The sequence below is a fragment of the Atractosteus spatula genome, chromosome 14 (assembly GCF_055471065.1).
Source record: "Atractosteus spatula isolate fAtrSpa1 chromosome 14, fAtrSpa1.hap1, whole genome shotgun sequence".
NCBI lineage: Eukaryota > Metazoa > Chordata > Actinopteri > Semionotiformes > Lepisosteidae > Atractosteus > Atractosteus spatula.
The window spans coordinates 34,283,452-34,355,540 of NC_142719.1; the positions used below are offsets into that span (position 1 = coordinate 34,283,452).

Here is a 72,089-nt window from a genome sequence, read left to right on the forward strand (position 1 = left end):
GCAATATCTATTTAGGAAGCTCTTTAGCTAGGCCAGGAGAAAGTTAGCTGATACGACCCAAGTGTGGTGCAACTGGCTTATAACTCTCAATGGAAGTGTTTGTGTATTGTTTGTGTATTGTGTACTTTCGTTCTATTTTGTTGTTTTTTGCACTATACATAATTGTTTTGTTGGTTTGTAGGGAGCAGTGTCCAAAGAAACCATCACTGTTGCACCTGAGTGCTATTGCGGCTGAGCCATCATTTGAAAGAACTCACTTAGTCACCTCTCCTCAAAGAATCTGGGATTGTCCAATTTCTAGCACACCACAGATGATGGCTTTGAAGAAGACTGTCAAAGTCATGCTCTTTTCTGTATGTCTCCTGTTTTATCATGTCACCAGGTGTGAGATTTGGTGATCATTTTATAGTTGTTGCTGTTACATGCCGTCTTCCTTTATAAAACATATATAATAATGCAGTCTAAATATTATTTGTCAGGCAGCACACATACAGTATCTCCACTCATTAATGCAGATGTCCATATTAGTAAAAGCAGGATGCATTATGTTGCCATCACACTGAGACGTCTTCATTTGCATTGTCCACTTGGTTGTAAAAAATAGATCTGTTCAGAGACTTGAGACTTCATCAATGTAAATTCAAAGTGAACGTAAATTAGCAATACTATCCTAGCTCCCGTCTCCTTGTAGATTTAATAAAATACTCATATTTTCACCGTCACATAGAGGAAGGTAGAAAATCTCTAAGGGTGCTCCATACATTGTAACTAAACTGTTGCTCACTGTGCAAACACATTTAGTTTTCCAGCTAAAAACTCCAGTTACACAAGGCAGACAAGTGTGTTTATTTTTTACTTCTCTTGACCTTTGAGTTTTAGCCCCTCAAGGATAAAACCACAATCTGCATAATCAGGTCCTTTGTCCTACAAGTTTCAGTCGATTAGCTGCCACACATCTCTCTAACACAGAAGCTGGAAGGGAACTATAGCCCAAATACAGTACATAAGAAGACATCCTACCACAAAAGTTGTTTTGATAACACAAAAGTTAAAGGATAGTAACTTATCTGTTGTTTTGCATGCAGAAAAGATTAATATAAATAACAGAAAAATAACCTTTTGTCCTCCATCTGAAATTTGATTTTTGAACTGTGATATAATATTAATTTGCAGATGCGTTCTGCACTGGAAAGCTAAAATGAGCTGGTGTTCACATGTTCACATTGTCAGAAATTGAAACTGTCAGATGAATAGTTAGACCAAACACAATACAAAAAAATAAACTTTTTTTTGCCCCAAAATTGCCAAAAATGCCAAAAAATTAACTTTTGATACAAAAGAGATCTCCAACATCCCTCTCTACTCTTACCAAAAGATAATCACTATACCAGTCTTTTGGTCATGTACAGATTTGTAAGTGGGTTTTTAGAGTCAATTATGGTGTTTGATTTAGTAGTGGTATTAGCATACTGGATTCAGAAATAACAGTAATAATATAAAATTTCATCATTAATGGGTCAGATAATATTAACCATGTGCAGACCAAAAAGTTTGGAAATTATATTAAAAAATAATGTGTTGAAGTGTTTATACAGAGCTCTATGTTACCTCAGTATTCTATGAACAAGAGCTTCATCACACTATTTTATCCAGAGGGTATCTACAATATCTGCTAATTATCATTTTGAGTTATTACTTAGGGACAACAGTCATGTGCCTTGCTTGTTCTTGTTCCCCTCTGAAAAAGAGAATGTTATGATGTGATAATGTGATGTTTCTTTTTTTGCAGGAAGAAAAGGTTATAATAATCAAACAAACTCGTAAATGACAATACAATTTTTATTCGTAATGTTTTTCATGAACAAGAATATAAAAATGATTGCTTTATATAATTCAAAATATATGACAATACACACTGTAAACATATTTCTGTAACTTTGGTACAACAGCCTTGAAGAGTATGGTTAGATATACTGTAGAAAATATATTGTACACTGTATGCCAAAAGGTGCCTTTGTTTACTTTGTTTAAATGAAGAAATCATTGTGTATTTGAAGTACCTGGAATAAACAAAAATCATATATGTTGATATAGCTATGCAGCTGGCTCTGAAACAGAAGGAAAATAAAGAAAATGGCTCAGGTCAGTTTTTAAATATTGAAATATTTTAAGAGTTGCCTAACAGTGAAAAATCTAAAGCTGGGAAGTTTTACTTCCTACATTTAATGCAGGACACAGAGCTAATAAAAAGTGTATATATGCAACAACGATCACTAAAAAGGAGCAAAACATTTATCAATTTAGGAAGTTCATGTGACAGTAAGAAAATATGTCAAGATGTTTTCTTTTAAAATAGATGTAATAATAACAATAATGATGTGCATATTATAGATACTTCCTTGACTGTCCTTTATACTAAGACCCCTTATATTGCCAGTATACAGAAATTTTAAAAATAAATGCGATGCATCATATTTGTCAGTGAAGGAAAAAAAGGCATCCATTTTATTCCATGTTAAACGGGCATAATACCCTTGCCACTTGAAGTGTTAAGAACATAATTGCAATGTTAGAATTAAATTGTTTTTCAAATGCTTAGCCAATTTATATTGTGAAGGACAGTGAAAGACCATTGCGTGTGAGATTTTTAAGTAGGACTTGTCCAGACGTCATGATTAATCTTTTGAGTCAGAAACCACATTTTGCACAATTGAAGGAATTTGTTCTGCTTAGGAACAGGCATGTATTATTCACATTTTCCTTCTCAATCTATTTTGAGACACTTCTCCACTGACAAATATATTTACAGTCTTGAACCAATATAAATCATGGATAACGTTTGAAATGATACGATAAAACAATTAAACACAAACACAGGAACACTATTAAGAATTGCTAAAATTGCCCATTTAAAAAGAAATATATTTTTCAGCTATAGTACTGTTACTAAGTGCATTTAGTAACAGTATTTTCCTCTTCGAAAATACCCGTCACCTGAATTCAATTTCCTATTGCATTCATAGAAATATTTGCCTAATATATGAACTCTGTTTCCCACTATCACATTCTCTCTCGGAGGCTTATTCTCTTATACTAGCTTTTATTACATATAACTATTAATTTTAAACAAAACAACTTTCTCAAAACAAAATACTTTGATGATTATAATATGATTTTATTTCCATTCATTAAAATATATTACTAACCAAATTCATTCAGCATCTTTCCCCTTAACAGAAAATTAGAAAATGCCCAAGGACTGATGTTTTGCATATGTCCACCATGCTGTCTTCATGATTTCTACTCTACAGTAACTCTCTCTAAACTGACTTTCTGACCAGTATTTCAGTATTTGCTCTAAATTTTTCATACTGTATCTGCTCAGAATGGGCAGTTTTTGTCCATGGTCCTTGTGATGGAGCATGTTATCATTTAGAGCAATGAGCTGTGTCAGCATTCAGGCTGCAAAGGAACAAGCAGAGGGTAATTCCAAAATGAAACCGAAGGCATTAAATATAGAGTGTTTGAACTATGAAGCCTTTCATGAATGCATAAAGAACACAGGGAATGAGAGGGGAGAGATCTGGGGGGGGGTGAGGTGGGTTTTAATGACTGGAGGTAAATGTACAGCAAGACACAATCCAAGAGAAAGTGTGAAGGGATAGAAGTCTGCGAATTGAAAACCAAAATGTAATAAATTGCATTTCTTTCAAGGTGCATTTTCAGCTATGGAAACTGACACTGCATGGAATTGTTAAACAGTTGCTAGCATCTTGTAAAACATATACAATGAACTGAAATTAATTCCATACTAGTAAAGCTTATAGTCTTTGATTAGATCTAGCATTCAGACACATCTTATGCCTGAGCCTGAAAAAGCTTTTATGATGAATTTATACTGAAGTACAATCAATTAAAATCTATTTTTAAGGGCTTCACATGTTAAAGTTTCCCTGAATATTTTTCAAGAATTGAGTACAATAAAAATTTCATTTTGTCCTCTTGTAAAACAATCTTGGCATTAATACTTGTGATTAGAAATTGATTTCATAGTCATCGTCTTGTGGATGTCACAATGCTCCAATTGACATTAAGAAAAAAAAAACAAAGTTTTCTTAAAAACTGGGCTCACAACTCCTCATGAAAAAATTAAAACACAGTTTGGTTAACACATTGTATGTAGTAGTGTAAAATCCAGACTTTTCACTTTGAAAAAACAGTTTTCAAATGTTTTCAGTTGTCAAACCACTAGCTATTTTTTTACTGAATTGTAACACCACTGTACATTTTCATCTGTTTAGTTATAATTGCCAGTACCTGATAATTACCCATCAGTTACTATGTACTGAAGAATTTAATATACAGTATACACAACAATATAAGGGTAACGTTTAAGCAAAAACCTGTTACGAATTCCTTCATCTTTAAGTACCTTTATATTTCCCTTTTTAACTGAACTTTTACAAACATTTTTGTAAACATTCATTTTAACACCTGGAAAAAAAAAACTCGGTCTTATATATCAAAACCAGCAGAAATATATTTAAATTTATAATTTACAATGAGGCTATTTGCTCTTCTAGAAGTGCATTTATTACAGTACAAATCTGCTACAAAAATCACGTTCATCTTTTCTTCTTTGTGCAATATGAGTCTTGGATACAGTCTATAATTGCTAATTGCTTCATGTTGGGGTTGATGTACTTTTATATAGCTTACACATTCTAAAGATTCTAGAAATTGATGGATTGTTCATATAACATGGTAATTAAAAATGATTCCCTTTATACATAAAATAAAAAGTAAATATTTACACATATAAAACTGATACCATACTTTAAAGTTTACACTCTATTTATATTAATATTGGGCAGTGATACAGCTACGCAGGAAGAGTACATTTTCAGTTTCAGTAAATCTTAATTGTACTATAATTTAACAATTTGGGTGTTACTGACATCTTATCAGAATATTTTCAATTAAACCGGGAAATTAAACCACTGTTTAACTTTCAGCAAAACTTAAAGTTCATGCATGTGAACAGTATGTGAACCTTTTAAAAGAATAGATTGATTGTTGACCTTAATAAATGAAAGGTTGAAATAATGTAAGACTTATAAACTTTGAATTTCAAAGCAAACCTATATAGTATGTATGAAGCATTGAGTCAGACATAACTTTCTCACTACACTCCTTATATAGCATTTAATTAAAGCGGCATAACATTACCAGTACCTAAAGAAAATTGCTTTTAGAATTTGGATGATGTAAATATCTTAGAAATGAATACAAGTTAACTGTAATCACAGAGAAAATTCTAAAACAAAGACTCGTACCATAATTGTATATATTTGTCCTAGATCCTCTTGAGAATTGTATCAACATCGTAATGTTTTCTGAATTATAAAAAAGATAAGGTGTTTGTTTTACATTTTTCCTGTGTTATTTGTAACATTTGGTATAATACTACTGAAAATATAATACTATAATACTATTTGGTATATGGATTGCATTTAGTTTTCATGGATTGGGTGTTAAAAGTGATTAGAACTACACAGCCTTATATACTACTCAACACCTGAAGCTGTGAGAGATACAACTGAAGGAAAATCATGCTTTAAAATATCAAGGGTTGTTTTGCTTAATGTTGTTGTTTTATCAGATATTTTATGATTACAAAGATCTCAGTAGATATTACATACATTTCAATAAATCCACTGTTTCAGATAATTTCAGATAACTTTGTATACTAAAACTGTATTTTTATATGGAGCTCCAGCTGTGGAGCAGTGATTATTGTCAATAAATTCGTCAACAATACAATTCTCATACTATATTGCATCTAAACAGTGTCCTTGAAATGATTGCTTAGATGTTACTGATGCCTGCACATATCTGCTAAGCAATTTGTTTTAAAGCATTTTGTTGAAAGCATTTTGATTTACGCCAGCTGTATCCAGACATTGGCTGTAGGTCCATATTCACTCTTAAACCAGAGAGTGAGTATATGCAGGTTGCTGGAGGACCTTTGGGTCGGTTACAGGAAACTTTCCTCTACTTCTGGCTCTGTTTTTTCCTCCTCTGGAGATGAACTGGAGCCCATTTCTTCTGGATCTGTGATGGATGTTTCTAAGGAACCAGAAGCTGGACTGACCTCTTTAAGGTTTTCAGTGCTATCAACAAAAAAAGACATTTACTGTAAGCAATGAAACAAGCATAAGCATAAAGTAAGATTGAGGTCTTCTGGCTACTGAGATTTCACGTGAGTCAAATAATAGGAAAATAATTCCAAATATATCTAATTGAAAATCTCCTTCTGCATTAGGTTGCACTGTTTCAGCTATCACACTTGTTTGAACTAAATAATCTGTATGAAAAATATCTTGATCAAGTCGCTTCTTGTTAAAAATCTAGCTTGGTTAATTTAGCTTTATCATTCCTTTCATTGTAAATGTCTCATTGTTTTTACCCAGAAAATTTAGAGAATGTTCTCGAAATAATGTTATGAGAAGTGCCGTAATTATGGACATTCTGCTCCCAAATGTATATTCTTTATTTTTAAATTGCCTAAATGTTTTTTTCCACAATTTGCAATGAGACCTGCCCTACCAATGAATGTTCAGAATTCACACTTCTGCACCTCCTGTAACTGCTTCACAATAAATGTCTGACTTAAGTCATACAAATAAAATGAAAATGTTTATTTAAAGTCCACATTCTAACTATTTAAGGGCAGAATTTATACTTATAAAATGAATACAAGCCATGTCTTTAACTTTTCAACATTTTTTAAAAAAAATTCATTTAAATTTAATTTCATTAAAAGTAAATATCAGGAACTAAAATAACAACTGGTCTCGGTCAACCAGTTAGCTGAAAGCGTTAAATACAATAAATTAGATTAAATACAATATAATTTAATAGACATAATAATATATAAACACATTGTAATTAAATATGTTTTTAAATAAGGATTGGTTTTAACATTTCATTTGGTTTTGCAATAGTGGGCAATACATGATTTCCCTTTTAGTCATATTTTTGGAAGATTAAAAGCCTGTTTCCTGTAGTTGTCTCATCATCCCCAAACTATGTTCATTGGTGTAATAGAGACATATGTATTAGCACACGCTTTACTGTACAAAAGAAACCTATTAATGAATATGGCAAAACTGTTTCCATTATGCAAACATTCTGCCATACGCTGCTCTATGTTTGCCATGCACTGTATTTACAGTGTTTAGCATGTCATAACACAATTTTGCTAGTTGTGTTTTATATTTAAGAGATCAAATGCCACAAAAATTGCACACTGCAATTTCTTTCTTTAATTTCAGTTGCAATGAATGCTGGAAGGCAACATGTTACCTTGTGGGATTTTCTGCCTCTGTGTCATTGCTTTCTTCACATGCCTCTTCTGGTTTGGGGTCCGGGATGGGGATGATGTACTCATTGTCAGAGGCCAGGGCTTCCTCGCCTTCAGCGTCTTGCCTTGTCCCCGCAGGCAAGGTGATAGGCGACACCTGGCTGCCTGGCATTCTCGGCTTTGTGTGCGCAACAGCAGGGTGATCACTCTTGAAGAAGCTCTCATTCACCTGGTTATACCTCTGCGGGGATATAAAATAATAAATTAGACAATGACTGCATGGAAAGGCAAAAGAACGACTGTGAAAAAAGTACAGTAGTAAGCAAAAGTAGTCTAACTACCTTCTTGTAGCTGTCGCTTAGCATGTTCCCCATGGCGTGAACCAAATACGAGAACTCTGGTCTTTTTTCATATTTTTCCTCCCAGCATTTTTTCATAATTTCGTAACTGGAAGAAATAATAAACCAAAAAGACCCCATCAGACCCCTTCCCATATAGTAATAAAAATGAGCAAAGCACAAGGCAAAAATAAGAGAACAAATCAACCACTGACATACAGTAACTGAAAGACTCACACTTCTTCAGATGCATGAGTAGGTTTGGACATTCTGTAGCCTCGTTTGAGGGCGCTGTAAAAGAGTTCACTCATGGGGAGATCAGGATAGGGGGTTCCTCCTAGAGTCAGACAGCAAAAACATCCAATAAGGTACAACAGACAAGGCAAATGATCTTTGAAAATCTTTCATTGTCTGAATGGGAAAAGCATACATTGTTAGATACCTTTTTTAATTCTAAGTAATGGCTAAGTAATTAAAGCATTTAATATGAGTAAGTCATGTCAAGTGAAAATAATGTATTTTGATACTGAATGCAATCTAGAATTTTAAAACTTTTATTTTGTCGTGCTAAAAAATATTAAAGTTATTCTGGGGCAGGTATTACAACTTAAAAGCAAGAGATAAGCATGTTTTCCCACAAAATACAAATACATAAATTTGAGGATCAGTTTTTTGCAGGTGAGTGGAAATCTGGCAGACTATGACTCCACATGTTGCTGTGCATTCAAATAACAAATAGTTCTTTGTAGAGGCAGAGATAAAGACAAAATGTCTCCTCCAAAAAGGGGAAAGAAAACAGAAAGAAAGTGGAACCATGAAACTCAGACTGGCTGACATTTCAAATGCTAAGAAATTAAAAAAGGAAGAAAAATTTGGAAAGTTTTCACATTGTGACTAAGTACAAAATATATTGAATTTTTTAGTGAAACATATATAAGAAAAATCATCAAGTCTTTCTTCCCTGAACCATTTATTTTCCTTACAATATATCACACTTCCATTTAGTTTGTAAATCTCAGGTCTACAACTTTAAGGAATGTCACCCTTCCACATCGGAAAAATCAGACGTGTGTTGAACTGGTGAGTGACTAAACGGTACAAAAATAGTATATTTCCAATTTAACCTATCAATACACATGCTTATGACAATTATGATCGAGACATGGTAGTGGAAGCATTTTTTCATTTTATGATGCCTTTCAGATCAAGATCGGTCTCCAAGTTACTTTTTGCTTCTTATTAACCAGAAAGCAAATTAAAGTAACTATATTACTGCTCAATGATTTTATGGAGCAGACAAAAACATTCAAGAGTGTAGGAAAAGACAAAAAATAATGTATGATTCATACCGATAAAGGGAAGTCTGGAAGAGACAGAATGCACAACCTTACATAAAAATTAAGAGCCATGAAGTAAAAATATAGCCACACTTTACCACTTCTCTACACAGGTTTAATGAGGATCGGTAATCATTGTTTATCATGACGGAAAAAAATAAAACTCTGTGAATATTATGAGGGTTGAGTTATAATTTTTCTTCAGGACAAACTTCACACTCCATTGTAATGCAAGTAGATAGGCAATTGAAAATCAGATGCTTGAAGTCCAAATTATTATTAAGTTCACATATACTGTAAGCAAGAGTTAATTCAGACTGGGAAGTGTCTCTTGTGAGTCTAAAATAACAGCTTTAATGACAAGACACAGAATTAAAATTGTTCTATTAAGAGATCAAGATATAATTTATAGATCCAACATAAGCAAAAATAAGAATACCTTACAGCTATATGTTTCCTTCTGTGATGTAGCCACACCACAGGACAATCAAAGCATAGGACTCTTTTCCAAAAGCATGAACATTCTAAGTGGTAATTTGAAATCTTAAACTAATAAATCAATTATCATTGGGTGGTCTAATTAGATTCACATCTTTAAGACTGTATAAAATAGGACAATTTTCTTCTTCTGGAAGAAATTAAATCTTCTAGTTGCTATTTATGATCTGACTAACTTAAATACAATGACTTTTTTCTTTAAATTCAAAGTTTGTTGTACCTATTTATAACACATAAAATATTTTAAGGATTTTTACAAAAGTAAAACTATTAAAACTAAATAAAGAATAGCAGGAAGCAAGAGAATCTGTTAATATGTAGAATGTAAGCCATAAGACATTTTTGATTTATTTCAGATTTCATGACTTATATGTAGGCATAAAATAGCAGTATTGTAAATGTTTCAGCATTTAACTCACAGATACATTTGTCATACTTAGAGAAAAACAATTCACATGAGAATACATAACATCAAGGTAAACATTTCCATAACCATTAGTTGCATAAATCTATATAGCCACACAAGGAATATCTAATGGAAGCCCGTTTCCGCCAGGGAGTAAAAAAACGCAACATTGTATCTCAGAATTACATTTCTGTCTCGCAATTGCACTTAAAATCTCAGAATTCCAACTTTATTTCTCACAATTGCGACTTAAAATCTCAGAATTACGACTTTATATCTCACAATTGCGACTTAAAAATCTCAGAATTACGGTATAATTTCTCGTATTTACGACTTTATATCTCGCAATTGCAACTTCACATCTCACAATTTTGACGTCACTTCTGGTGCCAGCAATGAACGTAGCCAGGCCAGGTTGCTCATCTGGCAAAAGAAGCCCACCGTGCTGTTACAGTATGCCTTCTTGTGTCTAAAAACTTTTAAAAAAGCCCACCATCCACTATTCTATCCGGGTACTATGGAAACCTCCCTGTCGGAAATGGGATTCCATAAAAATTAGTGTGATTCATTTGATTTTTATCAGGGCGCTTAACAAGGCAAGTCTTCAGGCCTATAGATCCTGTACGATTTCTGAATATAGTGTAACGGAACGGCCGACATACAGGTTATATGATCTGGTTGCAGTGTGGTGACGGCACCGCCCTCCCCTGCGCATAACAGGGATGCTGGCCGCCGGGGCTAAAGAAGGTCTTCTTTAGCTCAGCTGGCAAGACCTGGGTTCGAGCACATGCAGTGAGGGACATACTAGGGTGGGAGCGGTGAGGGCACAAGCCCTCAAACCCAAATCCATTACAACAACAAAATGACAAGAAATGTGGGCTATTTTAAGTCGCAAATGCGAGATAAAAAGTCGTAATTCTGAGATAAAAAAGATCCAATTGCGAGATATGCAGTCGTAATTCTGAGATGTTAAGTCACAATTGCAAGATATAAACTCGTAATTACGAGAAATAAAGTCGGAATTCTGAGATTTTAAATCACAATTAATCTCGTGATTCTGAGATACAATGTCGCAATTGCGAAATACCATAGCACGTTGTTTTTTTACTCCCTGGCGGAAACGGGCTTCCATAATATCTCCAATAAAGCCTAAACATTTCAGGTATTTAGTTCTTTCCTATAGTTTATGGGGGGCAATGCTGTCCATTACAAATGTGCAGCAGTCTGGTTGTCATGATGTCTACAATGTAAAATCCAAGCAGTACCAGCTTTCAAGATTCAAAGGGAACAGTATCTCAAAACCATGCAGTCTGAAACTGGTAAAACCTAATAAAAAATAAAATAAAGGGGTTTTCAGTAACTAAGAGTACAGTAAAACTGTAATTTTAATGTAAAAAAAACGTTTTGTTACATCACAGTCTGATATTTTAAATGGAAAATATATTTGTATGTGTAGCCAATATTCATGCGAGTACTTGCCCAGAGTGAAGATTTCCCACAGTAATATTCCATAAGACCAGACATCGCTCAGTGTGGTGTAGAGATTGTGAAAAATGCTCTCTGGTGCCATCCATTTTAAAGGCAGGAAAGTCTAGGGTTTAAAAATGGAGTTACACTTATGAAAGTGTTCTGATTTACCTTTCACATTCATTTCTGTTATTGCAACTCTGGAATAAGAAGTGCCAAACAGTGGTCTGATCATGAAACTGTTAACGTTGTGGGTGGTATCACTGAGATTTGACTTTTTCACTTTAAAAATTTGCACATATCATTTGTAATTCAAATAAAATAGGACATTATTTGAAGGTGGTGAATGCTTTGCAAAGTCCTATACATGAATCACAAAATATTACCAATCATCCTAATATAGAAAGAATATTTTCATGTAAAAATGATATTTTAATTATCATACAAGTCCTGTATCATTTTGTTTTACAGAAAAGTAATAGAATAATTTAGTTCTGGTGTAACCCCGGCATCCTGGCTAAGTTTCCCATTGGCCCTTATCAATCATGGCCTCCTAATAATCTCCATCTCTGAATTGGCTTCATTACTCTGCTCTCCTCCCCACTGAGAGCTGGTGTGTTGAGCGTTCTGGCGCACTATGGCTGCCGTCGCATCATCCAGGTGGATGCTGCACATTGGTGGTGGTGGAGGGGAGTCCCCATTACCTGTAAAGCGCTTTGAGTGGAGTGTCCAGAAAAAGCGCTATATAAGTGTAAGCAATTATTATTATTATTATTATTCTGCTAAGTGTTTTTTTTGTCTTTGTTTACTTCGACTGCAGACATTGTAGTCATGCTGGACCAGGGTTTGGATGGTTTTCTTTAGTACAAATTATGGCTTTCCGAAAACCTCAGAGTCAATACAAACTGTGTTTGAATACTCTTATTAGCCAAACAGAATCTGACATGATGTGGTTCAAACTCACATGGACGGAGTGCTTATAAAAATCTCAGTACAATAATGGCCAAATGCCAGCCCATAAGCCACATCTGTACACTTCAATTACAAGTGCTTTCTTTGTTTTGTTTTTATATTGGAACATATACTTAAACGTTTTCTCAAGTACAGTACGTCACATCTGAACTTATCACCAAATGGATAATTTATTGTCTGCTGTATTTGTTTTGTAGATATTTATTAATATCAAGTAATGGGTTTATTCCATGCTGGAAAGAGAAGAAAGAAAACAATGTTTCGGCCATGGAGCCTTCTTCAGGTGTGTGAAGTATATAAATAAAGTATGGTGTATATATATAGTATATATAATAAAGTATGATTTATTAATATCATTCTTTTCTGTATAATTGTACATGTCTGTTTATGAATGTTACATTCTGATTGTTTAAAATGTTTGTTGGAACTGAACTTCTCCTGCCATTTGTTTCAAATTCAGTAGGAACTCTTAGACATGCAATAGCTACAGACAATTATTACTAAGTGCTGGTGATCTGTTCAACATGCACTCACACTGCCTTTAGAGATGTAGTTGGAGTCGTGCATAATGTCTCGTGCCAATCCAAAATCACAGATTTTCACCAGTTTCCCCTCACAAATCAAGACGTTCCTTGCTGCCAAGTCGCGATGAACACACTGTTTTTTGTTAATAGAAGATAAAAAAGAAGACCACGTCAGTCGATTCAGTTTAAAACCGGATGCAATTAAAAATAATTATTACAATCTATCTTTTTGACCTAGCCTTGGGTAGCTGTTAAAAAAATTAACTAAAATAATTTTAGTGCATTATTATATCTTGAATTAATCTTGATCTAAAAGATAGAATTATTTATGTATTCTTTGTATGCAGGTATTTATTTATTCTAATTTAATTTTAAAAAGCTTCAAGGAAAATTTGTGATGATTTAGAGAAAACCAGCAGTCTGGGAAAAGACTGACCAAGTGATGAGAAAAATAATTATAGAAAACTGTCGGGTTCAGTGGTTTCAGTGCTTTGTGTTCACACCTACGTTTTTAGATGCCAGGAAGTCCATTCCTTTAGCCACCTGATAACTGAACCCCACCAGGTCTGTATAGCTCAGAATAGGTGACTCATTGATCACTGGAGCACTGTCATTCCTCTCTTGACCTTGAGTAGCACACAGAAAGCATAATCAATCAAGGCATCTGTATTGCACAAATGTTGTGTTTAGGTCATACAACTCCTCTCTGCAATCTGTCCTCTTGCATGATGGACACCCAAGAACACATACAAAAAGGTTTTCATTTTTTTACATAGATTTTAAATATTACACGGCATTTGAGCATCAATGTACAGTGAAAGTTTAGATGTGTTTTTAAGTGTTTTAAAATGCTTTTCCTAAGCTGCTCCTCTTTCATCTGTGTTTAATATCCAAGCCATTGTAACATAATTGCAAATAACAATACAGTTACACAAATTTTCTCAATACAAGCAAATATATTTTTACTTTTTCAACAAAAACACAACATTTTTTCTTTATTACAAAGGGTGGTGAGTTTATGTCTAACAAAAATAATGCTTTAGAGCATGTTGATTACAGTACCTTTAGTTATTGACTGCATAATGGTTATTCAATTTGTTAAGAACATCTAAAATGTTTTATTATTAAAACAATTTACCAGCTGAATCCAGAATACTACGTTTAGTTTCGGAATCATTTTTGCACCAAATTGTACATTAGGGAATGGCAGAATTCCAATGAACTCTGTAAATCCCAATATCTTTACATAAGTCTAGATGTATAATGTTCTTTTATTATTTTTGTTTAAAAAAAAATAACACGAAAGGAAAAAAAACAACTATATATATACAGGGACAGCGGTTTTAAACAAAACAACAAACACTTATGTTTATAGGATGTACCTTGTGTCTGGTAATTGTCTTGCTGGTAAGGTGTTTCATACACAGATGGTTCAATATCTGCATATTTGATGTTGTCTGTCAGTTCCTGCATAGGTACATACTCTGTAGAGTCATCCTTGCTCATGTCCATATATCCTCCATCACTCTCACTGGTTAATGTTACGTAGCTGAAAAAGGAGGTAAAGGTGTTAATTATCTTTTCTGTAGTCTCTTCCTGTAGGCTATTTTGATAGCATTAACTGTTAAAACATTTAATTTTCCATTCAGTTAGGTTACCCTGTTGGACACAGCAGCATGACATTTTTATTCTCTGGAATACCTGCGTGTGCAGGGTGTGTAATAAGTGACAAAAGTGTTGCGTAAGTGACAGCAGCTCCACAAAATGCATTGCAATCCTAGAGAATCTAATTATGCTTATCAGGCTGTGTATTGTTATCTAAGATTCTTTCTGGAATGTGTCCAAAACTTTGTGTTGCTGTAAAAGGGTAACAACAAAATAAAAACAAAATTCAGCTTTTACAGGTAAAGGCAAATGGTTCATTAAATTGAAAATGACTGCATCCCTACCTTTTTCCTTGACTTTCGATTGTGCTATTTCTACACATTTCAGCATCTCTCCTAGTTTTATCTGCATAGTACTGCAGGAAGGTGTGTTTATTTCTGTGGAGGTAGTCTACCAGGTCTCCATAGCGGCAATACTCTGTAATTAGATAGATAGGACCTGGAAGGAGAATAAAATCTGTTACTGTTGTATCCAGAGGCCATACAGTTTTTGTGAATCACAGTAAAACACTTCATGTGGATCATTGTGGAATATTCAACTTCATTTTCTGCACATTAAACATGCCTTAGTTTAAAAAAATGTAATCATGTTCATTGTAAGGCTTGACAAGAAAGTGTTTTGCAGGCCAGATTTCAAAGCTTTTTGCCCTAACCTTGATTCTTCTGAAAGAAAGTGTAGGAATTGAAATATATCATTTTAGCAAAATTCTTTATACCAAGCTGAACAAATTTTTTTTTTTAAGTTTTGAAAGATGGGTTATTGTAAATGCATATCAGTTGTAGTATTTCAAACCAACAGACGTCTACAGCATTGTCTGTAATGCTGGATTACTGTCAAGTACACCAGGAGAAAAGGGCAGGACAAGAACATCTGCAATTTCTGTATTTAGAGAGATTTAGTAGATTTAATTATAGATTTAGTTTTTACTCAAAATACAATATATTCTTTGCCGTCAGATGTAATAACAGTAGTAGCACATAAGTATTGTTTTTGGTTTTGTAAGTATTTTGTTTAAAGCAGGACTCATACCTCTTTTTGTGCAGGCTCCTAGCAGATTCACAATATTAAGATGAGGGCCTAAATGACTCATTATTTTCAGCTCCGACATTAACGCCTGAGTCTCACTTCTCCTTGCTGTTGCTGTAGAGTGCAAAATGAAAATAACTGTAGCATATACAGGTTTACAAAACGCCATACATACTTAAAAACAAGTAAAAAAAATCTACTGTTGATATGATTAAGTACATATCAAAGTCAACATATTTATTTATATTTCAGAGAGCTAATGTGTGTCTTTTTAAAGAAGAAAAAGAGTTTTAGAATTTTAGATTCACTTTGTATTTCGGACATATACAGATGCAGCCATTCAAAATGCGTGAGGTATTTCGCGGCATACCCCGGTGGGCGTGTCACAGTATCACGCGGTATGACGCAGTTAACGTGGTGTCACGTGGTTAACTATCCGGCGTCGCCTTGTAAAACCGCCAGGGGGAGCTTAACCTCTCATGTACAGCATTTGAGCCTTTAATTTTGAACTGTGTATTACAGCATGTTAATCATCAGTCATTAAAATGTTGGTATATTTTATGAAAGCAAGATTGCTCAGTTGGACAAAAGTACACAGCCTACCTTTATCATAAATATTTATGCATCAAAGCCTTTACTGAAGATATTACTAATAGTATTAATAATGGATGACTTTAGACAAGCTGTATACTCAAAGTATAATTTCTTTAGCACATTTGTACAAGCACTTGGAATCTGTCCAAGCCATACTTTGTCAGGCATTTTGTTTTACTTCAACGGGCATAAAAACTTCCTTGCTTTTAACAGGGCGTTTCATAATTTCTAACTACGAAAATGATTTAAAATGCGACACTTATCATTCAACTAGAGCTTAAAATATCACAAGGATCCTCAAGAGCACAGCAAAGAGTGTATTAAAAGACACTTGTATTTATCAACGCTTTCTTTTCCGTATACCAGATTTTATGGAACCACTTCAGAGGGGTGTCAGCCAGTCAGATTCCAGGATTCGGCACTTTAAAGGAAAAATACACACCGGTATTCCATTTCTCCCTAACGATTTTAAGCATCGAAGTATTTAACTAGCATGTGAAATAGCGTGTGAAAAAGTGGTAGTTTTAAGCTTTTCTGCTAATATAATATGGAATCGATATTGATTTAAATCGTGTTCTGATTTAAATCGCAAACGCGTGTTTAATTATATGTGTTTTTTAATCATAATCAGGCTAATGCAACATAAATTGATACAGTATCTTTGTCTTCTAAGCATCTTAATAAACTTTCAGCATAGCTTTCTACCCGTCAAGATTTATATTTCTTGGGATTTTGGGATCAAACGTGGAAGGATTAGATTATAATCGTTTTTATTTGTCAAATACGTGATTGTATTTCTGAATGTTATGTGACACCTACAGTAGTTCACTGCTTTAAATACATCGAATTAAGAAAGTTATGTGTAGCACTTTAGATCTTTTTTCTGAACCAGGGAAAATCTGATCATGTTTCTCTATAACAATAATAAAAAAAACTTTATTTTACATATCGCCTTTAAAAGTGGCATCTCAAAGCAATACAGTAGATCGAAAAACAGTTAAAAGGGACCAGATTAAATACCAGACAATCGCAAACGCATTTTCAATAAAATTATTTTATTCATTCAGCAGTTTGTGAGAGGAACATCCAGCAGGGAGAGACACACACACCGGTTTTCATTGACAAAATTGTTTTTTTTCAATTCCTTTTGTCTAACAGGAATGTTTTGTTTGTGGACAAACTGTTAGACAAGAGGAAAAGACCGCCTCCTCCTACGAAGCATTAATCGCGTATCTAAGGAAAATTGCAGTATACCTTTGTTCATGCACATCATTATACAGTACAGTATCTCAATTTGTATTTCGATAAAAAAAATCGTTTGCCCAGCCACTACTGTTGTTATTGTTTTTATCCTGTAAAGCGTTTTCTTTTTCTGCGTTTTCCATTTCCTTTTTCTGATCACTCGCTTTCTGGATACACATCTCACCTGTCCTGTTCTTTGTTTTCCTGGTTTGCTGATTATGCCTGCTGCGGTCCACTCCTACCCTCACACCTAAAGAATACTATTTTAAATTTCTTGGCGCAGTTCATTAACCCTTGTATGTGCTGTCCGCGCCCAAAATGCAATTAAAAAAAAGTAAAAAACCGCGCTCAAAATGCAATTTAGAGCTTAATAAGATACACTCCACAGGCAAAATTAAAGACAAAATTAAAGACGATTAAAATCTGTAATCTTTCCACTTGTACTGTGAGTCATCGGACAGTTTCTGCTTTGTGTAAGGATGGTGAGAAAGCTGTGTTCAATGTATTTAAGGGACTCAGAAGTAAAAGAAGATGCTTCATATTGCGTGACTAATTTTAAAAACCAAGTTATAAATGCAGACGCTCCCTCGGTGCCGCGCCGGGTGTAAATATCAAAGTATACATTCCCAACAAGAATTGTACCCATCTGTCAAACAAATAAAACACCTTGAATTGAATTGAGGGAGAGATGGGGGTAGTGGGACAGAGATACTGTAGACAGACTCAAGGCAAATAAGATACTTATGGGTACGCAGGCATTCACGACAGCAACATACGAAACGTTTGCACGTACTGTATAGTTAAGTTATTACTTGGTTTTCAAAGTGCAACGAAATACAATATTGTTGTTGCTGCTGTTCTGGTTGTTTTTATCCCGTAAAGCGTTTTGAGAAGCCACCTTTAAAGGCGATATATACTGTAAAACCACTGATTCTTATGGAATGTGCTCCGCAGGAGATTCAAATTTTTATTTATTTATTTTTTAATCGCGTATCTTAGGAAATCTCAGTATAACTTTGTTCATGAACAGTGGCATGTTACATTATCATTCGTTTTTTTAACAAGGCTCGCCAGCTAATGTGAATCGAAACCTGTCTTGCTAGCTTTTAAAGTCGTGCATGTGTAAACTGTACTAGAGGGCATGCAAGTTACTCTGCCCCTTTCAGCGGCAGGGAGTCCCTCTGCTGCAACACACAGCAGACAGAACGGGAGACTATTGCCTTTCATATCTGACACCAGTGAAGTAAAAGGGGTGTCTAAAGGGGTGATTTTAGACCACATTTTAGTTACTTTATTTTGTTTACTTTTAACATTTCTGTAATTTACAGTAGATGTCACAATAGAAGCCCGAAGCCTATTATACTCAGTCTAGCCTTGGATCCTCTGAGTCCCTTGACTCAGTTATTGCATATTAATTTCTTGAGATACGCGATTCCATATTATATTCCCTTTTAATCAAATTCTAAAAGTATGCTTGTTGACTCCGGTATCGCGTTACTTAAAGACTTCGATGCTTAAAATGTTTAGGGAGAAATGGAATACTGGTGTGTATGTTTTCTTTAAAGTACCGAGACCAGCCATATACTGAACGTTTAAGTTCCAAAATTAATATCGTTTATGGACTTCACACGCGTTGCAGTATGCTCCTATTCTTTTTATGCTCAGGCACTAAAATCTCCCTTCTGCTTTGTGTAAGGATGGTATCAAGAGCAATCTTAAGTGGTGAGAAAGCTGTGTTCAATGTATTTAAGGGACTCAAAAGTAAAAGAAGATGCTTCATATTGCTTGACTAATTTTAAAAACCAAGTTATAAATGCAGACGCTCCCTCGGTGCCGCGCCGGGTGTAAATATCAAAGTATACATTCCCAACAAGAATTGTACCCATCTGTCATGCAAATAAAACACCTTGAATTGAATTGAGGGAGAGATGGGGGTAGTGGGACAGAGATACTGTAGACAGACTCAAGGCAAATAAGATACTTATGGGTACGCAGACATTCACGACAGCAACATACGAAACGTTTGCACGTACTGTATAGTTAAGTTATTACTTGGTTTTCAAAGTGCAACGAAATACAATATTGTTGTTGCTGCTGTTCTGGTTGTTTTTATCCCGTAAAGCGTTTTGAGAAGCCACCTTTAAAGGCGATATATACTGTAAAACCACTGATTCTTATGGAATGTGTTCCGCGGGAGATTCAAATTTTTATTTATTTATTTTTTAATCGCGTATCTTAGGAAATCTCAGTATAACTTTGTTCATGAACAGTGGCATGTTACATTATCATTCGTTTTTTTAACAAGGCTCGCCAGCTAATGTGAATCGAAACCTGTCTTGCTAGCTTTTAAAGTCGTGCATGTGTAAACTGTACTAGAGGGCATGCAAGTTACTCTGCCCCTTTCAGCGGCAGGGAGTCCCTCTGCTGCAACACACAGCAGACAGAACGGGAGACTATTGCCTTTCATATCTGACACCAGTGAAGTAAAAGGGGTGTCTAAAGGGGTGATTTTAGACCACATTTTAGTTACTTTATTTTGTTTACTTTTAACATTTCTGTAATTTACAGTAGATGTCACAATAGAAGCCCGAAGCCTATTATACTCAGTCTAGCCTTGGATCCTCTGAGTCCCTTGACTCAGTTATTGCATATTAATTTCTTGAGATACGCGATTCCATATTATATTCCCTTTTAATCAAATTCTAAAAGTATGCTTGTTGACTCCGGTATCGCGTTACTTAAAGACTTCGATGCTTAAAATGTTTAGGGAGAAATGGAATACTGGTGTGTATGTTTTCTTTAAAGTACCGAGACCAGCCATATACTGAACGTTTAAGTTCCAAAATTAATATCGTTTATGGACTTCACACGCGTTGCAGTATGCTCCTATTCTTTTTATGCTCAGGCACTAAAATCTCCCTTCTGCTTTGTGTAAGGATGGTATCAAGAGCAATCTTAAGTGGTGAGAAAGCTGTGTTCAATGTATTTAAGGGACTCAAAAGTAAAAGAAGATGCTTCATATTGCTTGACTAATTTTAAAAACCAAGTTATAAATGCAGACGCTCCCTCGGTGCGCTGCTCTGGTGCGCCGGCTGTTACACAGTGCCTGTCTGCCGTAAGCGTTACAATATACATACCCAACACTGCTTGTACCCATCTGTCATGCAAATAAAACACCTTGAATTGAATTGAATTGAGGGGAGAGGGGGGGAATACTAAAGCCAATACTGGCTCAATACCCTCAATGGGCTTTGACGTGCTAATGCGTTGGTTTAACAGTCCGGGTGTGGCAGGCTTCCAATGTCAACTCGACTCGATTGGAAGACAATGAACGTATTTTAGCCCTAAATGAATTAATAGCAAACATGGTTTACATAAAATACATTTTTCCAAGAAAGTTTATAATAATACGATCTATAGTTGAAATCTGAGCCTACTTTAAAAATAAAGGAAAAGCATTTTCAGAGAGTAATCATGCTGTGTTTATGTAGAAAAAGCGATTAGGTTTACGAGCAATCTAATTACCTATTCGCTTAAAACGCTATTAAAAATTTACTCTGTTGCACACACACACACAATAGAAGCAGGCACCGCTGTCAGAAGGGAAGATATGTTCAAAATATCGCAAATATCGATCATGTTGCGATATTTTGAAATATAAAAGTCAATTGATTGTCCATAATATCGCTATTCTATTTTTTCGAAGAAATGTTTGTTAAAAGAAAAGACCAGCACCAGCTGGATTCGAAAACACAACCTGTCAGCTGGTAGTCACGTCTACAAGACAGCTCACATGAACAGGCAGGCGAAACAGCCCTACACAGCCCTGTCGCAGCACACGAATACCATTATTAAATTCTTTAGATACGCGATTCCATATTATATTCCCTTTTAATCAAATTCTAAAAGTATGCTTGTTGACTCCGGTATCGCGTTAGTTAAAGACTTCGAAGCTTAAAATGTTTAGGGAGAAATGGAATACTGGTGTGTATTTTTTTCTTTAAAGTACCAAGACCAGCTATACACTGTATGTTTATGTTCCAAAATTAATATCGTTTATGACCTTCACACGCGTTACAGTATGCTCCTATTCTTTTTATGCTCAGCTACTAAGATTTCCCTTCAGTGGTAAAATTCAATACCTACAACGGGCACAGCAAAGACGTTTACTGTCTTTCTACGACAGACCAACGGACCACGAGTGCCCCTGTCGGTCAACCAATCACGTACTGCGGTGCCCCGCGTCATCTTGCGTCATACTGAGCGACGTCACCTGCGGTACGTGTCTGTAACGCGCACTTTGAATGGCTGCATCTGTAGAGCTCCATAAGAGCTCTATACAGCTCTATACTGTAGCTCAGAGTTAGACAGATGATTCTTTATAATAATATTTGGGCTAAGAAAATGTACTATTGTGTTTAGCTTAATTAAAACAAGAAACTTGTACTCATCAGTCACATACATTTCAGCATTTTTACTGCCACTTTAGTGGTGGATTGGGAATGACCAAGGCCATAGGCTGTTCCTTCTACAACCCTGCCAAATGCTCCAGAACCCAATGTACGCCCTGAAACATAGAACGTTTTCACTCAACAGGAGAAAATCTACTCAGGAGAGAAAGTTTAACGGAAAAATACTTCAACAAAGAAGAAAAGATGTATACATATCAATTTGTTATGTACGTAGACATTAAAAGCCTTTAAAACAGTTCACAAACTTTTTTCATGTACAGCTCAAACTGCTCAGCTTCAATGTTGGGGGACGAAGGAACTTTCTAGAATTCTCTAATTTATTTCTGTTTACATAGAAGTAAAGTCTTTCCACAACACACTAGCAGATCATTGTGGAAACTATTATGAATAAAACAGAAATCATAACAAGTGTTATTATAGTTCAAAAACACCTTTCTTTTACAATACGTTTGTCACAATTTAAAAAAGATTCTAAATAATTGTTCTACAGGTTCCATTGGTACTACTGAGCCTATGTTATTATTTTGGAAAATATTAGTATCACAGAAATTGAAATACTAACGGTATATTAGATTATGTTTATCTCTAATACTGTGGTATTCTCTGTGCATTTCATATAATATAGTTTTAGTGGTTAAACAAGGAAAATTAATCTGTCAAAAGGATGCTTGAATGTCCATAGAATTCTGGGGCACAAACCCCTTATGTTTTCCTTGTATTCACTCATAAAATGTATACATTTTAAAATTTTGGAAAAGTCTGTTTTTTTTTATTTAAACAAGTGATTTTTTATTTCTAAGATTTCCCTAAGATTATATTTTAACATGTATAACTGGTTAGACTGAATTCAATATACATGTCTCGTTCCCTTTCTCCCCCTTGTCAGCATTATAAAAGAATGTTTTATCAGGGTTTGTATGGACTACTTTTCTTTTCTTACCTAAGACAAGGCTGTCTCTTGGTACCTCCCAGGCTGAGTCATAAGGGAGGTGCATTGGGTCTACATAGATGTATTCATGGCCATCCGAGCTGACTGACTCAATCACCTTCCAACGAATTTCATAGCGAGGTTTCTAATGCGGAAAGAAGCAACAGCTGCTTTACAACTTTTAACGATGGTCAAAATATTACAATGTGCCAAAGGGAAAGCATGACAAAAAAGGTTGCCCTAGCTTGTTGTTCTCACCTTTTTCCACACTGCTATCAGGACAATGATGGAAATTATAAATATTACCACAAGAGCTAAGACCGCAGCTAAAACTGCCACCTGGGAATAGAGCACTGCAAGAAAAAGAGAATAAAAAAATTATTAATGAAGTGCTATATCAGCACATGCGATATCAGTGATCAGTGAAGGTAGAGATCACTACGACCTACATAATACTTTATGTGTCTATGTTATAATGCCATTCATAACCCTTTATTATCACTCTTCTAAACACCATAACAGATATAAGTTATCAAACTATAATTTCTGCTAACTATAATACTACACTTAACCCTGAACTTAATCCTAATCATAGCTCTTAACCTAAGATATAACATTAGCTTTGATAAATGTTATAAACACTCACATATATATATAGATTATTTTGAAGCAGTAATTATAATGCTTTACAAATGTTGTTATAGAATTGTATAACATGATGGTGTATTGCTAACTGCACAAGACTGCATTTAAAAAGAGTGGAAGTTAATAAACTCTGAAGAATGATTTCAGTGTGGTATTTATTATACTTTTTCTTGTTTTTAACTATCAAGCCAGACATATGGTTATCAGTAAAATAATAATAACTAGGAGTAGACCCACTTAATTCAAAACTGAAGACCAGTACCCATTAGAGTGACTATAACAGGGTAGCTGGATCTAGGTGCCAGATAAGGGGTTTAGCCACTAGAGGGGGGTGGTGAGACACTCCACACACAGAAAAATACATACACATGAGGTTATTAGAGAGCAGGCCTTAACAGTGAGAAGTCACACTACCCCACTACCCACTTAAGGGTTTAAATAATCAACAGTCCTGGTTGACCTAGGGGAGTTGGATCCCCACTGTCAGGTGTGTGTGCGAGTGTGAGGGGAGACTCTGGTGGTTGGCTCATGGGAAGATAGTTCCTCATTGTGAAGGGGGCAGTGAGAAGTGGGTTCTCACGGTGGGGGAGCGTGAAAGATCCTTAGTCTCACAGGGAGACGTGATTTAGTTGGGGAAGGTGAAAGGCTGCAAGGTTAGGAGTGAGTTGTCTGGGAGCATGGAGACGGGAAGATCTCACAGAGTTCTAGCCTCGGCTGTTGTCAGTCCACAGGTAAATAAGAAGACAGTTATACAGCGGACTGGCCTAAATGAGTTTGACCCGTTGAGGGCATTCTACTGCCAGTCGTTCTAAGGTACAATAAGATTAGCACAGGAGAACAGTTAAAGGACTGAGTGAGGGTTAAACCAGTTTTAAATACAATGAAATTGGTGCCTTAATACAGGCTAAACGGAGGTGTGCAGATTCCTCTACACTTGGCAACCAACCAAGGGGGATCTTTTACAGTGATGTGCAGCAATCATTATGTACCAGTAGTCCCAATGCACAGCAGAACAGGTGAAGAAGAACAAAAACTGCTTCACTAATCAGATTAAAATTTTTTGGAAACCCAGATTGTACAAATCAAGAGTGGCATTCTAACCAGCTGGGGATAACACCCCTACTCTTGCGTAAAGTGTGATGGGATCTCTAAAGACCAAGTGGGGAGGAGTCTCAGGTTTTATTCTTAAAAAATTCAATGACAATGCTGGAAGCCAAAAGTAAAATCACCATGAGGCAGATGAGAAAGCAACTTGACATCACGTGTTTTCCGCCCCATTGCGCTCCTGGCCTCACAGCGCAAAGAAATGATCTTCTGCAGGTCCTGAAGGGCGATCCTGCTCTTGGTCAGGTAAACACCACGGGTTTCATTATAGCTCACATTTGTCTGTATGCTGACATTATCAGAGCCTGTAGCGATAAGTGTCCACAGATCACTTCTGTTGGTGCATCTGGGGAAATTCAAAAGACACAATCATTGCACCTTCGATTTCAACCAACAGGTGCAAAACCCATGATAATATAGAAAACAAATATTCCTTTTCCAAATCTCTTGCAATGAGTTATTTCTCTTATGACGTATTTACAGTATGTAGTCATCTTTCAAACTGGAAATTGCTGCTTCTTGATCAAAACCTTGGAATGGCGCAACTTTTAAACATCAGTAGATCTTGCCATATTGATACACAAAGCTCTTTACATTGCAGTGGACAGTAAAAAAATACATTCTCATTATACAGTATGTACCAAATGGAACACTTTTTTAATGTGGAAAGATTTTTGACTATTTAAAATTGTTGATTTGTCAAATGTGTTTTGTCACATTATAAAATGACCTCTTTTTGCATTAACTACAGTAGCTCTTTATAATATAATAAACCATGAATTGTTTATAAAGGCAAAAGATCGTTTTGAATCAGATTAGACCTGGCAGTTAATTAATAATTAGATATCAAATACAGTATTATAAAGCACCCAGTTCAACCCAGTTTTCATCCATGTTAAAACCTGCTTTTCAAAAATGTCATTATTATTTAAATTATATAGTATCCTATTATTGATTATAGTTTCATAAGCAGTGATTTTCTTTTATTTTTAGTAGTGGCAGTAGTAGTATTATCATACTTTTATAGAGTTCCTACCAATAATTTTAAGATGTAGAATGTAAAAATACTACCCTCTGGTGGAGAGACCAACCAACAAATTACAAAATTAATGTTCCATATTTTCTTGAATTGACTTTATATTGTAACAAAATTTATCCAAGCAAAAAGGTGTCTCAGTGTAATAAAAGACAACAGTTGTTAAAAAACCTACTTCCTACTTTACTATGGAGGTAAAGGACATGGGTTTTACCTCTGATAATTTTTTTATATCAAGCAGAAAATATCAAGCTGCTTGCAGCCACAAGGGGCTGTGTGCTTGTCAATGGGAAATGTTTGACATGATGTTTTAATCAATGTCAATTTAATGCATAGACAGTATGTGTTGTGTACAACAAAGTACTGTATTGAAATTTGTGATAATATTTTAAGTTCTGATGGCAACACATCAAATTGATATTGATAATAAAGGTTGTTACCAGGAGAAAAGAGCATTATTAAATCATTAGGTTCAATTTTGTCATTCCATAACTTGAAATACCAAATAACTGTCTCCTTTGATTATGACACGAGACTTGACATTTTTTACAGGATCTGGATAGAGAAACAAAAACCAAGTCTGTGCAGCTCATGTGCTCACAAATTGCCCCGCATTTCCACTATATTGGATCATTACAAGAATCTCAAGAATAACTTACAGTTTGGGATAAGTTATTTTTAACATTTGGACTGCCAATGTTTACATAACATTACTGTAGATCACAGAAATCAGCTCAATCACATACAGTACATTCTAAAATTATACTAAAAGGCTCTATTTGTGCATGCATACAAAATAATTTATAATTATAATAAAATAAATCATAAAAACAATAATAAAATAATTTAAAACAGAGTTTCAAGAACAAGGAGCATGACAGCAATGGCTCTTACACCTGCTGATTCCAGGTAATTCAATTGTCTTAATTGAGTGTTTTTGCTTTGTCATGTACAGTAACTGAGATTTTAAGCATAAACCACATTGAAGATGCTCTGAAGATAAGTTCTGTTCTCTCCAGTCTGTCAGTGAAATGGACAGTCAATGAAATACTTGACATTGTATTGATCTTGAGCTGAGGAATCCATCTCTCCAATTTCTATACCTGTGTGCAGGGTGCACACTGGTACCAACACTCACAACAGGGCCAGTTTAACAGACTTACAATTTTACAGACAGGGCTAATTAACTTAGAGATATATTTTTGGACTTTGGGAGAAAACCAGGGCACCTGGAGGAAATCAATGCGAACAGGGGCAGAACATTGAAACTCCACACAAACAGCACTCCAGGAACTGATCCCAGGTACCCAGTGCTGTAAGGCAGCAATACTAACCATTGCTGCTCAGCCCTTAGTTCAGGAACCATGGACGACATATGGATTTTAATGTTTAGAATGCTGATGTTTAAGCAATTTTCCAAAATAAGACTTTTTCACCGAGATTCCTTTTGGCTTACTTGTGGATGTTGTCGCAGCTGTACCATTGGATCCTTGGGGTCGGCACACCTTCAGCCTTACAGACCACTGCATGTCCTCCTCCTACTGGGACGTAGTCAGAGAGGTCCACAATATGAGGGGTCACTGCGGTGGAAAATATAACACTTTCAGAGATTCAGAGACAAAAAAAATGAAGAAAAAAAGGAAATACAGATACTGTATATTAACAGGACTCAGTACACATATTTTTCTGTGTTAAATGGTGTTACTGTACATAAAATATCAACCAAGTCCACGGGCCTTATTTTAGGCAGTACCAACATGATTAAGTCAGTACTTCAAAGTGATTTATTACATCATTTTAATATGGATTTTCAACACAGCTGTGAAACAGGATTTTGGCTCAAAGTGTTTGCTAAGTGATTTACGTTTCCAGCCAAAATACTTCAATGTTTATGTAGAGGCTTTGGAGAGGACTAGCAACATGAAAGAAATACCTCTACTCATTGAAAACAGTGTCTGTGTGTACTAGTTATTTCTGTATATTACTTCTCAGCTCTTCTCACCATTCACATGGAGTTCAAACGTTAGCTCCCCTGCACCATCTTCATTAGACACGTGAACAGTATAATGTCCACGTTGCTCCGTTCTAATACGTACCAAAGTTAAAGTGGTCTCATATCTTTAAAAAATAGAAAGATTACATTGTGGTAAATTTAAACTCATTAGAATGAACAAAAAGCAGCATAAAGTGTCTTCCAATATTGGGGAAATATTTTAGTATTTTGTATGACAGTGCATTGTCTGATTGTTTTGGAAGCAATTGTCTTGGGTTGATTCTGGGCAGAATTACAGAAGTAATTGGCAACCCTCCTCCGGTATTTATTTAACTTCAGCTCTAATTTTTAAATCAGATATATTTGTCAAAATGCCCATTATATCCATTATTTTGGTGGCACCTTTGAGAACCTAAAGACCCGCTTGGCTGGTTCCTGTCCACGAGGAATCATTTTTAAAAAAGAACTCACACCCATTTGTGAAATGACTCTTAGAAGAAAAAAAAACTTTACAAAGAGGGGCAGTCACTACTTTATCAATGTGTATTAAGCAACATCACTGAATTCGTCATTAGTTCTCTATGTTAAAGCCTAAATAAGCCCAAAAATACATAGGAATTAGAACATATTATACTGTGTATATACTGTAATTAAGAGCTGATTAGTTATAGGTACTTTGTACCTGGTCTCTTCCACTTTTCTGAAGTCGATAGATACTTCTTCTAAGTCTCCTGTCAGGCTGATGTTATCCTTCAACCACCTCACTTGAGGTTTGGGATAGGCTTCTATTTGCACAGTGAGCTCAATGCTTTCATGTAGTTTTCCAAATAGGTTGTTACTGATGGTGGAATTCAGCTTTACAAACCCCCGGTCTGTGGAAAGAAATGCACAAATGTATTTACACATCAGTGAGACACAGCTAGTCTGTGAGAATGTGTACCTTTTCACTGTGTAAATTTACAGCATTTCTTTGTGCCAAAAAAGGGCTAAAATTATACAAGGCTTTTCATTTAATCCTGGACCTAATGTCCAGACAAGTCAGAACTTCTAGTTTGTGTTTCTGGCAGTTAAAAGCCATACAGTTGCCAAAACAGAATGTGTTTGCTTGGTTGTATTTGACTTGAGATATTTTGGCATTGGGGTCACAAATGTAACATTTAAAGAGTTTTAAAACAGCTTGCTGTTTTTCTCGTAATGCATCCTTTTCTGACAGGGACTGCAGCCAAAGGGACTGAATTAAAAGCACAAAATAAAACAGCGAGTTTATATTTGCATAAATAAACAGATGGATATACAGTACTGGTGCAAAGTGTTTATGGTGAATTTTCATACTTTCCTCTGTGATTTATGGCATTTTTTAAATGCAACCTGAATGCTGGCTGTTTTTATAGGTCATAAAAGTTAAATCTTTCTGTCTCTCAATGTCTGTTTTTCTCTGTTTTTCCAGTTGTGCTTTTTTGTACTTACGGATGTTCACTGGGAAGAGTTTGAAAGACAGAAGAAGAGGCTGGATTATATTGTTTTATGTATCAGATATTTTAGATTAAATAAAGATTTTCTGGACATCCTTCAACTACTGTATACTGTATATATTTTACCTTTAAAAAGAGTGGCGTATTGGTAGCACAGTGGCGCAGTGGTTAGAATTACTGTCTCCCAGTAATTCTACTCCCAGTAATACAACGTTGAGCGTTGATTTCAATTCTGGACTTGGAGTGCTATCTGCATAAAGTTTGTAAGATCTCCCTGTGTTCATGTGTGTCCAAAGACATACTGGTAGGTTAACTGGCTTCTGGGAAAAATCATCTATGGTGTGAGTGTGGGTTGTCTGTGTTTGTGTCCTGTCCAGGGTGTACCCTGCCAGGCACCTACTGCTTGCCTGGATAGACTTTGGAGCACCATGAATTGGAAGAAGTGGTTTGATGAATGGAAAAGTGAATTGTTAGACACACAATTAGCTACAATTTACAACTTTTAAAAATGTATTGATACTAATTTAGTCAGTGATGCATTAGCTCAGAACCTGCAAATTACATCTATAAATTATTTTTAACCTGTAATAGGTTATCAGAATAAAAATAGAGTAGTAGTGATGTGCTAGGAGCTGACCTCTAAAAATGACTTATTGCATATTTATTAACAAGGTCAGGTTGTTTTTCAGATGTAATACTTTAATGGATACTCCCGTGCTGCACTTATTTATCTTATACATTTATCAAATGTAATTTGCAACTTCTAAACTGAACTGATACGAAGTCATTTATTAATCAAGCCCTTAACTACAAGGATCAAAAATCAAAAGGTGCTTTTCATTTTTCAAGTTGCCAGTGTGAGTCTTCAGGCCACAACTACCGTAGTCTATGTAAGGAGAATAAAAACAATCTCACCTGAGCAAATCAGTTAAACAAGTCAGATTTGAAACAGTGGTTTGTCTAAGTGGTGCATAATCGTACTGCTTTTTTTTGGATTATATCAAAAACTTACCGTGAACCGTAATTATGATCTCATCATCTTTCTCTGTCCCCCCTACGTTCTCATTGACATTGCAATGGTACCTTCCTGAGTCCTCAAGAGTAGCATTCGATATGTTCAGAATGGATCGCATTTCCATCCCCAGATCAGAAATTATGTCAGTTATTGGTTCTATAAATTGATTCGCCTAAGAAGAGGAAAGCAAAAACAGCTTCAAGACACAGATTTCCATGAAATTATGCTCTACAGAATTATTTTACTCATTCCCACCACTGTTTGATTGAATAGTTCTTTCAAACCCTAATTAAGGCAGAGGTGAAGTGTAATTCCAACAGTGAGCTTTATTGGGGTATTTCACCTGGTGTAGGTGAACAACAATGATGAGGTTGTCACAACCCTGACTACTTCCCACTAAGTAAGGACAAGCCAGGAATGGATGAAAGAGCCAGGAAAGTCTACAACAAGCATTACATTTATTTTTAGGTTTAGTAGGTGGAAGTGGGTGAAATTAGGGTTTGCCTTTCTGCTTAACCTTTCGTTAAACTCCATAAAATACTCCATTATGGAGCACCAAAATAAAAAAGAGAATGAAAGCTTCTACTCAGCCCTGTGATGAAGACATTCTCCACTGGGATAAGCAACAGAATAGGAATATGAGATGAAAAATCATGTTGTAAAAATGCAGAATAAATATTTGACAAACTTTCACTAGCCCAATAGTGTGCTCCTGATGATTTTTGGGTTTTTAGTATTACTTGGTAATGATTATGTTGTCCAGTATTTTTGATGCAAGGTTATGAAAAGAACTAAAATACTTGGGAATCAGGACTGTGAGTCACAGTAGGCTTTTTTTTGTTTAGTAGTTCAGGTGGGTAGCTGCGTCAGCATGCGTAGGCTGCAAAGGAACAAGTAATAGGTTTATTCCATGCTGAAAAAAAGAAGAAAGAGAACACAACGTTTCGGCCGTGGAGCCTTCTTCAGGTGTGACACCTGAAGAAGGCTCCACGGCCGAAACGTTGTGTTCTCTTTCTTCTTTTTTTCAGCATGGAATAAACCTATTACTTGTTTTTTTTGTTTAGATGTGTTCTACAGCAATTGTCTAGTTACTGTAATGTAAATTCTCCTTTCCTGTGTCTGTTATGATAAGACTCAAATCTGAATTAAGCCTGATTAATCTCAAGTCAGATTTTAAATAAACTGAGTCATTTGATTCTTGCCATTAACAGAAATTTCTCTAGATCAAAAGCCATTATGGGATTTTCTACATTTCCTCTGTCTTATTTATGGAAGACAGATGTGGGTGGTCTGGTCACAGAGAAAGCCTGCATCTTAGTGTATTTCCAATCTCAGATCCTTTTTTTTAATTACCAATCGCAATAATTAATAAAGAAGAACATAGCAGTAATGCATAGAATAATGTAATGTGTTTATTAAAACCAAGCTATGTTATATTTATCATTTTGCAGATTGCTGTACCATATTGTAGCTACTGTAGTTAATGAAGAGAATGAACTAGCCCAAGGTGCTTTCTATGGTGTAACCTCTGATTACCCTTTATTAAATCTATATTAGATAACCGAACTTAAGCTTAGTCCTTGAGAAAAACTACAAGAAATCATATTATTCAGTCTTCAGACTTATTATCTAATGTTTCTTATTAAAAAATGATGAATATCACTACACATCTGCAAACAGGCACAGTCACAGAGATTTTAGAATGAAAATGTTCATTGTTCATTTTTTCTACTTACAGCTTTGCGTGGGTAGTCCCAGGTGAAGTAAGCTAACTCCACTCCTCGTACTGTGCAGTTCACAATTAGTGGTTCACCTTTCTTTAACTCTGTCTTTGTGGCATTGATAAAGACCTCTATCATGTCTGGTACTGTAGTGTACAAAACATTTGACAAAATATTAAAGAATCTTTTTGTACAAGCATCAGAATAATCTATTCTCACAGGTGGTCAAAGTAGCAATGCTGTTTCTGGACTGTGTCCACTGGGAGCAATTGATTGGTCATAGACTGGACATAGATTCCCCATGTAGTAGAACACGAGTTACAGAGCACTGTGTCACCTGTGACTTGCTGGGAACCTGAAGGCTAGAAGAGACATCAGTGAGAGACATGCCACTCTTCCAATTGGTACTGCTTCTCCTGTCAGGGCTTGTGGAGCTTGCAATACTGTACAGCAAATAGCAACTGAGATGGGCTTGTTGGAGGAGCACTTGTTTTGGAGGAAATGTTGTTTTCATATCTTGTTCTAGGAATCACCACCAGTGAGTCTAGTCTCAGAACAATTCCATACTCGGCGCACATGTAATCCAATATTGCAGTTTAAAGTATGTTACAGTTTATTGTAACAACAGTTTATAGTTGTTTGTGTAACTGGTAATGGCTATGTCTTTGTGTCCCTTTGTGACCTTCTCTTGTCATGTCTTTCCCTGCTTATCTAGACCACCCTAAATGTTTCACGTGTGTTGTACGCATGAGATTGAAATGTAGCAGACATCTGGTTCTCTGTAGTTGTGAATGAGTCAGCACTTTCTGCTTTAGGTTTACTCAGTATTAGAGTCCTGACCAACAGTTGTAAGCACCATAATGTAGAGACTTCCTATTTAAAAAATATTTGATATACAGTGCATATAACAAACTTTCTTGTGATTAAATGTAGCAGCACATAAGAATAATAAATAATAATTGCTTACACTTATATAGCGCTTTTCTGGAAGGAAATACATATGACATGTTCAAAGGTGTAATTGGTAATTAATATTTCTGTAGCATTCTGTGTCACATTTCTATCATTATTTTAGTAGGAATAAAAATACCAAAGATTTAAATATGTTGAAGGGGTTTATTGAGTGTTTTAGTTAAATTAAATTGGCTTTACTGTCTTCGACATGGAGGAAGAAGGACGCAAAAGACAGAAAAGGGGGTTTATATATAGTATTTATAACTTCAAGTGGGGAAATAACACCGGAAATGATTGCAAATTACTGACAGCAGATTACATTTGTTGCATCTTTATGTAAAAGGCAGCGCTGATTAAGTTATTAAAAAATATGTAATATGAAGAAAGACACAGAATCTAAACAGAAAACATGAAAGTGGACATGGCTTACCCTTAAGACTGTGCACATGAAATGCAAGGGATTCCCTCTCTTCACCGTTCAATGTACCCTTGCAGACGTAGGAGTTGTCACCCAGATTTGCCCTGAAGCCCTCCTGAGGGTTGTAAACTCCACTGATTGGAATTTGACTTGCCTTCTCATATAAGGTGACATTTATTTGGGGGTTGGTAACAAAGCAGGGAATGGTGCCTTCCTCCCCTACCTTCATCACAAGGTTAAGGTCAGATGGTAGGAACCACACGTCTGGATCTGGGAGAGAAAAACACCTACAACTAAAAACCTAGGCAGTGTTTTGTGAATCTTGTTTTCAATCCCTTTTCACATTTTGAGAAAAATTACTTATACAAAATGAAAAAAAAAAGAAAAACAAATCATTTTCTTTGGATGTAATGTTATTTACCAAACTGACTGACATATTGAGGCAAAGGGTATCACACTACAGAACATGTGTGAAGTTGCTCCACTGTATCATATGTATTCAGCGTGAAGAGTTGAGGGGCAATTATTTAATTTAAAGAGGGGCCATTACTGCAAAAGCACTGTGTGCTGTGCAGCTACTGTCCTCCCTTCACAAGTTTTTTTCACAAGGGCAGCTAATCTTGCAGCATAATGTAGAGTATGTGTCTTGGTGATTCTTGAGAAGAAAGGCTACAAGATTCCTGAAAATGCAGCAAAAAAACGGAAACACACTGAAAGCACTGTAATTAGCTAGTAATTAACATTAATATTAAAAGTATTCTAGCTTTAGATTTAAGTAGCCAGATTGTAAAAGCAATAAAGAATCTGCAAATACAAATCAATCTTAATTATGTTGCACAAATTGTAAAAACATTTGAGTTGTAAAATAAAGATGAGATCCGAGATTCCGTTTTGAAAATTTCAGTTTTGAAAGTACATTCGTGTTTCTCAAGTAGTGACGATTTCTAGAAAGCAAGGGATATATGTCATTATATTATGTTGAGACTATTTGATTTATACAACTCAAAATATATATTTTTTTGCTTTCTGCTAATTTCTTACAATTTGGTAATTGCGTAGACGGCATCTTAGACAAAGGTTTTGGCTAAATGCATGATCAAAATAAAAACAAAATAGTAAAAAAAAGTATGGCTAACCTGGTACATAAATGTAGATGCTTTCCTCCTTGAAGGCTGATGGGGATTCAGAACAAGTATATAGTCCAGTTTGTCTCCATGTTACATTTTGTAGTGTAAGATTACTAGATGAAATCCCTTTCTTTACTGTAGAATTAATTTTTTTGTCATTGTGTTTCCATGTCACCTCACTTGATCCTGAGCACGTCAGAGTGATGTCAGAGTTCTGCTTCAAGACTATCTCTGGGCCACTTGGTGAAATTTCAAGGCCTTGACCACCTTGACACAGCTGTAGGAAAGCTTTCAAAACAAATTCACAAAGATATAATGCATGTCCCACAAAGGGTTATAACAAGTGAAAAACTGAATGGAGTTACACTGATAAGGTTATGTCCTTATCCTTATGTCCACTTTCCAGGTAATGGGCGGGTACCAAAGAACAAGCATGATTCAAATTTCCAGTACTGTATGTTCTGAGAATCAAAACCCTGATTGCAATTGAATTGCTCTGGATTTCCAATACAAGTCACTTCTTTTTTTCTAATTCTAAATAGGAATTCACAATGCAGAGAATCACATCCAAAACTGAGCACATTAAAGAGAAAGTAAACATTTTGTAGTAAATTGATATAGGAATGTATAAATGTTGTAATTACATGTAATAGTCCACCAGGTGTCTCTACCCATTTTCTTAGGTTGTAGGAGTCACCCGGATGTTATAGTTTTGGCGCCAGAAAACTAGAGAGAAAAACCGGGGAGAACTGGAGAGAACGGGGAAAGTTGGAGAAAGCTAGCACGAGAGAAAGGTATCAGATCGGTAGTGTAATGTGCTGCACAAACTAACTTTTCTTTAATACATAGTTCATTGTTCCTGGCTCTGTGTCATTCTTTGCTTCATGCGAAGATACAACACATTTAAAAGTTGGATTGCTTTTTTTGTCCCATTTACATGTCTAAACAATGATGTACGTTATGAATCTTACCAAGAAAAAAGACAGTATTTTCTGTGAACCAAATTCATCACATGGACTAAGTTTTACCTGTGACAAAAGCTGCCAAATTCAAGTCTGTCATCCAACCCCACTTCATTTTGAAACTCTTCTGGAAAAAACAAAAACAAAATCAAATGTAATTAATGTCTTTAATGTCTTTAAGGTCTTTTCTTAACATAGTGATCAGGATGACTTTATAACAATTCTCTTGTTCCCATGAGTTTCCTCTGGGAGATCTGATTTCCTCCCACAGTCCAAATACATACTGCTAGGTTAATTGGCTTCTGGGAAGATTGGCCTTGGTGTGAGTGTGTGCATACTTGTGTGTGTTTGTTTTTCAATGGACTGGTGTGCTGTCCAAATTGTATCCTGACTTGCACCCTTTGATTGCTGGGAAAGGCTCCCCACAGCCATGTACTGTATAAAGAGGTTAGACGATAGATGGATGGATTTGAGGTAAGAAGAGCTACATAAATAAAAAATATATTTTAATACTATCAATTGCTTTAAAAAGCTGCCCAACAGAATTATTTTGAACTTACTTAGATGTGAGTCTCACAAATCAACCTATATGTATAATTTTCCTTCACGACATGACTTTACTCATATTAGCATATCTATCAAATGTACCAGCCTATTCATTCGGTGTAGAAATAATCATATTTAGAAAATGGAAAAGTCACCACCTGCCTTCTCTCAATCTCCCGTGATAACACAAAATGTTTAAGTTCTAGTCAAATCTTTTTTCAGGCACATTGAGAGGTTAAAGTAAGAAATGTCAAGCCATTTCTCTACGTGAAGGAATAAACAGATTAATTGTAACTGTTGTAAGACAGTAAGAAGAAATAAAATAAAGAGACAGTTCCTAACCATACAGCAGTTTTTTTACCTCTTATCAAAGACTGCTGGAATCTCGCAATCAAGGAAAGCAGAGGCATTCCAAAGCTACAGCAACAAAGACAGGCACATTGCCTATCAATGCCCTCTGCAGGGCTCCTGCTGTTTTGTCATGCAGAGGTCAGGAAGTTGCAAGGGTGGGTCAGGAGACATTCAGCATACAGAGAGGAGTGGATAGTTGACAAAGCAATTTGACACACAACACGCTTCTCATTCAATTCATGTTCCTTCCAGTCTGACCCCCTGAGATCTAACGTCTTAGTCCATGCTCCAGCTTTTATTGATTTCCTTGGTTCAATGCAAATCCTAAGACTTCTCTGTGTTCAGGTATACTAATTAGGAAGATATCTTTGGAAGGAAACATTACAGTGTAACATTGACATTTATGAATACAGCAAAGGGATACATAAAACCTAAAATGCATGTAACAGCACAGGGTGATTTTATACATTTCAAAAAGCAAAGTAAAAATAAGTATCATTAAAGCACACTGATTTAATTAACTGAATCAGTGTGGCTCCGGTAAAGCTTTTACAAAATAAATGAATCATACCTAAGTAGGATTAAGCTGATTTTGTAATAAACGCCTCACGGGCAATGCTAAAGGACATTTTCAGAAAGCAAGAATACTGTATATCAGGATGTGCAATGTATCTCCATTAGTTATATCTCTTGGGGAAAAAAGAGAAAATTCACACAGCAATGATCCAATCAGTTTAAATAATGCATTTCATTTTTATAAGATATATACTCTATTTAATGTATTTAAGACTTTGTTAAGGAGAAAAATTGAAAATTTAAAATGTAGCTGACTGAAGAATAATAATGTATTTATGTGGGCTATTCCCATTCCAATTAAAACACAGCAGAATGTCACACACCTGCTCATCACACCATCTCCCTATAATATGTGTATTGTGTAAGCATCCCAGGCAATTCTGTTAATGTCTAACAGATTTGCTAGGGAACAAGGTTTAATTGTTTAATTCCCTGTGTTATACAGGGAATACAGAAATGAGTATGACTTTAGCCCCTTCCTTTACTTTTTTCCTGTTGGGAAGTAAACTGTTGACAGCCACATTACTATATTGAAGTAGGAAATGATCAATTCCTATTTCAATATGGCAATGTACAGTATCAATTCCTATTTCATTATAAAAAGCCATTAAAGCAGGATCTAAACTCCAAGATCTTGGTTAAAGGCCAATTTTGACTTACTGTCTGATCAGCCTCAGAGACAAAATGTGCCCCCTGCCTTATCATTAAGCTGGTGTAATTGCAGGCATTTGGGAAGTACCTAGGCAGAAGCTGGTTAGATTAAATAATATTCAACATTGGCTTCTGACTGGAATATTTGCAAAGTGGCCAGGAACTTTTTGGAGAGTCCTGCTTTGTCATTTTTTCTATAAACCATTCAGTATATATTTTTATAATCTGTTGAATATGTGAAAACCACCATTCAATTTCATTTCCTTTAAATGTGTTTGTCCCACATACTGATTGTAACAGTGTTAGTAGACTTTAATTACAACTGCTGCTGTTTATGCTCTTGTTTATGTCTTAGACAATGCTGTATCAGAGAAATACAGGAGTATACCTTCTCAAACAGTTAATCATACAAATGATACATTTTCATTTCAAGTAGGCAGTCAGCTGTGAATTGCTTTGGGTTCAGATGACCTAAGGTGAAACTTAAAAAAGGCAGTATGCCATATTCTTTACAGGCAAGCAGGACTGTGAGAGCTTTTTAAAATGTCCAGAAGTTTAGAAACAAGAAGAAAGAAACATTAAAAAAACAACCGAAATTAATTAAATGATTGAAAACTATTTAAGAAACTCTCCAAAAGACAATCTAAAGTGTCCTTGTCAAATATTTGTATAGCCACAGAAAGAAACAGCTATGTTTAATCTTAATCTGAGAAATAAAAATACATTTTACTACAATAATTAGCTGTTTTAGTTATAAAGCTTTTCCAGTAAACAGTGTGCACTCTTTTTGTTCATGTTCTTTCATATAATTTGTATTTTAGACAGAGTATAGTCATTAGACAGAGTATAATCATTTCTTCAGCAGCTTTACTGTAGTGCTTGGAAATTACACATTTATCATTCCATTATTTAATGCATTAATGCATTACTTAATAACCTTAGGTTATTATTATTTTCTATGTAGACATTCTAATTACCAATATAACCATTAATTAATGTAATTCAATAGAATTGTACTTGAGTTAACCTACCTGCTTCACATACTGTATAAAGATGAATATACATTGGTCCTTTACCATGTTGTTGAAAATAAAAATCTTTACACATGTGTCCATACTATGAATCTTTGTATCTTTGTTAACAGGGAATTATTATTCTGTTCACATTGTAATGTGCCAGATTTCTAAAGGTCTGGTCTAGTGAGTGAAAAAACACTAAAACACGGTGATATGATCTCCATTGTGTGCAGTTTCCTTGTGGTTTTCCTTGTAAGCTCTTAAGGTCTGAGCACTCATTAAGTGCCTAAGAGAGGTATCAGTGTCTATAAGTGGCTAAATTTTCCCTTGTGTGCCTCTTGTTGAGACATGAGTAAGATTATACAGGAATTATACTGAGACTGTGTCAAACACAGGAGACTTTTTGTGGAAACATTAATCTTTTATCATTGTAGTTCATATACAAGCCACAGGGTTGCAGTGGAATGATACGGGTGCCTTGAGAATTGAAATACTGAAACACTGTTATGGATGACTAGAACTGTATCAGGAGTTTCTGTGGTTAAAGGGGTTAAAGGGCAACATTTTTTGTTGCTCTAAGCATGGGCAAAAAAAGAAGGATTCTGACTGGAAATTTGTCCTTGAGTAAACAGTGCGTCATACAATGTGGGAACAGATGGAAAGCTCAAAAAGTGGGAGGCTGGGGTCTGGAAACTATTAAAGACAGAGAGGAGGACTGAAATCAGTAAAGGGGTGGGAAAAGAGGAGAGCAGAAGAAACAGCTGAGGGAGGAGAATAATTCCTACTAGGCGATACAACAACTAGTGAGAATAGTGAGAATCACATTTTACAAAGCCTCTAATACATTATACAAGTATGGATGTATGTGCATATACTGTATACAAGCACAAAACATAAAAAAGAAGAAATGAGGCTAGGCTTTATGCTTTTTGCTGTTTTTTGCTGATAGATAACCCCTTCGAAGTTCCTCACGGCAAGCTGTTCTCTCATTCTATGACATGAGTGCCAAGGAAATGACTTGCACTCCTCCCCCAGCTTGGCTGTTCTCTCCAGAGGAACAAAAGAGTAAATAAACTGAGCTGACAGCATTCCCAATTGGCAGACTCATGGAATGATTCCGTCTTCACACACCACCCACTCTTTTTGGTTTATAGCTGAATTTCTCAAACTTAAGTATATGCTTATTTTCTCTCTTTTTTTTCCCATGAAGGAAGTGGTCCTCTAGATGAGTGAAAAAAATATGTTGCTGAGATCAAACACCCATGGAGAGTCCCTGAACAAGACAGTGATGTTACGTTTATACTGTATGTGTCATGCCAGTGAAGTCGAATATCTCTTTCCTGATCTAAGTCACTATAGTGCAAATCAAAATATTACATATTATGAAATTTGAAAGAATTTAAAGAAAAAAAATATGCTATAGGCTTACAAAGCTTCCAGGTGAACAGTGGAGAAAATTCTTAAACTGTAAAACTAAGACATATTTCTTCCTTCTATGTCAAATCTAATCTAAATGCGCTTTGGACCATGAAAATACCTTAGAAATGGACTAAATATACAGAATTAACATTTTTAAATATTGGAATGTGCTTTGATGATTTAAAATTAGGTTTTAGTGGGAACAAATTTACCCCATATTCATTCAACAGCACTTCAGCTTGCCAGTCCTGTTTCCTTTCTCAAAGTTAAACTCAAAGTTGAAACACGTTTGGCCATGTGTTTGATAGTCACAAGATACAGTAGTGAGATAATGAAGGTATTTGATTGTAATTCGTTAAGCAAAAATATCTTTAGTCAGAACACAGACTGTTGTTTAGTAACAACCTCAAGCACAATGGTCTTACACAGCAACAGCAACAATGTGCATGTACAGTAAGTGTCAGCATTCTTGGATATCTGACTACACTTTGCCTGCTGACTTGCCACTTTGTGTTTTTTTCTGACATTTGATATATAAATAGATAAAGTTCACAACTGACAATTATTAAATTTAACTCAGCCACAGGGATTGTACGTGGTGAGCCATTGTGTAGTGCACTGGTATAGAATTAGTGCTGATGTTTACCACAGTGGTTGCAAATATATGGTCTTATGAGCATCTCTTTGGTTAGAAAAGGCCATTGTGATGTGTGTAGACATCCTTTGATCTAGATGCTGTGATGAAAAAAAGTCATCTGATTCAAGCACAGCTGACTGCTATTCCAGTAAACCATATTTATTTATTAAGAAAATTAGGTTTAAAAAACTAATGAGGAGGTTATGAGGTTTCTTTACAGAGACATAGCTAATACACTAGACTTCTTAACTTTTTCCTAAAAATGTTTTAATACAGAAATCTACAAAAATACAATAAATAGTGATCTACTATATGCAGAAAAATAATGAAACATTGCAAAAAAGTGCACTAATCTTCAAATCTTCATGCACTAGAATTAAAAACATGGATACAGTGTTGGAGAAAGGTATCATTTTTATTGCTGCAATTACTTGAAATAAATTAATAATAAATAAATACATTTAAAATAAATGAGAAGTGAATGTGAAGTGATGATTAACTCTGTCCTGGCCAAGTTATAATATAAATTAATTTGTAATTCCTTAGTAAGCTTTTAGCATTAAATCAGTTTAATATGTGATTTTCCTGCTCTTTAATGTGTAACATCACTGTTCTGACATCAACATTTATAAACCTTACTGAAATAAGGAATATAGTTAAAATACAATTACTATATATTCATCTATACATTTTCTAACTGTTATATCAAATTCTGGGGGTTCCGGGGGAACCGGAGTCTGTCCTAGCAAGCAACGTGCACTTAGCAGGATACACCTTGGACAGGACACCAGTCCATCACAGAGCAGACACACACAGAGACACACACACTCAAGCCAATTAACCTACCAGTAAGTCTTTGGACAGTGGGTTGAACTTTGCTAAAACCCACATGAACATGGGGAGAACATACAAACTCTATGCAGATAGCACCCCAGGAATTGAACCCAGGCACCTCTGTGCAGTCGTTACAATAATATAAATGTAATTTACTAGAACACAGCAAGGAATCTTTATCAGCTTAGTACAAATTCATTGCACTAAATACATTTGAAAATAACCTTGGCCTTAGGGTATTGATGCTTAAGTCAGCAAGGCATTAAAGGGAGGCCTGATGATTTGTAAGAAACTGTTCCCAGGGTTGGCTTGGGAACGTAGCTGCCTTTAGGGTTTGACTGACTCTGGGATTGTGTTTCCCTTTTCTGACTTGTTTAGAGAGTCACACTTTAATGTTAAACATAGCCAAACCAGACTGCTTGATGAAATCTCCGAGGGCATTTGCAGCTTATCTACAGTTGTCGGAAGTGTGGCTATTCACATCTGGAAATCATATAAGTACTGTATGACACGAAAAATATTTTTCCCATCACGTTGACCACATTTACATCGACAAACTAAATATCTTAAATGTAAAGCCATGGGGTACTGAAGCTTCCAAAAAAAAGGAAACAATATAGTACAGTTTGCAACTTTTCCTAAAACCAGCCAGGAATTGTATTTTCCTGCATTGGAAACATTTACCCTTTTGTGTGTGGGTGAAAGAATAACATCAAAGATATTAACCAGAGACCAGCTAAAATGGCAACAATAAAGAGAATAGTTTCCACAGCTGCTCCAAGGCAGAAAAGCTTGATACGTGTTTTTTTTTTTTCATTTTTATATACAGCAGGAGATTCAAGCCATCTGATTCTTTGGTAAACCCACACTAATATATTCAGTCTTCTTCACTGATTTTGGTGGGACCTGGCTTGATCTTTTTGTCATTTTATTCTTGCCTTACTTTACATATAAACCCAAGTTGCTGGCATTACGCCAGAATTGACCAATATATCATCTTAAAGACAATGTCGCTGCAAGAGTAATATTGTGCTGAAGTAAAAATAAAACATCTGTTTGGAAAACATCCAGAACACAAATGTTCCTAAACAATTCCCTTTTAACCATCACTATTTCTTGTCCTGTAACATTTATAAATAATAACAAATCATCTTGAGATCTTCTGTTTAAAATAGGGATTTGGAGACATTGGAGGAATATTTTTTTTAGTTTTGTTGTCTTACTGCAAGGAGGGATTTATTTCCCCAAGAGAACTCCCCTCATTTCCTTTTTCCTTCACCATTTTTAATCCTTCTCTAATAAAAACAGTACCATGACCAGTCTAAAATGTCCAGGAATCTCTGTCATTCAAATGTTATTTTACTTGCTCACACAGCATAGATATGTTTCACTGAGAATGAGACTAATAGAATTATAGTTAATGAAAGCAACCATGCAACACATATGGAAACCAATCACAATTTAAAGACATTTTTGTGAAGACAACATGTATTCCCAGTAAAGAATAGTGACAGAATAGCAAAAGGCATTTGTTAGACCCAATTTAACATATATACAGAAATAAATGCTAACTACTTTGTTAACCAAATGTTACAGTATATAACAGATTATTCAAGATTTTAAAATTCTTTTCTTTTATCCTGTGTGGTTTGTGATACAGTAAATAGTTATTATTATTTAATATTTATACAGTTCTTTCGCAATAGGCACTATAAATTAAATTGTGTTCCTTTATTTCATTGGTTTTGACTATTGAATTAGACAAGTATGATGAACACACTTGCTTTTTCTATCTGGATTCCAGCTTGAATGTGGTTTGCTGTCTGGGATGTGTTGTTTCATTAGTTATATGATCGGGTGTGGTAAATATTTGCTGTTGTCTGCATTTCAATACAGTTGCTGTAGGAAATGTCTTAAGCTTGTATAGGAAGCTGTGGGTTATGGTTTGTTCGTATGGAAATAAGGATGCAGTAAAAGGCTGAGAAAAAAAAGAAAAATAGGCAGAAAGGGGCACAGATGTGGGCCATGTTTAGTAGTTAACTGTTCACCAGTGTTCAGTTAGCTCACAGAAAGCACTAAGGCTTTGTATCTTTAACACAAGGAAATGTGCCAGATATAGTATTGACTTATTTCAAATGCTGACTAATTAAGATGAATTAATGTTTGACAACATATACGTAATAAGAATATTGTTTTAAAATGAATCTATCAAAAGCTAAAACTAGGTCCCTGAAAGTAACACCAAGTTGTTTTTAACTTTACCCAAGTTAGTGGCTACTTTTTATTGTCAGAATATCCTTTTTAAACTAACGGTACTAGGTGTGTTCAATATGCTGCAAATTTGACTTTGGGGTTTAATATTACATCTGAGCAGCATATTTCCAAATCCTCTGCAGTTTATGTCGTTTTTTACCAAAGCCAAAGTCAAAGCCTAATACTCACATTACCCCAAAAAATCACTACAGGACACATATGCTCTTTATACATGTTGACTTCAGGCTTCAATCAGCTGTCGCAAAAGGAAATAGTGTCATTAATATATTACTGGCCCCTTTTGACAGCACCAAAGCTGTGAGATGCACTGAGAGTCACACAGGGTGCCCTTTAAACTCTTCCCATCTGGAAAAAAAATGTCCCAGTCTTTAAAATCCGCAGGGAATATCATCTCCTGGTCTGTGTGAGAGACAGCGGACGCCCATAAAAAAGGAACAGCTGAATACAATTATAACCATGGTCTTTTTAAATTCCTCTCCTTTTACAAATCATTTTCAGCAGACAAAGAAGAAAATTAGCTTTTTTGTCCTAATGAATTAATTTGAAATAAAATGTGATATTGGTAGCTGTCATGACAATTAAAAGTGCATATATTCTTTTTTGTTATCATTTTTTTTTACTAAAAAATAACTTATACATTTTGGATAAGCCTACATATTTTATTAATAAAATAATAAGAAGCTATGTCTCCTAATAGCAGTTATCTGGGTTCAACTGTTCATCAATTTTCAGTCATTTATTTTTTCAGTTTTTATTCACTTCCCAAACAATTTTCCAAATTGAACACATTTTCAGTTCTAGGGATGATGGAATGTTTTACATTACATTGTCTTGCTTTTGATCCAAGCTTGGAGATACGTTGGCTGGCTTGTGCAGATAAAGCAACTATAAAATGCCAAGTCTCCATTATCATAAAAAACACATATTGTGGGATCAACAGATACTAAATGGAAAGCAATGAATCTGAGCATTCCAACCACTTGTCAAGTTGCCAGTTCCAGTTATTAGAAAATGTCTGTTCCTTTGTCAGGGAGCTTTGGGTTTTGCATCCTTGGAGTTTTAAGTAAATCTGAGAATTTGATGAATTGGCAGACCATCTGGATTTAGAAATAACTGATGTAATGATGTAAAAATGCAAGGATATTCTCTTAAGTGGTTCAACTGATAAAGGAACTCACTTTAGGAGCAGACTGAGCTCTGTGACCCATATATTGTCAACCTGAGCCTGAATCATGTACTGTAGTTGACTGTGAGCAGGATTTCATAAGCGATTTTCCCCCAAAGTTAAAGGAAGTATATTTGCATAGAAAGGTCTTCTGAGAATTCAACTCCTCTGCAGGAAGTACAGTAGAGTACATGAGACCTAGATTAGAATCAAGGTCTGATAATTCACAGGCGTCTTTTGCAAACACAATATCACCCCTGTACCATAAGACATTTTTTCTTGGAGATGGGTTATAATAAACATTTTTTTATTTCCAGTCTTCTGAAAATTTTACCTATATCAATTTTGAGTGTAAAAAGGAGGCCCATAACTTTTCTAACTTTCTCTAAGAGGCAGATCATGCTTTCACTTCCCTGCCAAGAGTCCCTTTATTGCTTTGTCATAAAAATAACTTTTTCTCTCTGCTGTGAGAGTTGGGTTTTCTAACAAGCAGCTGCAGAATGCATCAGATATAAACAGCACAACTTTGCTGTACAGTTCATTTTGAGTCACGTTTTCTCATGGGAAAAGGGAATAGTGTTTGTATAATAGCCACGATGCAAGAAATACGATATTATTTTAAAAATCCACTCAGCTCGTTATGTAACAGTTCTAGAAATACTGTATGCAATAGCCTCTACATCTGTTCACACCTTCAATGAATTGTAACTAAAAGTTACCTTGGCATGAGAATCCAGTATATTCAATACTTACTGTATTCATGAAAAGAAGGCAAAACTAAAAAATAATGTAAGCTGCTCATTTTTATTGTATTTTTATAAACAGAACTATAAAAACAGTTACATTTATTTCAAAATATATGATTTCAAATTTCTACAATACCATTAAAATGGACTGTGATAAGCAGTCAAGAACATTGGTTTATATCCTCCCTTAATCCTTTGGTCACTGGGTTTGATGTATGCCTCAAACTGTTATCTTATTATTTACTGTATTTGTAAACCAAGCTTGAGTTTCATGACAAATAACACCAATTGCTGGTTAAAATATCTTGAAACAACTTTCAATCCAGCTGTCCTTCAGTTGTAACTAGGGCAACAATCCATTTCTATTCTGCATTGAAAGGATGACATTCTTTTTCAACATTGGTTTTCTGTGATAATTATAGTCTTGGTACGACTGTACAATACTCAATTTGTGTTTCATCCAACCACTTCAGGTTGTACCATTTGACTTGTGAGACAATTAGTGAGCCAGTTAGCAATGAATTTATTGTTGAAGAACACCTCAGCTGAAAGTGGGGAGGCTTATGAATTTTAAACAATTGCCACTAGAGCCATTAAGATTGACAATACCTAGTTAATATCCAGAAGCAATCAAAGTGACTTCTAGAAGCTTATACAAACCTCTGGCGGTTTTGAAGGAACAAGTAATAGGTTTATTCCATGCTGAAAAGAGAAGAAAGGAAACACAATCTTTCAGCTGTGGAGCCTTCTTCGGGCGTTTTCTGCTTTTTTTTATAACATTCAGAGAATTCACAGTTCCTCTGCAGTGTAAATTTGTTTTAGTACAAAGATGTATTTCACACACATTCACTGGATTTTCTTTTACATTTTCAGTTGAACACCATGATTGAAAAAGATGATTTATACAAAAATTCTGATTACCCAAATCCTAATAATTAGTATATAATTAACCAATAGAATCAATCTTGGAAAAATATACAAAGAGTTTAATAACCTTTTCATTTATACATGTGTAGATCTGTATAAGCAGACTTGTCTCAGATGTAAGAATTGAAAACTTTCTAAAGACAAATATAAAATACTGTATAATTACACTGGCAATTATAAACACTTCATTTACCTACTATATTAAAATATACTTATCGAAACAGAAAGAAAAGTAATCTTTATATAAATCCCCCTTCCTCTGTAGATAACACTCCAGCACCTGATTCTAATTAGTGACCATTTCTGCAATTGGTGGAAAATATAAATGAAAGGTTTTTTTGGCCATTATCAGCACCATCATTAGTTTTAGTTGTAGACTAGCTAGAACCTCATTAAAAATCCAGGAAGAACATTATATAAGCTTGAAAAGGAGCTCACAGAATGTACAAACAGTTGCACCAACTCATACTACACCCACATGCTAGCCATAGGTCTAAACCTCAATCTTGCTTTTTTTTTAAAAAACAGAACAAATGACATAAATTCCCCTCAGTGAAGTGTCAGCATGATAAGTTATTAGCAGTTGACTGTCCAAAAATCTAAACTTAACATTTGCTTTAACTCAAGCATAGTAAAAAAATGCTTTTCATGCTTTCCCATGACCTCTAGGAAAACAAAAATGCAAACAAAATACTGTATACCAGATGTCTGCCACAGAAGGGTGAACATTTTCCTTTGCCTAAGCTGTATACCTACCAAAGGTTTTCCTACGTGAAGCAAACTGTGCCAGTGGTTATCTTTACAGGATGCATGTTTACAGATTCTATCTTATTGTATTTGTTATTATCAACAGTTTAACTAAGCTGTCATTTATGTTTATTTTTGTGCCTTCCTGTAGAGAACACCTCACTGAAATTATTAGATTATACAGAAAATGAGGTTACCTCTCTTTTAAGACACTGACATAAAAGTTGACATTTCATGTACAAAGGCAATCCAAGAGTACTGCTCAATGACAAAAGATTTCACAGCCAGCAGGACAAGCTGTCAAACATGGTCTAATTGTGTGAAAGTAAACAGTTCAGGAAACTCAAAGTCTGAAGAGAAAACAGATAAGCATATACAGATCCCCTAAAGTCAAGCACCACTTTAGCCTAATAAAGTACGTCTGAAGCAGAAAGGATTTTTAGCATTCTTATTAAAGCACTCAGTATTAAATGTGGAAAACTCAAGGGGAAAATATATTTTCCCTGCAGCATAACTAGCCAAATTCCAAAGATTTCTGTGGAGAAATACTGACATTCCATGATAATTTGTTTTTGATATTCCAAGATAAATTTGTTTTGTTGTTTTTAATTTTAGAATTTGCTGTGTTCTGTTAATCAGTGGGTAATTTGTTCTGACATGCATTCAAGTATTCATTTTTTATATGTGGAAGTTGTTTTCTACACATTTTGTACAAGATGTTGCTTATTTTTTTTTTTAAAAAGTGAACCAATTAGGTCCAACATCAAAGGAAATAACATGGCTGTTTACAAGTGTGATCTGAAACATGCACGCACATCACTTCATATTTTTTATAGGTTGAGTTTCTGCAAAGTATTATAAACAATATTAGATGCCAAAAGCACTGTAGTTCTGGTTCACTGTATTTCAGCTTCTGGGTATATGGTATGTATATATATTAGGATAAAACTCCAATATGGTACTGTATATCTCACTGTTAAGATAGATCCAATAGATCTTCAAGTTCAGAAACTTGCACAATAGACTTCTGTGTAATGTAACTAAGTCAAAGTTTGTTAATGCAAATCTTTGACAAAATTGAACAGATCTACAAACTTTCTCCTTTTAAATGATCTCAAACAATATTAATCTCTGGAGATTTTCTACCAAATATACTCCAGGTATATTTGAAGACAGCTTTAAGTGAACAAAAAGCACATAAAAATATATATTAAAAAGGGGAAAGACTTACCTTGGATACACGTCACTCTAGTATCAGAAAGACTTTAAAAAAACTTAAAGCATTGTCCAACGGTGATTTCTCTTAGGGATCTGAACTGCTGTCCGACTGCCTTGAAAGTGTGAGTAGCAGTTTTCAATTAGCTTCCTTTTGTAGAACTGGGATAGATTCCTCAAATCTTCAGAGATGATTGCTGTAATCTGGTTACCCCTTGAGCCCTTGAAACAGGCACCAGAACTCTGTTTATTTATTCAAATGAAAGGATAGGGGTGGCCACTGATGCAGCACTGAAAATCACCTTTTAGAAGAATAAAAGGCTGTTAAAAGTTGAAATAAACATCAGAAGAGGCCAAGATTAAACTATTGGTCTTCAGTCACATAGGTCATGTATTTTCAGAGAATACAGCTCCTTCATTAACAAAAGCGTTCTGTTGGCTGACACCTTTGAAACATAAATCTATATATGATAAACGTGTTCTGTTCCTTCCGAAATAATGAAAACAAAACACCAAAAAGAAAAAGTAGTCATGAGACAATATACTGGCAAGCTTCACTAATTCAAGTCCAAATGAAAAAGAAAAGAGGCTGATGAAGACTTTTATATGCAGTTAGAACAAATTGTCATTTTAGTTCAGTGAACAGAAAACGAACTACAGCTACATTTAAAAGCAAAGCTTGTTTTCTATAGACAAAAAAAGTTCTACTGAATTTAAAAGGACTTGTAAAAGGGTACTTCCCTCTTCTACTCTCAACACCAGAGTGGTTGTGTCTGTTTTCAATCTTGGCTTTTTCCTTATTTTTCCTTTCCCAGGATATGAGTGGATGGCTAGAAAATTCATAACCCACGCCAGCAGCTGACTAAGGGCTTTCTTTTTATTAAAGAGGACTTTTTTGAAGGGGTGTGTGTTGGGGGACTTGAGGGGGGGACTCTGCACACTCACTCCTGTAATTGTTATAGTGTGAAGTGCCTTGTGGAACTAATTAGAAAGCTGCTGCACGCACATTTATTAGATTGAAGAGGACAGTGCAGTGCTTGTTTGAAGACTGACTGGGTGAACATGTCCATTACAAATCTTTACATAGCAATTTAGAAAACCTTAATGTAGATTGATCAAATTACATCCACAGCTACAGTATATTTTCTTCATGATAGCGAAAACTGATAAAGGCGGCAATTTTCTTCTTTTAAGAACTCTGTAAACAGCTATAATACCAGAACAGAAGACTGCTTCTGTATTTGCAGTTAAAACTTTTTTTTTCCTGAATCAGGCACAAAATAATCAATCACTGGTCTAGTGTGGGATAACAAAAAATTATAGCATATTGTCTTGTCTCAGACTGAATATATACATGTATAAATATCGGTCATATGCTTTTGGAAATCTCTAAAACACAGAGGACAAACTCAGAGCAGTTTTTTTCTATTCAAATTACAAGCATTCACTAATAATTAATTGATGACTGCATTTTCAAAACCATAAGTTTCATTCTGATGCCCCAAATCAAAATAGGACATTACACATTTCAACAGAACTACATGATACCTATATAACGTGACATAAGATTTAGACTTGCCTGTGCTCACATCTGATGTACTCAAATGACCTGCTACATTTCTACAGAATCTAGGCTTAGGGCACTGCTCTGTGCTGTGACCATTAACTAGAAAACTGTCCTAGGAAAGGCTGCCATCAGCAGACTGATCACTATCTCTTAAGCAGAAAAGTGCTAAATTTTAAAACTATACAAACATTCTATTATAAAACTCTTTTTCGAACCAAGGTCTCATTTTGAAAAGATTTCATCTTCCATCTGATAAAAGTGAACTTTTTTTCATTTTTTCTGATTAGCATCTTAATTTTACAAGTTAGAAATAGTTCAGAATTTCAATAAATAGTTCTGTGACCATAACATAATACCATCTCTGACATAGCACTTAAAGATAAATATAGTCTGTTTTTTTTAAAGGCTGTTTGTTGACTGCCTTATTTGGATAAGAAACAGGAAATTAAGCAATTGCCACTATCTGTCCTTTTTATAGAGAGAGCGAAAATGGAATGTGGACCTAACAGAAATATGATTATAAAATGATTTTTGCTTAAAATTCAGGAAAACCACAGAGATTCACATTACACATGTAAAACATTTTTTTCTATTGTTCAGGGTGGATGTACAGTAATGCCCTAAATTAAAAATCACTATGTAGTTTACAAATGCATGCATACATCTAAACTTTTTTGGAGTCCTTCTTTAAACAAATACAAGGTAATAAACAGAAATAAACAATGTAAAAAAAGCTGGAAATTTTAATTGACCCAGGAAATTAAAGGAAAATGGATATTAAAGGAAAACAAACAGATCAGGAGTATAGAGGTGTTTCTGCATACTAATATTTTATGTGATTTTTTGCCATTGAGCATTATATGTTTAAAACAAGTCACAGACGTTTGTAAAATAAACATATCTTAAAAGAACGAGAAAACACATTACCAGTGGGAGGTGTTAAGTTTGCTTTTTCTTTTACAGTTAAATGCAACTATGTAGTGAAGTGTGATCAGCTTGTACTCAGCAGGTTTATCTTGGAATAGGACACTGAAGAACAGGCACAACTAAGTGAGACAGACATAAATAAGAACACAGTTTAAAAGCATACAGCAAGAGTTCATCAGAGAGTCATGGATTATTTTGTAGGGTGGTAGTTATGCATCTTAGAAACCAGAACACACTGCTTCCAAATGTCAAACTAATCAACAGAAAAATAGTGTTAGGTTATCTTTCGATTTATTGAGCATATTTAGTTTTTGTTTTCAGAATTTTTTATTGAGTTCCAAAATCGGATTATACTCATCTCGGCGGCTATGGATCAAACACAATAATGAAGTACTAAATCTGAAGGAAATTAAAAGTCAGTCTCTGCTTTATGTTTAGAGATAAACATATTTGTCAATAAAATAATCAAACACACCATACTGCAAATCTGGTTATATTGGATATAATAATTTATAACAGAGCTGTCATAGACAGACTATGTCCTGCTTATGTCCTGGTTAAGCCATTAAAACATTAGGAAACTGTATGACATTTACCGACCTACTGTCTCTTTTTTAACAAAGATATTATTTACTATAGCGATATTGGATCTATTTTCCCTAGAAAAAGATTAAATTTCCATGCATATATTGTATATAGATAAAAAAAATAATTAAGTCATAATGTCTTCTGAGCACAAAGAAGAGTAATTAATACAATTTCTTGCATGTCCTCAAGTGAATAATGCACTATCATGTGATTTATTTCTTTTTCAGCCACAGACAATGACGCTTCCAGTGAGTGAAAATGTAATGGCTCAGTTCAATAACTGGCCACAAATACCTGGAAAACAAAACAGTGGAACCAGTCATGCTCTAAAAACACTACCCCGTGCAAAATATATTGTAACGCAACGGGGGCTCAGGCGGGCGCCCTTGCCGCATTAGGTCGGCCGTCTCCGCCCGGCTCCAGCCATTCGTCCGGGCCGCGAGCTGGAACTGCGCCTCGTAGATTTCCCAAGGCGCTTCCCCATTGTAGCGACCTGGTCTCACCCGCGCCGATGGGTGTGGGAATCGCTGATCGGCTCCGGCAGGGAGAGTATCCTCTATCTGGGGCACCCGCTGACCAGGAGTAGCGGCCAGTCGCCCCAATTCTACTGGCGGGACCACTATTGAATAGCCCTGGTAAGGGCTGTGGCCACCTGTCGCACCCAGGAGTTGCTCAGGCTCCCTATGTGTGCTGCCGATGGGTTTTGTTTCTTCCAGCGTCAGCCGGCACTTAATAGAATCGGGTACTGTCTGCCACGAGTTGTCCATTCTGCCCGCTTCTGACACCAATGTAACGCAACGGGGGCTCAGGCGGGTGCCCTTGCCGCATCAGGTCGGCCCCACACCATCCGGGGCTCGAACCCGGGACTCCCGCGTCTCTCTGCAGTGACCCAGCCCCGTGAGCTAAAGAGAGATCTCTCAACAGCCCAGTAGCTGTAGTCCTGCTATCACAGGGAAGGGCGGTGACGTCACCTGCTCTGGTATGCCGGCTCTTACACAGTGCCTGTCGGCCGTAAGCGTTACATTCTCCCCCGCTTAAATCGCCGTCCCCGGCGAAGGGCTATCCCATCCCACTTCTGACACCAATGTAACACAACGGGGGCTCAGGCGGGCGCCCTTGCCACATTAGGTCGGCCCCGCACCGTCCGGGGCTCGAACCCGAGAGATCTCTCTTTAGCTCACCGGGCTGGGTCCCTGCTGAGTGACGCGGGAGTCTAGGGTTCGAGCCCCGGACGGTGCGGGGCCGACCTAATGCGGCAAGGGCGCCCGCCTGAGCCCCCGTTGTGTTACAATATCATGTTTTTATATACCTCAGGTGCTTCAGCCAATGCAGGATGGGAGTCTACAAGCATTTTGTGTGTCACAGTTGTGTGTACCTTCAGCTGTTTCCCTTGTTATTTCCAGTAGAGACTTTCTCCTAAATTTATGGCTTTTCAATTTACACATCATGTACAGTAAATATTATTAATTGGCCTACTACTATGAGGATTTATATATAAGATATTCAGTAATCTGTTAATAGTGATTTTGGATTTTGGAGAGAAATCGTAGCAAAGGACAAATGAGAATGAGATTTTGGATATTTACAGATGGGAAATGCTTTAGATTCCAGCTTGTCATATGAGCCAAAAGAGATTATGGGAGAGTATTGAAGATCTGTAAAAGAAATGTACACAGAAGTAAAATATGTTTTTTTTAATGTTTGACAAATACATGATGAATGCAAGCGACTCGCCTTAATTATCATTTTAAACCACTTTAAAACATAACCTTTTGCCCTTGCCATATTATCTTTTTCATTGTATTTGCTATTTGGTTTCCACATTTCAAAAAAGACATTGGTGCTTTGGAATCATTCACTGAAGATGAGTGAGTTTCATTCCTGGTATTAAAGGAACAGGTTAAAGGAGTTGAATCTCTTTAGAATCTATTAAACTCGTTAGCTTTGTTTTACAGTATAAACAAGTATGAAAACTTCTTTAAAAGAAGTTTAAAATGGCTTCTTCCAATGTTGTGTATATTTTATTTTCACACTCTGGGGCTAGTCTTCTGTCACATAGCTATTTATAATTTAAATTCATTAAACAGTTTAAAAAAGTATAAAAATATAACAGTGGAGTGCCTCTAGACCAATAGTAAAACAAGGAACTGAGGACACCAGTTGAAAATAATTGGAATTGCAATAATGACTGAAAGTGAAAAGCTTTTCTTAAAGAGAAGTGTTCTAAGGAACTGGAACAAACCTCACAGCTTCATTGCTGAAGCCTGGATTCCTACTAGAAATGTCTGAATCAGAGTCTTGGATCAATAAACTGCTAGCAGTAAAATCTAATTTCTAGGGCTCGCTCACCATCATCAAATATGTATTTCTTGATTATGTTAATGTTAAAATAAATTGAAAAAATAACTGCAGAAAGTTAATTTAAATTAAATTACAGTGCCATCTTCTTCTTCATTACATGCCTAGCTTCTTTAATATCATAACCATATTGCATTCCAATTTTACAACTTAAAGATTTTTCACTTACCATAATTGAAAAACAGTCAACATCTCTCAATTCTCAGTTCTGCACACTAATTTGTCAATCATTGGACAAACCCTATTTAGCATGTATCAGCTATGAATCAGTTCTGCTGAAGTTTCCCAATGATTTTTGTTCCATAGGATACCTTATTAACTCAGATACTGCCATCATCTATGTAAAGTTACATAAGCAGCAACATGTATTATAGTGTGCTACATTTTATTTTTAAATTTGCTCAAACTAAAATTCTTTTAAGCAGCAACGGACTGCTAGTTTTAAGAACACAAAGGAAAACTTCAAGAACTATTTTGCTCATCTGGTTGAAAAGACGTCACATTTGATAAAATATACTTAAAACCTTTGCCTGTAAATTCACTGCACTCCAAGCAGAAAAAAAAACTTGTAATGAAGGGGTAGCTAGGATATTGCGATAGTTATATGTATGTTCACTGCTGGTCTGGTGAGCAAGTGAAGGCAAGTGAAGGCATTGTTAATGTACTGTACCAAGGACTCACCATAGTTCAGTGCCTCCGCAGCAACAAAACAAAGCAAAAGACTCAATGAATTTCAGGACTCAAATCAACTGAGCTAACCACAGACCTCTTAAAGTTGCTTCATGTTAAAAACCATATGACATGTTTATAAATATACTATATGTAGAGTGATGTCAAAAGGAAGTGTTGAGGAAAACAGACTGATCAAATACAAAGAACAATCTTGTTTTGAAATCTTATTTTTTATTCTTTTTAAATTAAATTGGAAGGGATTCCTGCTAAAATAAATAAACCAAGGCCTTTCTGACAGCACCGTCCTGGCTGGCTAAGGGTATGTTTAAAAATTGTGTGGTCATATTTATTGGAGATAAAAAAAAATACATTTTTTCCAGACATGCATTAAGAACTGAAAGTTCCCAGGAACCATTTCAAGAAAACGCACTATACCAAAGCCAGACAAAAGCCATCAGAATTCTTCATCGCCAAATGTTTTTAAAACATGTTTAGGGCAACTAAAAAGGTCTGTGACACTTTCATCTTAAAAACATGTATGTTTTATAATTGTACTTTAAAAAATATACAGTATCTAGGTGAAACTATCAATTTAAATTTTTATTATGTTTATATCCTGTGAGGGATAACAATATTTGTAAATACAGTTGTAAATATACTAAATATAAAACAGTATAGCTTCACAAAAAAAGCCCTGTAAATTAAAAGCACATGGTTTCTTTCCTGCAATTTTGAAAACATTTTATTGGAAATTATTAGACATTTATGTGTTAACTGTTTTTTATCAGTACAGCACAATAATCTCATGCTCCCTGCCATCAATGGCACTCCTAAAGTATGTAACAGGGCTCAATAGTACTGAGCTAGATACAGGATCTGATCTAACCCCCTTAGAACATGGTTAATACTGAATTCAGCATATCAGAAGGATTTGGTGTCTAAGGAGGCAAAGGGACAAAACTAAACTCCAACTTCCTAACCAAAGGACCCCTAAGCTAGAATCTGACAACTACAAGTGACAGGTATGAGTAAAACACTCTGCAATAAGAATTTTCATCACTTGTAGCATCACTGGTAGAATAGAGAATCTCAGTACCAAGGCATTTGAAGTGATTGAAAAGCAGTACAATAGGAAGTCCGTTTTCTCCATTGTAAAATTTAAAGTCAGTAATGCTAAATTGGACTAAGATATTTTATACCAAAATAACCAAAGCCATCACAAATAGGAGATGAGGCAGCATTTTAGAGACATTCTCTGAATATAATAACATTATATTCATTATTTAGGTTGTTACAGTATATAGTTTTGTTATCAGCAATAGGGGTATAACTATTAGAATGGTATATAATTTTAACAAGTGGTTCTAAAGACAAGCAATATAGGTGGAAATGATGAGTGATCCTACAAACCATGAAGTGAGATGTTAAATAGTTTTCTGTTAACACTATTGCTGAAAAGCTGTAGTATGAAATTTTAACTATATTAATGGAACCTGCTTCTAAATTTATACTGTATAATCTTGAGCCAACACTATATATACCCAATGGAGTTAGTCAAAATTCTTATAGACATTCCATTAAAGAATGTTACAGGGAGTGGAATTACTTGTTGCCAAATGTGCAATGTGAAGCAGCCATTGTTATCAAATGCAACATGCCCTATAATATTAGTCTGATTGTCATGAGGTACAGTATTATTGTCCTATAAACTTCTAGCATGTGCGATAGCATTTTATTTTACAGCTTAGAGTAGACTGAAGCAAATCAAAAGCATACAGTGCAAATCAAAGAGATTAATCCATAACTTGGGGTAAAGTATGAAATGCTTGTTGCTTGTCTTTTTTCAATATTAGAAATATAAAGTTATATATGTATTATTTCATGCAAAAGGGGAGTAAAGTTATAATGTTTTTCAGAAAACCGATACAGTACATCATGTACAGTATACTAGACAGATTAGTATAATTGAAATTGGTGTAAAGACAGTGAAGTTGGGCAATTGAATATATTAAGTAATATCTATTTTTTTCAAAACTGAGCATAGCCAGCAAGTATATTTTCACAATTTAAATGTCAAACCTGCCATTACTTAATCATTAATCAGGAAAAAGTGATTGATCTTTTAAAATAACGAGGGGTATATAACAAGGAATGATTGATTGTTTTGCTTGCAAGACTCTGTCATCAGGCACTAAACATACATGGCTTATATTTTTTAAAGATCTGAGAAAGGAAGTGCAAGGGAAATTAGAGGCTACGGCCCCAGGGAAGTCATTAAACAGCAAGGGGAGGATAGTTAAAAACTACCAAACTGAAAACACGAAAACACAAAGACCAAACTTTGTCCGTGTGTATTTTTACTCTTCAAAAAACAAAATACCTAAATTGAAAGATAGAAACAGCTCAGTATAAAATGTTTCCTGCAAAGATTTTGCCCCTAAAGACTAGAACTACTTACATTCTTAAAGGCAAAGAAACAACCCGAATTAGCATACCAATCTCTCTCACTTGGGATGTTTAGGTAAAAAAAAACTCAATTCAAGAACCAAGTCACTGTAAATCATCAACTAAATAAACCTTAAGGTGGAACAATATGTTCCACAGCAACAAATAATTATACATAAGCTGATCTTGGATGGTGCAAGCGTATAAACACTGCCAACACATTTAAAAGATGTTACTTTGAGGAAATCCATAGGCCATAGATGTAACTGGTCATTTCATTTATCATTTTGTCAATAGGTCTTCAGGGTCTTCTTGTTATTGGTTCTGTTATCATGTAGGCAGAGGAAAATCGGAGCTGTAAAAAACTAGTTGTGAACATAACTAGAATGATATGGTTTGGAAAGATCAAATCTAAAAAACAATAGAATACGGTGCGTAAGGTGGGCAGCACAGTCGCAAAGTGGTTAGCATTGCTGCCTCACAGCGCCAGGTGCCTCACAGCGCCAGGTGCTCCGAGCCCTAGACTCAGATGGTCTGGACGCCGTGATGAAGCCTATGCCGTCGGGTCTCTCCTGGACCCTCTGGTAGGCGGGCTTCCAGGTGTCCATCTTCCAATGCTAAGCCAGGAATAGCGAGAGCACCGGGCTTAAATAGTGTCAGACTGAACAGGGAGCAGGTGCACAAAATCAAGTAAAATACAAAAGGGAAGGAGCGCCCTTAAGAGGGGGGATTACAATCGTGACAGTGTGTTTATACTGTATGTCTGCCTGCCCTGCAAAGGACTGGTGTACTGTCCAGGGTGTACCCTGCCTTGCGCCCATTACTTGCCAGGACAGTCTCCTTTTTTCTGTGACCTTCAATTGGAAGAAGTAGTTAGAAAGTGGATGGATGGATATATATACAGTATAATGTACAGTGCACCCTTTTGAAAACATCAATTTCATTTAATACTAAATGATATGATACATGAGACAGTCTGGCAACAAACATGATAATATCTGTCTTCTCGATAACTATCACTCTACTAAATGTTACACAATTAGCTTAAATGGATCACTCACAGCTGCAGCTCAAATATTTCATCAAATTTCAATGATAATGAATCATGCCACTATCTTATATGTACTGTGGCTGAAGCATTTCCTTTGCAGGAAAAACACTTGAGAAAAAAAATGCCAAGCATGCTGCACATTACAAATTACTTAAAGGGATGCCAGAGTAGAATGTTTGTACTTTATATTAAAGTATTTGCTCATACAAGCTATTTCTGTGTAAATAATGTTTCCAAGCTACTCGTGTATGTCCCTTTGTTTTAATTTGTTAGAGCCTTTTAGAACATCACTTTTTTATCAGCTGACTGCTTCTCAAATGGCCCTGTGTTTGCCAGATGTTCAAGCATGAAGTAACTGTGCCAGGAACAAATGATAAGTCATTAGACTGCTTCTGTGGCTCACTTGCTCATTATGGTTTATAATAGTCATAGGCTAACAAAGTGAGATAAATATTTTTAAGCTCCTACAATGATATAGCAAACACATTAAAATGAGACCTTCCATTATTATACTTGAACAACAAAAACTGACCTGCTAATTCATACATTCCCTTTAACTATCTCGAAATTTATTACTTTTGATTTATAAGAGTTATAAGTAGGCTTCTTCTGTTATCTTGCTAAATTGCTTAGTTTTCAAATCATGTTTCAGGTATAGCTCCAAATTCAACTAATCTCTTACTAACTGCAGTGTTATTTTTAATGCCATTTTCTTTGTATCACCTCAGTACTGTATGTGTCAGGGACAGTATAGCAAAATGAAATTTAACAGTTAAGAATGATCATTTCTGTATTATATCTATAACAATATGTCTGTGCTTTGAGGAGCATGTCAGGAACTTTATGAATGATTTAGATAGATTTTTCCATAAGCGATGTTTAATATCCTGGAAACATCCCTAATGTGCAAACTTTCATTTGACAAGAAAATAACCTGATGCGCACAATTATGGGTTAATATTTGCTTACTGAGAAACTGCAAGTACAGTAAAATATTTTTAGATAAATGAAAATTAGGCTTGCATTTTAATCTTGTAATATATGTAAAATGTATGATATATGCATTGAAATTGTTAAGATATTATGGCACATGGTTTTTTTAATTTTAAGGTTGCTATGTAAGATATCTGAAGTATATTGCATCATTGAATGATTAAAATGCATATTTCTGCTTGTATTGCATTTCTTCAAGCGCTTTCCAACTCTTTCCCTTTGAACACAAAAGTGACAGATCTTTTCCTTACTTAGAAACATGTTATTACATATCTTAGAATATTCTATTGGCATGAATAATACGGACTGATGATTTCTACACTGAAAACCAGGCGCTTTAATGTTAAAGATTTAACATTTGATAGCCAGTAGATATGATTTCTCAGGAACTGATTTGATTTTACTTGAATGTACAGTATGTTAGACAAGTTGTATAACGATTATATTTGGTATGAAAAGACACTTACAAAACAATCATTGTTTTAACTCTTCAAAACGTTTTCAATAATGCAAATAACATAAACTGCTTACAACCTTATAAAACCTAGACTATTCTGTGCCAAAGTATCCCACAAGGGGGCATCAGAGAATTATTTTCCTTGATTACAGGTTCAGGTTAGGTTAATGACATCAGATAAAGTTTTACAACTATAATAAACCTAGATCTCATTCTCAGGCAGTTAAAACCGAAAATGGATTTTACACTGATTTGAAAAGACAAACTAAAACAGCAACAAAAATAGGTGGCATTCAATTCACAGCATATATGTAAAATGTCATGCTAGTTGCTGTCTGTATTTATTTATTTCTAAAGTTGGGAAAAGTACATCTATAAGCCAGTTTTACATATGGACTCATTAACAGTGTAACTCCTAAGAGAACTTTTGAATATTTGAAATGGTTTGAAAGGATTGAGGATGTATTCATTTGATATTCTATTACGTTTTTTAAAAAATTCAGCATATAAAACCTGAAAGACCTCATTGGAAGTTATTATGAATAAAAATCCATTATTTCATTTTATTAGAGGATATCTCTAATATTGTGATGCCACATTAGTGCAGAATGAAATTCCTGGAATATATGAAGAAAAACTTTTATGTTAATCTTTTTATGGTGTACAAATGTTCTTTCTAAACAAAGATCAATTGGCAAATCTATTTATCTACCTACATATATGTGGTATCTTTGAGAATTTTATTGTTGTGCAGATTACTGTCATCACTGGAACCAAACTCCTTCAATATTGACACAAAGCAAACATTTGAACTTGACCCTACAGAGCTGGAAGACTCCAAAAGTCAAAGACCTTTCTCCACCTGTTATTCTACTCCTATGCAGATGAAGCATAGGTCTCCTTGATATTCTTCTCACCAGGAAGGGCTATATCTTTAACAATGCTCTTTGTGGCATCATGCACTGCACAGGATGTAGTACTCTATAGTTAAGTGCAGTCAAACAAAGTCCTAAAACTCTTCTTTGAACTCTATTCCAAGTTGTGTGTCTTAATTTCATTTTAGTCCAGTCATTTTTACCTTAAACCTAAATAAGACTAACCTAACTGTTAAAGTTTGGAGGATTATTTAAGCAAAAATTATTATTTTGTCTTGTTCTGTAATTCTGTAGAACTGTACAGCTGTTCACACAGTCAACTCTAATTCTAATTTAGTAACGTGGTGTTCAAGGGTCATCATGTTGCTCAATAAAGATTAATTGCAAAACTTAGTTTTAAGTTGGAAAATCCATAAAAGTACAATTTGTTTCATTTAGAAAGGATGTATTCTTTTAAGGTGATAGACTCCATCAACAGCAGAAAAATTATTCTGTACCCGGAAATCATATTGCTTTGACAAAAGTCAGAGATTTTTTTTTGCCTGAATTGCTTTACAATAACCCCAAAGTAATTATTAAGGATAAATTTAGAACTCCAAGCTCCTTGCTTGTCTTACTAACACACAAGTAAAAATAATAATTAAGGAAAGATAAGGTTTATCAAAGTTGGAACTTCACTTTTATTTTCAGTTTTCACTTTGTAATATTTTAGTATCTATTGCCTCAATTGTATTTTTACATGCCTTAGTGTTCAGAGATTATGGAACCAATTAACTAATAACAAATTTCAAGCAATGGATAGAAATATAAGTCAAAGCATCATAGATGATACATTGCTGTTTTAAGGTATATTGTCAAACACCTATACAAAACATCAGTTTTAACTTTCAAACAAAATAAAAAAATTAGAATCCTGTCTATTTGTGCTCAACTGAAACTTTAACTAGAGAACAACCAGTTGGGCTCACTGGAAGTACTTCAGGTCGAGCTCAGATAAAATACCATACTTCGACATTTAGTTTGCAAAGATTTTCAGAGGACCTGCCATGCAAATTAAATGAATCCATCTTTGATCAAATTTTCTTTTGTGAAGGTCATGATACTAAGCTATCTACCATAATTACTAAATGAATATACTGCTATAAATAAAAACAATGTCATTAATCATTACAACTTCAAAGCTCTTGCACAAAGTTGAAAAAAAACAGGAATCATTGTTTCTTGATATTACTTCTAAAACTTTCGATGAAGACATAGCTGTGTCGTATCTGCAGCTCTTCTGAATGAAAAGCTCCAATCTGGTTGATGTGGAAGCTGCCCTATCCTCAAAGCAGTATTCTGAAGGGGGACATCTTTATAGGCCTATTGTGCTTCGCTGTAATGCTCTACCTCAGCGCTCTCATAACAAAGAGAGGACACAAAAAAGGCGGGCAGAAGACACAATAAGACTTCCTTCATGTTTGAGGTGGGTGTTCACAGAGACATGTGAAAACCCTGCATACCAACCTTAAAGGCCACAGGTGAAGAAAACTGGGGGGCTGGGAAAAATAATTTGGCACTCCAGTATCATACCTTCCACAATGTTCGTGTTATACTTCATGAGTGTTTATTATTAATAGCATTGCTAACTATGAATATGCTGCTTTGTTTATTAAAAAAACACTATTTGTATAGTAAGCTCTACATTCTTTACAGACTAACAACCTTGTATTAAACCATCTAAAAATATCAAAGGAAAATAAAACTAATAATGAAATGAAACCCTGTCTTAGATACACACATTACATGATTGGAAATACATTCACTGAAAAAGTGACTATCAGTACATGTTCTATGGGGTATTGCAGTGAGTTCTGTGTTACTGTTATTTTTATATAAGGCTAGGATTTTAAAATGATTATATCACATCATTAGAAAGAATACAACTATTCCATGTTGTAATCATGATTAAAAATGTCATTTTGTCAATTCCAGTAGTGAATACTGACAGACATTAGGTTTATGCATACTTACAGTACCGTAGAATGCTCAAGCATTTATTGTTGTATATATTTACGTAATCACATATAGAAAGAAAGAAATTGACACCCATTATTTCATGTGTTTCCTGAGTATTACAAACATAAAATTGTCCAGTGGTAGTTCATACTTCTTAATATGATTACTTTTGCTTAGCGAATATTTTAAAAAACTGTATAACAATGATAAGAGTGTACACAATAAAATAGCCCACAGAAACCATAAGGTGACAAATTGTATTAAAATTAAAATATCTATTATTATTATTATTATTATTATTATTATTATTATTATTATTATTATTCATTAAAGGTACTGTCCAAAAATCCATAAAAACTTGTAACTAACCAAACTCGAATAAACCTACAGTAATTCAGGGTTCAAGTCTCTAAAGTTTAATCAGTCATTTTGAAATGAATCCCACATCTCTTAGAGTGCAATATTAATCAAACTTGATAAATCGTAAAAGATCTTTTACAGATATTTAGCAAGAAGGACCAGAATTAGTTATTATTGCACATTATTTTGTTTTTCTGTTCATGACGAGATAAAACAACAACAAATATCAGGTCTCCCTTCGTAAGTCTGTGGAAAAAGCATTTCGAAAACTTATTTTCCTCCTTTATTTTTCCAGATTTTTTCCATTCGCTCGGAGCTGTTAATAATATCTGAAGTTCAGAAACAATCAAATAAAGACGTCTGCACAAGTCTTCTTTAATTAGAGACACAACGAATTTCATGCACACCTATATTTGCAAACATGTTTAGAGAGTTTAATGATTTAGTTTTGAAATCATCACGGTTTTGCAACAATATTTAATTCATTTTCAGTTGCAAATAAGACAAATTTATTTGAGAAGATAGCGAAAACTTTTTATTGCGCAGTATAATTTCTACTGTTAAAAATACAGCAGTGTTCCTTTGTGTTCCTAAGAATCAGCTCGTGTGCTTCTCTGTTTTAGAATTTTCATAAATAACATTTATCCAGAGTTCCAGTTCATTTTTGTTTTGAGAAAAAGGAACCACAGTCGTTTTATACTGTAGATAATATAGGGAAGGAAAGATAAAACGAAAAAACGGGAGGTACACATAATTCAAAATACCGGCCGCGAAAAGCAGAATGAGTCTTAGTTAAAATTTTATGATTTTTGGAAGTTATTTCCTCTTTGTTTTTCTTCAGATAGATCCTCCCTCTTCTTTTATACACAATAGCTCAAGGCCAGAGTTGGAAAAAGAAGTGTTAGGAGGCGGGAAGAGGTGAAACGTCGGCTATCTCCTATGAAATCTGTTTGAAATGCCCATCTTCACTTCTTCTCAATACAGAAATGGAGACAACGAGTCTCATTGGCCTTTTAAATTCTCAAGTAAGATGTTTCATGCTAAAGTTGTAATCAATTCAATACCATCGTCACTTTCAACTTTATTGTTATGAGCAACAATACCAGCAGCAGGAATTAAATTACAACCGATAATCAATGCCTTTAATATACACACAGTATATTCCTATGCAAGGCTACACAGAAAATATATAAACATAGTCTAATATAACAATAATAAATATTAAAGTTGTGGAATGATTTCAAGATGACTTTCATGACTTAATAACATACTGAAGATCGGTTTATTGTATTTCTGTAATTTGCTAATACAGCTAAATAAAATTCAAAATAAAAGTCTCGACTGCAATAAAATTTGAACCTCTAAGCAGTATTTAAATATCTAAGAAAATAGTCGCAAACGAATTTTCACACGCATTTATTATGCTTGCTTTGACATTTTCATGAAATGCCTAAATTAGTGAAATCTATATTGAATCCCCTTTTCCCACGAGTTGCTCAAAGCAATGCAGGACTGTGCTTGGACAGGTTCAAAGAACAAAAATAATCAGCATAAACTTTGATTCTAGCATCACCTGTACGATTTGTAACATTTGTATTCAGACATTAATCTGCTTTGATGCTGGTGCTTGTCAGTCTTTGAAATGCAGGCCTGTGTTTCAATGCAAATTGTCCCTGATGAGGAAAAGAGGGAGGGAGATGGGGACTATAAAAGTTGACGTCAGGGTAGTGCCTTGGAACTGGCAGCAAATCTGGCAAACAAGAAGTTAAAGTATACAGGTAGGTCATCCAGGAAGGAGAGGTTTGGTTAAAGAAAAACTAGGGACAACTTGGAAGACAGGAGCTCTGTTGGACACACATTATGCGCAGGAGAACTCGTTGGGAAAGATGTACGTGAGCTATCTTTTGGATAAGGACAGCAGCATGTACTCTAATTCTGTTAGACACCCCAGCCTGAATTTGAACCCACAGAATTTTGTACCGCCGCCTCCGCAGTATTCGGATTTTGCCGGCTATCACCACGTATCTGGAATAAACAATGACCCACACCACGGCCAAACGACGGGCACCTGGAGCCCCGCTTATGCACCTGCAAGGGAGGACTGGCCCACTTACGCACCCGGGACGGGGCCTTCAACTTCAAACCCGGGCCAGATTACATTTAGCCCCCCAGATTATAATCCAGTGCAGCCCCCAGGCCCGGGGATCCTGCCTCCCCCCATCAATTCTTCAGTCGGTCAGCTGTCTCCAACATCATCACAAAGAAGAAACCCTTACGAATGGATGAGACGGAGTGCCCCGCCAACAACTATGGGTAATTTGATTATTTTTAAAAGCGCGTTACCAATAAACCAAAATTAAAAAATCTGCTGTGCTGATAATATTTTTTTATAGAGGCTGCAATATGCACCATAATTTAGTAATTTATATTTGAGATAAAAATCCTTAAACTGAAATTGCTATGTTAAAGAGACTTGATGTACTGTGATCCATTATACATGCAGTAAGGATGTTAGTTTGTAAACAGACGTTTTGTTTACTTATCAAATCTTTAATTTAAGATAAATCAACTGATCACACAGCCTTCCCGTAGATGCAGAAAGAATCTAAAATAGATTTGTATTACGTGAAAAACGTTGTGATTTAGGCCTATGTACAGCACACAGTTGTACTGAACAGCTTGACAGCTGTTACCCACTCACCTGCATCTCTCACTGTGAAGATATTCGGTACATCTGACTCGCTGGTTTGTAAATTCGAGTGTCAGCAGTACGGCTGTTACTTTTTTTATGTTGCAGAAATCAAATCGGTTTCTAAAGTAACTAAAAAATACCATCCTCCGCTCTAGTATTATCAGTTTAAATCTGAGATAAAATGTATTATCCTCTTATGTGTACTGAAATCAATTGATCAGACAGGTAACTTTTGATTAAACTGCGGACCTTCTTTAAAATGCTGAATTATATATCTGGAATATCTAGATTAAGATTTAAGAACTCTTGTGTAGTTCTTAAAGATTTACCAAATTTAATCTACACAAATCGAAACTACTCGTTTATTATAATCAGAAGCACAAGCCGAATAAGTAGTAAAAAGATGCAGTATTGAAGTTCGTGTTCTCACTTGTCACAGCAACGGAGTGGATGAGGAACAGCCACTGAACTTGTAATAATACTTAGGAAATGTGCTATTTTTGCTGCTATCATCCTAACTGTGTAGAGCTGCGAATCTCCACACCTCTTGTCTTAAACAAACCTTGAAATTAACGACCTCAGTTCGTACTTTTTATGAGCACTATATATAATGGATTTACAAGGTGGAAAGGTAAAATTACAAACTGGTAAACGTGTACCTTCATCAGAATATTATAATGAATACTAATAGAAGATCGTATGAAGACGTCACTGTGTTGCTTTAGTTAAAAAAATAACAGTCCCACTTCAAAATAAGACATCGTCTAGTTCTGTAAACCTAAAAGAACATTATTTTATGGCATTTCAAAGTTTGCATAAATGTGAAAGAAGTGTTCCTTTCAAGAAAAAAAAAGTGGAAGTGCCTTCCCAGGGGAAAATATACAAGTCTAAACAGTTGAAATGCAAATTCAGAACCCTTTATGTTGTCCACTGGGGACTCCGGGTGCTTGTAAGTGCAAGCGAGCAGGGGTAATTGTTTCCATTGTTGTAATCCTTTGTTCTTCCTATGTCACGAGGAGGAGAACACTATGAGATCGAAGACTTTGATGTCCTTTCCCTCACAGCACCGATAGACAAATCTCGAAAACTTTGCAAACATGAAGGATTCCCGATTCCTGCAGCAGCTTTTCTCTACGGTATCCTTCTCTTAACCTTCGGAATTTTAAGACTCTTAAGTTTATTATTATCACTATTATTATGGTGCTGTGTTTTTAGTAAGGGCCGAATATTACCAACAACAATATGCTAAACACAACAAATAGTAACAACCTTCCAGTACTGAAACCCTGGCTTTCCTGAAATAACCTAATGAAGATGAGAAAACTACTTTCTAGGAAGACAAGTGCCCAAACATACAGTACAACATAGACAACATTAATCAATTTGTATTTCAAAGGCCTGTAACTCCATTACTTTGATGATTTATATATATATTTTCCCAATATATAATAAAAATAAATCTATTTTATGAAGAAGAATCTAGGTTGAATCTTATTAATTAGTTTGAAGAAAAGATCAATAATAGTTGTTATACATTTATTGCAATTTAGGAATTAGTACATTTTAATTATGGTATATAATATACAAGATGTACAATAACAATATATAAAAATGGTATTTGTGTTGTGTGTCTGTACAACAAGCAATTCCACCATGACTAATTAAATTATGCTGGCCATAGATAATCTAGAAGTCTTGATATACAAAAATGTACAATATTATAGAGCTTATATTATAGGTTATGAGCAGCTATATAGGCCACAGATAGGGGTTTTGACTATTTGATGGTAAGAGTAAACATTATTTATTTTCAAAGAATGCAAAATAGCTAATTTAATTGCTTTGTTTATGGACAGATTAATGGCACTGAAGATAACGACACACTTGAGACCAAATTATACAATAAAACCATGTAAATATTGCAAAATTGAAGCATCACCGAAATAATTGAGTTATCAGTTTTATGCTGCCATTAAATTGTTTAAGCTATTTAATATGTCCATGGCATAGTATATAACACCCCTTTATGACCTTAAAATAATGCAAATAAACTTGGTGCAATAGCTACTGTATTTGGGTGACAACAACAGCAAAGAACCTCTGAGATAAATTCTAAATAGATGCATGAAACACAAATATCTTCAGGGCAGTGGGGCACAAAACATACAAGCCAACCCCTAATTTTATAATGTTTTGTGATGAACAACATTCTACTGTATTACATTTTTCAATACAAAGTGGTTGCCTACAGAACATTTTAAGATCTTCCAAAGACATTTATAGCAGTTAACAAAATCAATAAAAACTGTTCATCTCAATCCTTTCCCCTGTGGACCAACAAACTTTTACCTTTCTTCCATTGTCCAAATAGAAATCTATTATATTATAAATTATATCTGAAGTACTATATATTTTAATTATAATACACTTTATTTTACCATAAATGTATAATTGTGTTATATGCACATGTGTTGTTGGGAAGAATCTGTAGGCACTAGTAAACCTTTGTTTTCATTCCCTAAAATGGAAAACAATGTTTGATAATAGTGCAATATAAATGCTGTGGGCTATAAATATATTTAGATATATCTATATCTTAACTGCCTTATGAACAGGTTGCTCAAAGTAGAGCTGGGGGTTTAACCCGAATTACCAGACCAAGTGTGAGCAGTTATCTTGTTGTCCAGACAGGAGATTTTACGGTCTATGTTACAGATTAACTTCTATAAGAGGGACACCACTTTGTTCTGTTGACTTCAACCCATTCTTTCATATGAACTTCCCATTACCTGCAACCACAAAATGATCCGTTTGAGTTTGTGGTTATGCAACTATTGTATGACAATTAAAACTGTTCAATTTTAAAAGCATATTTGAATACCTTAAATTTATAGTAGTGTGGTATTGCTTTAAAAATGGAACATATGCAGTTCCTTAGTTAAAACGATACTGAAGGCATTCAAGGTATACATGTAATCATGTGTGCATTTCAAAACATAATATTGTTATACCCACTAACGTACCTAAACATTTCTTTTCGTAAAGGAGACTTTAACGTAGGAAAAACTGATGGCATGATTGAATGACTATGTTTGAAAGCTTCCCTAATGCTTTCATAGAATCTATATCTTTATCAAAGAATTATGTGATTGAAAATAAAAACAAACAAGGGTTATTTCTAAACTTCTTTAATAAATATAATTGCACATACACTTATAGGGCTTATATTTAGTTTATAGAAGATACGTTTACAGAGAACCATTTTGTTTAGGAAAACCATATTTGATTTTTTAAAATTCAGTTATGAAAAAAAGGCAATTTTCTGAAACTCAATTCTCCCTCCAAGCTGCCAACAAAAGTTGCTCAAAAGCTCCATCTTCCCACTTTCATTATGATTGTATGGAAAGGTGGTATAGACATGACAGGAGTGCCCCTGTGTGTTTCATACAGCACCTTCTTCAGGTGGCCATTGCTCTTATCTCACTATACGCTGGATTTGCTTTAATCAATACAATATCTTAATGCTTCATCAAGAGCATGCTGGATCAATACCCCTCTGACTTAATTATCCTAGCCAGTAGATGTGTGAGCAATGTTTCTTGTATAAACACCAAGTTTTGATAAGAACTACCATCAAAATAGCAATTTACTGCATTAATTATGAAACACATGATTAATAGAATTAATCACAGTTTACCTGGCGCCAGTGGTTGCATAAACCTAATGGTCTGGATATCCTCCTAAAACAATTTGCTCTGCTCACCTTTCAGAAATGTTTCTGGTTTTGTATATATTTTAATATTTAACTTGATAGCCAGTTTCTGTTTGGGCTACAGAAAAAGCTGACCTAGAGTGAGTAGATGTAAGTTAAGCACAGGACTTCACACATAACATTTCATGATGTTAAAACAGTGTATTTAGTGACTATTTTTGATATGTCATTTTTATTTGAGACATTACCTGAAAACGTTTTCATTATACCAAATTATGCAGAATTTAAAATAATTTTTTATACAAGTCGTTGTTCAAGGTCATTCATAGCATGTCAATGAGCTCTTTAAAAAGGCTAACCGAGAGAGATTTTTTTTCTCTTCTCAGTCAACGTTAGGCCAAATGTATTACCTTTGTAACCAATAAGAATAAAACTGATAACTAGTTTAACATGAAGTTACCAGTTTTATTAAAATATCCATTTTGCTTCCTTTTTAACTTGAAACATTAAACAATGTTATAACGTGAATGTCATAATGATTTCTCTGAAAATATGTAACAATAATATCTGTAAAATGGATATTCTTTTGCTTCAACATATGTTAAAACATATTTATATTCATGTCTGCGATGTGTTTAATTCTTTTTTTAATCATTCACATGTTATTTTTGATGTCTATACATTCATCAGGTGAGAATCATGGGCTTCCAGGAGGTCCATAGAACAAAAATCCTGAAAGTTTACGAATGTGAGTTGTAACGCTCAGAAATTGTTCACAGGAGGAAAAACCAGAACAAAAGACAAATACCGGGTGGTGTACACAGATCACCAGAGACTGGAGCTGGAGAAAGAATTCCACTATAGCCGGTACATCACCATCAGAAGGAAAGCAGAGCTTGCAGCAGCACTTGGTCTTTCAGAACGACAGGTTAGTTACAGCATGCGATGGCCTGCTTTTTAGAAAAAATATTATCCCACATCTTCACTTTTGTTTTTTTCTATTTAAGGATGTTGATATCAGACAGCCTTAGGTGTCTTAGAGGGGTAAAGGGGTGTATATATCCTATCTAAACTGTTAGTTAAATATTTTCATGATTGTTTCCAAGTAAACCTCTAATCTCAATAGTGTTCACAGCCTCCTACTGAGGTATATCATCATAATGAATGCTGAACTGCAGATTAAGGTGTGGACAACAAGATATAGGACAGAGGAAGCATTCTTGTCCGCATGCGATGCATTTTGATAAAGATGTTCTCAAACTTGTCCCATCTCCTCTTGTTAGAACGCAGACAGAATAAAATGTAGAATATGTATCTTTCTTGCTTTGATATTATACAAAAATGCATATTCTCTTATTTAAAAGGATTATTTTTTCAATGCATGCAGCTTCTCAGTACAAGTGTAATGATCTTAAGGTATGTTTTGTGAAAAAATATATTTTTTACTTTATATATACACAAGATCTCCATGCATCTTTCCCTATGTGTTCATTCTAAAGATACAGATGCTGCGTACCTGGAGTTTGAAAGGATCACGATTAGATTAAACTAGTCTTCCTACCATGGTAAGACAGTTCTTGATCTATGGTAGGCAGAAGGATGAGAGAAGAAACCAAAACAAGATGTGTATACATCTTAATAAAGGATTTTGAATAAATAAGGAATAAGGATTTTGCAATGAACTAAGAAGAGAGGTTTATAGCAGACTAGTAGTTCAGTGTTACTGTGAAAACTGTTTTAATGGGTTTCAAGCCCATTAAAACAGTTTTCCATCATATGTACCAGGGTACATATGATGGCCTTGAAAAGCAGATGTGTTTTTTGAGTTTCTGAAGCAGTGTTAACGTTTCTTTCATTTTTGTACAGGTAAAAATCTGGTTTCAAAACCGACGTGCCAAGGAGAGGAAGATGAATAAGAAGAAAATGCAACAATCTCAGCAGGCATCTACTACCACCCCCACTCCTCCTGGCGTGGGGTCAACAGGCAATGTTGCCATGGTGAGCAGCAGCAGTGGCCTGGTCTCCCCATCCATACCAATGACTGTTAAAGAGGAATACCTGTCCTAACGACTGCAAAAATGAGCGACACACAACCAACAAATGACCAACAACACAAATTCATGCCTGAAATCACACTGATCCCAGGATACAGCTTCGGCATGAAGAACTTTTTTTTAAAAGAATATTCTTCTATAGCTTGCTGTGCTTTTGTAAAAAAAATATATATAGAAAAAAGAAAAATATATATGCCTGTCTATATGACTGGTAAATGTGAGCCTCTTTGACCTGCTTTGCTTTCCAATGCCATACCTAAACAGCTTATAACCAAAGAGATATTATGTAAATGTAGATGATTTGATATTCAATTTTGAGATGTGTATATGGTTTAAATAATTTGTATCAAAATCTTTATGTTATGCTGCTTAATAATGTTATTATTTGTGATAATGGGAAAAGGGGTCTATGGAGCTGAATATGTCACTGAAAATAAAGCACAAAGACTTCGTCCTGAACATGATCTCACTGTTCACAATTTTTCAGAAGTTTATTGTTTCATTGTTCTTCTAGACTATCGAAGAAATAAAAGGTATTTCTTGATTTCTGATGCTTCAAATATACAGTTTATATCAGAATTCACAACTGAAATCAAGAGATGAGGTGAAACAAACTCAATGATCACTTAAAATTAATCACATAAATGAGAAAAACCGGGGACAAGAGGACATTAAGAACCTGCCAAGTAAAATGAACAAAATCTATTTTGACAACTTGAACTGTGCATGCTCAGAACAAAGTACCATGATACAATATTATAGGGGATACTTTATGATACTTCAGAAACGGGCTTGATGAGATTCTTGGGTAAATCAGTTACCAAGAGAAACTTATACAATCAATTCTAAATGGCATAAGATGCATTTTGTAAAAATGTGAATAAGCGTGTTAGATGTGTTCATCCTGAATGATTTGGTCATTAGAACATGTTGCTGCAGTACTACATTAGTATA

At 35.1% G+C, this 72,089-nt stretch overlaps 2 protein-coding genes across 4 annotated transcripts; one reads left to right on the plus strand and one right to left on the minus strand.

The window, feature by feature from the left end:
* Positions 1-4,570: 4,570 nt before the first annotated feature.
* On the minus strand, positions 4,571-49,242 carry pdgfrb (platelet-derived growth factor receptor, beta polypeptide). Its single transcript, XM_088933152.1, has 23 exons — positions 48,403-49,242; positions 35,349-35,409; positions 34,330-34,608; positions 33,206-33,463; positions 31,837-31,967; positions 30,098-30,272; positions 28,296-28,485; positions 27,623-27,738; positions 27,077-27,200; positions 24,710-24,930; positions 23,094-23,188; positions 22,848-22,980; positions 21,898-22,002; positions 15,603-15,713; positions 14,858-15,011; positions 14,291-14,457; positions 13,416-13,534; positions 12,919-13,041; positions 11,425-11,536; positions 7,942-8,041; positions 7,708-7,813; positions 7,369-7,607; positions 4,571-6,173 (listed from the first exon to the last, which is right to left on the minus strand). The coding sequence occupies exons 2-23, from the start codon at positions 35,395-35,397 to the stop codon at positions 6,038-6,040; spliced, it is 3,243 nt and encodes a 1,080-aa protein (XP_088789278.1). The 5' UTR covers positions 35,398-35,409; positions 48,403-49,242; the 3' UTR covers positions 4,571-6,037.
* Positions 49,243-64,437: 15,195 nt separating this feature from the next.
* Positions 64,438-71,594, plus strand: cdx1b (caudal type homeobox 1 b). Of its 3 annotated transcripts, none has more exons than XM_088931522.1 (4): positions 64,438-64,990; positions 66,386-66,505; positions 69,861-70,009; positions 70,948-71,594. In XM_088931522.1, the coding sequence occupies exons 1-4, from the start codon at positions 64,564-64,566 to the stop codon at positions 71,146-71,148; spliced, it is 897 nt and encodes a 298-aa protein (XP_088787648.1). In that variant the 5' UTR covers positions 64,438-64,563; the 3' UTR covers positions 71,149-71,594. The 3 variants fall into 3 exon arrangements, with proteins under 3 accessions (XP_088787648.1, XP_088787649.1, XP_088787650.1); XM_088931523.1 differs by having other exon boundaries at positions 66,389-66,505; XM_088931524.1 differs by lacking the exon at positions 66,386-66,505.
* Positions 71,595-72,089: the final 495 nt, after the last annotated feature.

Excerpts from the sequence above, each read along its gene's own strand:
- cdx1b (XM_088931522.1), top strand. The coding sequence starts at position 64,564 with ATGTACGTGAGCTATCTTTTGGATAAGGACAGCAGCATGTACTCTAAT. Across the intron at positions 64,991-66,385 it reads TGCCCCGCCAACAACTATGG|GAGGAGAACACTATGAGATC; the intron begins GTAATTTGATTA and ends CTATGTCACGAG. Across the intron at positions 66,506-69,860 it reads TGCAGCAGCTTTTCTCTACG|GAGGAAAAACCAGAACAAAA; the intron begins GTATCCTTCTCT and ends AATTGTTCACAG.
- pdgfrb (XM_088933152.1), bottom strand. The coding sequence starts at position 35,397 with ATGAAGTGGGGTTGGATGACAGACTTGAATTTGGCAGCTTTTGTCACA. Across the intron at positions 22,003-22,847 it reads AAGAGACAGCCTTGTCTTAG|GGCGTACATTGGGTTCTGGA; the intron begins GTAAGAAAAGAA and ends TCTATGTTTCAG. Across the intron at positions 13,535-14,290 it reads AGACAATTACCAGACACAAG|GTCAAGAGAGGAATGACAGT; the intron begins GTACATCCTATA and ends GTGCTACTCAAG.